General features: G+C 48.6%; 2 protein-coding genes across 5 annotated transcripts; both read right to left on the reverse strand.

Annotated features, from left to right (window-relative positions):
- Positions 1 to 3,201: 3,201 nt before the first annotated feature.
- Positions 3,202 to 20,722, reverse strand: LOC121273147 (C-type lectin domain family 4 member E-like). The gene is made up of 6 exons (XM_041180107.1): positions 20,656 to 20,722; positions 19,365 to 19,484; positions 6,842 to 6,991; positions 5,875 to 6,017; positions 4,683 to 4,789; positions 3,202 to 3,376 (listed from the first exon to the last, which is right to left on the reverse strand). Exons 1-6 carry the CDS (start codon positions 20,720 to 20,722, stop codon positions 3,202 to 3,204), a joined length of 762 nt encoding a protein of 253 aa, XP_041036041.1.
- A 10,108-nt stretch (positions 20,723 to 30,830) lies between these two features.
- Positions 30,831 to 51,915, reverse strand: LOC121273155 (CD209 antigen-like protein E). Of its 4 annotated transcripts, none has more exons than XM_041180121.1 (8): positions 51,754 to 51,915; positions 44,698 to 44,769; positions 43,808 to 43,894; positions 42,615 to 42,734; positions 37,333 to 37,452; positions 34,608 to 34,750; positions 32,941 to 33,047; positions 30,831 to 31,621 (listed from the first exon to the last, which is right to left on the reverse strand). In XM_041180121.1, exons 1-8 carry the CDS (start codon positions 51,818 to 51,820, stop codon positions 31,447 to 31,449), a joined length of 891 nt encoding a protein of 296 aa, XP_041036055.1. In that variant the 5' UTR covers positions 51,821 to 51,915; the 3' UTR covers positions 30,831 to 31,446. The 4 variants fall into 4 exon arrangements, with proteins under 4 accessions (XP_041036055.1, XP_041036054.1, XP_041036057.1 ...); XM_041180120.1 differs by lacking the exon at positions 51,754 to 51,915 and adding an exon at positions 49,287 to 49,428; XM_041180123.1 differs by lacking the exon at positions 51,754 to 51,915 and adding an exon at positions 47,084 to 47,222.
- Between the last annotated feature and the right edge of the window lie 19,879 nt (positions 51,916 to 71,794).

Raw genomic sequence — 71,794 nt, forward strand, 5'->3', positions numbered from 1 at the left:
TGGATTTATGAAAGGGAAATCATGCTTGACAAATCTACTGGAATTTTTGAGGATGTCACGAGTAGAGTCGATGAGGGGGAGCCAGTGGATGTGGTTTATTTGGATTTTCAGAAAGCCTTCGACAAAGTCCCACATAAGAGATTGGGGTGTAAAATTAAAGCGCGGGGGATTAGGGGTAGTGTATTGAGATGGATAGAAAACTGGTTGGCAGACAGGAAACAAAGAGAAGGAATAAATGGGTCTGTTTCCGAATGGCAGGCGGTGACTAGTGGGGTACCGCAGGGATCAGTCCTGGGACCCCAGTTATTCACAATATATATTCATGATTTAGATGAGGGAATTAAGTGCAATATCTCTAAATTTGCAGATGACACAAAGCTGGGTGGGAGGGTGAGCTGTGAGGAGGATGCAGAGATGCTTCAGTGTGATTTGGACAAGCTGAGTGAGTGGGTAAATGCATGGCAGATGCAGTATAATGTGGATAAATGTGAGGTTATCCATTTTGGTAGCAAAAACAGGAAGGCAGATTATTATCTGAATAACTATAAATTGAAGAGGGGAATGTGCAATGAGACCTGGGTGTCCTTGTACACCAGTCGCTGAAGGTAAGCATGCAGGTGCAGCAGGCGGTAAAGAAGGCAAATGGTATGTTGGCCTTCATAGCGAGAGGATTCGAGTACAGGAACAGGGATGTCTTGCTGCAATTGTACAGGGCCTTGGTGAGACCACACCTGGAATATTGTGTGCAGTTTTGGTCTCCTTATCTGAGGAAGGATGTACTTGCTATAGAGGGAGCGCAGCGATGGTTTACCCGACTGATTCCTGGGATGGTGAGACTGACAGATGTTGATAGATTGAGTGGATTAGGATTATATTCACTGGAGTTCAGAAGAATGAGGGGGGGATCTCATAGAAACCCATAAAATTCTAGCAGGACTAGAAAGGGTAGATGCAGGAAGGACGTTCCCGATGGTGGGTGAGTCCAGAACCAGGGGTCACAGTCTGATGATATGGGGTAGAACATTTAGGACTGAGATGAGGAGAAATTTCTTCACCCAGAGAGTGGTGAGTCTGTGGAATTCGTTACCACGGAAAGTAGTTGAGACCAAAACATTATATATTTTCAATGAGGAGTTAGATATAGCTCTTGGGGTGAAAGGGATCAAAGGGTATGGGGAGAAAGAGGGAGCAGGTTATTGAGTTGGATGATCAGCTATGATCATAATGAATGTTGGAGCAGGCTCGAAGGGCCGAATGGCCTACTCCTGCCCCGAGTTTCTATGTTTCTATGAAAGGGATAGCAGCATCGTGGATAGATAGGGAGAAACTGTCTCGTTGGGGGAAGGAGCGAGGACGAGAGGGACACCGATTTCAGTTAATCGGTAAAAGAAGCAATTGTGTTTTCCTGCTCATTGTGGTCACTTCCTGGGTAAACATCAGGACACCGAACATGCCTAAGGGATTGGTTACAGCAAAAGTACGTAGGCTGGTGTATGAAGGTATTGAGAAGTTGGGAGCAGTATTACAAAGTTGGAGATCTTGTACACATGTCTGAGTTGGTAGGTTCCTCAGAATGAACTGTTCCGGACAGGAGAGAGACAGGCAAACTGTACTTCTGTCTCTCACCAACTGTCCATACGCAGAAGGTGTTTTGAATTCTTTGTGAAGTATCTTGTGGTGTGTTTTCCCAAACCCTCAGTGTGTCTGATCCACTTTACTAATCACTCACAGCAAACTCACATTATGATCAACTCTGGTTAGTTTATTTACTTTTAAAACCCGGGGCAGGAATGTTTACAATGTCAATCTCCACATTTACATCCACACACAATAACACACCTGCTCACACACACTCTCACACACCCACACACACACCCACACACCCATCCACACCCACACACACTCGCACACCTGCTCACACACACCCACACACACTCGCACACCCGCTTATACACACCCACACGCCCATCCACACTCGTACGCACACTCGCACAAACACACACACTCACACAAACATATTCTCACAGACCCACACACACACCCACACACCCATCCACTCCCACACACCCTCTCCCTCTCACACACACACACACCCACACACCCATCCACACCTTCATGCTGCTCACACAAACACACACACTCACACAAACATATTCTCACAAACACACATATACGCCTACTCTCACACATACTCACAAACACACACAAACACACTCACGCTCACACACACACATGAAAACATCTCACATTCTCACATTCAAACACTCACACACACATACACACACACACACATAGACGTATACACACACACACATGCAGACACACTCACACACACCCACACACACCCACACACCCGCTCACACACACCCACACACCCATCCACACTCAAACATATTCTCACAAATGCACATACACACCTACTCACACACACATTCACACAAACACACACACTTGCACACACACGTAAAAACACCTCACATTCTCACATTCAAACACTCACACATACAAACACACACCCACACACACACATAGATGTAGACACACACACACACATATACGTATACACACACACACACACACACACACACACACACAGACGTTTACACACACATACACACACACACTCACACATGTACACAAATGCACAGACACAGTAATGAAGGATAGAAAAATGAAACTTTTACAACTATGGATAGTAACAGTACACGAACCGTGGAGATTGAAATGAGTTCACATGATTTACAGAGTCCGAGAAGAAAAAGTCCAAAGGGTATTTCCGATGAGATGGAATTTAATCCTGAGTCCAGTTAGTGCTTACCGCGTTCAAATTGAATGCCCCTGTTTCTGACATGACAACTATGAAAACACTGTAAGGAGTTGCTTCATTGGCTGCAAAAGCAGGTTGGGGATTATCTGAATAAGTGAAAGTTGCTAGAGAAATGCAGGATTTCTGTCCTGTTACATGTCGCCGGATTCATGCCTGGATTTATAATGGGGTTTTCCAAAGTCAACAGTCACGCTGTCATTCCTACTTCCCACCAGTAGTGGCGCTGCAGGAGGCTCAACCTGGGAGAAAAGGGGAACAGATGAACTTTCACCATTCGGACATGGCCTCAGGCAGATGGGGATTGTGGGGAAGGGAGGAGGGGCTGGGGATCTTTGGACAATCCTGACATTCTCGTTCTGTGTCCCAGTCGCTCTTCAGGAACAATATTTCTCGATATCAGCTGCCTCGACGCAGGTCAGTGCCCTTTTCTCACAGATGAAAGGGAAGTGATCAGAACAAATGTAATCATTCCATCCGCTGGTTCTGATAAGGGCGCAGTTTTCATTACCTTTCCAATTATTCGGCTTACCCTGATACCACTGAGTAAAACTGGGAAATGGGGAAATAAAAACCACTGATAAAAATCCGCCACATTCCTGCACAGAATCAACAAGATTCCTACAGCCCTGAACAAATCCCCAACTAATCCCACTGTCCCCTCTCTCCCCATAGCCCTGTATCGATCCCCAAACTAATCCAACTGTCCCGCTCTCTCCCCATAGCCCTGTACAAATCCTCAACTAATGCCAATGTCCCCTCTCTCCCCATAACCCTGTACAAATCCTCAACTAATGCCAATGTCCCCTCTCTCCCCATAGCCCTGTATCAATCCCAAACTAATCCCACTGTCCCGCTCTCTCCCCTTAGCCCTGTACAAATCCCCAACTAATCCCACTGTCCCGCTATCTCCCCATAGCCCTGTACAAATCCACAACTAATGCCACTGTCCCACTCTCTCCCCATAGCCCTGTATCAATCCCCAAACTAATCCCAGTGTCCCGCTCTCTCCCCATAGCCCTGTATCAATCCCAAACTAATCTCACTGTCCCACTCTCTCCCCATAACCCAGTATCAATCCCCAAACTAATCCCATTGTCCCACTCTCTCCCCATAGCTCTGTACAAATCCCCAACTAATCCCACTGCCCTGCTCTCACCCCATAGCCCTGTATCAATCCCCAACTAATCCCACTGCTCTGCTCTCTCCCCATAGCCCTGTACAAATCCCCAACTAATCCTACTGCCCTGCTCTCACCCCATAGCCCTGTATCAATCCCCAACTTATCCCACAGCTCTGCTCTCACCCAATAGCCCTGTACAAATCCCCAACCAATCCCACTGCCCTGCTCTCACCCCATTGCCCTGTATCAATCGCAAACTAATCCCACTGTCCCGCTTTCTCCCCCGAGCCCTGTATCAATCCCCAACTAAATCCCATTGCTTTGCTCTCTCCCCATAGCCCTGTACAAATCCCCAACTAATCCCACTCTCCCGCTCTCTCCCCATAGCCCAGTATCAATCCCAAACTAATCCCACTTCCCATAGCCCAGTATCAATCCCAAACTAATCCCATTGCCCCACTCTCTCCCCATCACCCTGTACCAATCCCAAACTAATCCCACTCTCCCGCTCTCTCCCCATAGCCCTGTATCAATCCCAAACTAATCCCAATGTCCCACTCTCACCCCATAGCCCTGTACAAATCACAAACTAATCCCACTGCCCCACTCTCTCCCCATAGCCCAGTATCAATCCCAAACTAATCCCACTGTCCCACTGTCTCCCCATAGCCCTGTATCAATCCCAAACTCATCCTTCTGTCCCGGTCACTCTCTCCATGCGATGCAGGGACTCACCTCACTGGGGTCCCATCCACCCATTTCCAGTTTCCTTCACTCTCTCGATCTGTTAGTCCGATCCAGTAGTCCCCAGGATTGCTCTCGAGAGATTTCTTTATGAAGTTCTGCAGCAGATACAATGATGGAATGTGATTAGTTAGTATGACTGCCTTAACTCATACAAACACACACTCACACACACTCTCTCCTACACACCCACACACACACACACACACACACACACACACACACTCACTCACTCACTCTCACTCACTCACTCACTCACTCACTCACTCACTCACATGCACACACACACACTCTCACACTCACACACACTCGCGCACACACACTCTCACACTCACACACACTCACACACACTCACACACTCTCACACACTCTCACACACACACTCACTCTCACACTCACACACACTCACACACACTCTCACACACTCTCACACTCTCACACATACACACACACACTCTCACACACACACACACTCTCACACACTCTCACACACTCACCCACTCTCACACACTCTCACACACACACACACACACACACACACAACTGATACCCAAAATACCCCAAACCCTTTCTCAGGAAATTCTCCCTCATTCCCTCTGATTAAATATCGGGAAGACTGAAGCTGTTGTTTTCCGTCTCTGTTCCAAACTCCATTCCCGAGTTACCGACTCTATCCTGGGAACTCCCTGAGTCTAAACCAGACTGTTCACAACCCTGGGGTCGTGTTTAACCTGGAGATGGGATTCCCACCTCATATCCACATCATCACCAAGACGGCCTCTTCCCAACTCATCGCCCAGAACCTCCCCGGTCTCAGCTCATCGACTGCTGAAACCCTCGTCCATGTAGTGTAGAGGAAGCTTTACTCTGTATCTAACCCCGTGCTGTCCCTGTCCTGGGAGTGTTGTATGGGGACAGTGTAGAGGGACCTTTACTCTGTATCTAACCCCGTGCTGTACCTGTCCTGGGAGTGTTTGATGGGGGACGGTGTAGAGGGAGCTTTACTCTGTATCTAACCCCGTGCTGTACCTGTCCTGGGAGTGTTTGATGGGGGAAAGAGTAGAGGGAGATTTACTCTGTATCTAACCCCGTGCTGCACCTGTCCTGGGAGTGTTTGATGGGGACAGTGTAGAGGGATATTCTCTGTCCATCTCATTCTGACAGATGCGTCTGTCATTCTCACCTGTTCCTGTTCTGTATTTATGATGATGAGGTGTGAAGTTTGGGATTCACATTGTTGTTTTGCCGAGTCCCAGTTTACTGTATCCGTTGAGAATCTATAACAATGTTGATTATGAATTTTCCAGCCGCTCGGACAGAGAGACTCTGCAAGATTATAAAGATGTAGTTCAGAGAAATACATTGGGACATTAGGAATAGGAGGAGGCCATTCAGCCCCTCTCGAGCCTGTTACACAGGAACAGGAGGAGGCCATTCAGCCCCTCTCGAGCCTGTTACACAGGAACAGGTGGAGGCCATTCAGCCCCTCTCGAGCATGTTACACAGGAACAGGAGGTGGGCATTCAGCCCCTCTGGAGTATTTTACACCATTCTATTGGATCTGCTCTGTACCTTAACCCTCTCGGTTCCGTGACCCTCCATCCCCAACAACAATCTCTCAATCTCAGTTTTGACGTTTCCCTTTGACCTCCGGCCCCCACAGTTTATTTCGGGGTTTGGGTGGGGGGAGAGTTCCTGATTTCCGCTGCCCTTTGTGTGAAGAGGTGTTTCCTGATGTCCCCCCTGAACGTCCTGGCTCCAATTTTAACCTTCTTACCCCTTGTTCCCAACTCTCCCTCCCCTGCTCCCCCCACAACCCACCGGATCAGGGGAAATAGTTTCTCTCCATCCACCCAATCGAATCTCTTTATTCATCTAAAACTCTCCTTCATCTCTGTGACCCAAGGGAACCTCTCCCTCTACTTCCTCTCTCTCATTTTCTATCTCTCTCTCTCTCTCTGTCTCTCACTCCGGGAGGCAGAGGCCGGGATAGTGCGGACTTCCCCCGCTTGAGAAATTGAGGCCTTGTCTGAAAGATGGGGAGGCTGGGGGTGAGGGTGGGGAGACAGGGGATGGGGGTAGACCCCAAAGGGCCAGAGCGTGGGATGTTGTGGGAGGGGGCAGGAGTACTGCCGGCAGCTCTCACTCACCTGAATAGTTTCCGAGGATTGAGCAGAGGGAAAGCACAGCCTCGGACAATTTCTGCAACTTTCCATCCAGCTCTGTCAGTTTCCACAGGGCAAAGGTCAAGGTCCGGTTCAGAGGGACAGAACAACCGCACTCCTTGTTCATCTGTAGACCTGAGAAACAGAGTCAGAGTGAGTGATAGTGTGGGTTATATCAGAGTGTTACTGTGAGGGGTGTGGGTTATATCAGAGTGTTACAGTGAGGGGTGTGGGTTATATCAATGTGTTACAGTGAGGAGTGTGGGTTATATCAGAGTGTTACAGTGAGGGGTGTGGGTTATATCAGTGTTACAGTGAGGGGTGTGGGATATATCAGAGTGTTACAGTGAGGAGTGTGGGTTATATCAGAGCGTTACAGTGAGGGGTGTGGGATATATCAGAGTGTTACCGTGAGGGGTGTGGGATATATCAGGGTGTTACAGTGAGGGCTGTGGGTTATATCAGAGTGTTACAGTGACGGGTGTGGGATATATCAGAGCGTTACAGTGAGGGGTGTGGGATATATCAGAGTGTTACCGTGAGGGGTGTGGGATATATCAGGGTGTTACAGTGAGGGGTGTGGGATATATCAGAGTGTTACAGTGAGGGGTGTGGGATATATCAGAGTGTTACAGTGAGGGGTGTGGGATATATCAGGGTGTTACAGTGAGGGGTGTGGGATATATCAGAGTATTACAGTGAGGAATGTGGGATATATCAGAGTGTTACAGTGAGGGGTGTGGGATATATCAGGGTGTTTCAGTGAGTGGAGTGGGGTATATCAGAGTGTTACAGTGAGGGGTGTGGGATATATCAGAGTGTTACAGTGAGGGGTGGGGGATATATCAGAGTGTTACAGTGAGGGGTGCGGGATATATCAGAGTGTTACAGTGAGGGGTGGGAGATATATCAGAGTGTTACAGTGAGGGGTGCGGGATATATCAGAGTGTTACAGTGAGGGGTGTTGGATATAGCAGAGTGTTACAGTGAGGGGTGGGGGATATATCAGAGTGTTACAATGAGGGGTGTGGGATATATCAGTGTCTTACAGTGAGGGGTGTGGGATGTATCAGAATGTTACAGTGAGGGGTGTGATATATATCAAAGTCTTACAGTGAGGGGTGTGGGATATATCAGTGTTTTACAGTGAGGTGTGTGGGAAATATCAGAGTGTTACAGTGAGCGGTGTGGGATATATCCGATTGTTACAGTGAGGGGTGTGGGAAACTTCAGAGTGTTACAGTGAGGGGTGTGGGATATATCAGAGTCCTACAGTGAGGTGTTTGTGATATCTCAGTGTGTTACAGTGAGGGGTGTGGGATATATCAGAGTGTTACAGTGAGGGGTGCTTGATATATCCGAGTGTTACAGTGAGGGGTGGGGGATATATCAGAGTGATACAGTGAGGGGTGCTTGATATATCCGAGTGCAACAGCGAGGGGTGTGTGATATATCAGAGCGTTACAGCGAGGGTTGTGGGATATATCAGGGTGTTACAGTGAAGGGTGTGGGATATATCAGGGTGTTACAGTGAGGGGCATGGGATATATCAGAGCATTACAGTGAGGGGTGTGAGATATATCCGAGTGTTACAGTGAGGGGTGCGTAATATATCCGAGTGTTACAGTGATGGGTGCGTGATATATCTGAGTGTTACAGTGAGGGGTGTGGGATATATCAGAGTGTTACAGTGAGGGGTGTGAGATATATCCGATCTTACAGTGAGGGGTGCGTGATATATCCGATTGTAACAGGGATGGGTGCGTGATATATCTGAGTGTTACAGCGAGGGGTGCGGGATATTATCAGAGCGGTACAGTGAGGGATGCGGGATATATCAGAGCATAACAGCGAGGGGTGTGGGATATATCAGATCGTTACAGCGAGGGGTGCGGGATATATCAGAGCGTTATAGTGAGGGGTGCAGGATATATCAGAGCGTTACAGCAAGGGTTGTGGGATATATCAGAGTGTTAATGTGAAGGGTGCGGGATATATCAGAGTGTTACAGTGAGGGGTGGGGGATATATCAGAGCATTAAAGCGAGGGGTGTGGGGCATATCAGAGTGTTAGACTGAGTGGTGTGGGATATATCAGAGCATTACAGTGAGGGGTGTGGGATATATCAGAGTGTTACAGTGAGGGGTGCAGGCTATATCCGAGTGTTACAGTGAGGGGTGTGGGATATATCAGAGTGTTACAGTGAGGGGTGCGTGATAGATCCGAGTGCAACAGCGAGGGGTGTGGGATATATCAGAGTTTTACAGTGAGGGGTGTGGGATATATTAGAGTGTTACAGTGAGGGATGTGGGATATATCAGAGTGTTACAGTGAGGGGTGTGTGATATATCAGAGTGTGACAGTGAGAGCTGTGAGATATATCAGAGTTTTACAGTGAGGGGTGTGAGATATATCAGAGTGTAACAGTGAGAGTTGTGGGGTATATCAGATTGTTACAGTGAGAGGTGTGAGATATATCAGAGTGTTACAGTAAGTGTTGTGGGATATATCAGAGTGTTACAGTGAGAGGTGTGAGATATATCAGAGTGTTTCAGTGAGAGGTGTGAAAAATATCAGAGTGTTACAGTGAGGGGTGTGGGATATATATCAGAGTGTTACAGTGTGGGGTGTGGGGTATATCAGAGTGTTACGGCGAGGGGTGTGGGGTATTTCAGAGTGTTACAGTGAGGGGTGTGGGATATATCTGAGTGTTACAGTGAGGGGTGTGAGATATATCCGAGTGTTACAGTGAGGGGTGCGTGATATAAACAAGTGTTACAGTGATGGGTGCGTGATATATCTGAGTGTTACAGCGAGGGGTGTGGGATATATCACAGCGTTACAGCGAGGGTTGCGCGATATATCAGAGCATTACAGCGGGGTGTGCGGGATATATCAGAGCGGTACAGCGAGGGGTGTGCAATATATCAGAGTGTAATAGTGAGGGGTGCAGGATATATCAGAGCATTACAGCAAGGGTTGTGGGATATATCAGAGTGTTACAGTGAAGGGTGCGGGATAGATCAGCGTGTTACAGTGAGTGTTGCGGGATATATCAGAGTGTTACAGTGAGGGGTGTGGGATATATCCGAGTGTTACAGCGAGGGGTGTGGGATATATAAGAGCATTACAGCGAGGGGTGTGGGATATATCAGAGCGTAACAGCGAGGGGTGCGGGATATATCAGAGCGTTACAGCAAGGGTTGTGGGATATATCAGAGCGTTACAGCAAGGGTTGTGGGATATATCAGAGTGTTACAGTGAAGGGTGTGGGATATATCAGAGTGTTACTGTGAGGGGTGTGGGATATATCAGAGTGTTACAGTGAGGGGTGTGGGATACAACAGAGTGTTACTGTGAGTGGTGTGTGGTATATCAGAGAGTTACAGCGAGGGATGCGTGATATATCAGAGCGTAACACCGAGGGTTGTTGGATACATCAGAGCGTTACAGCAAGGGGTGTGGGATATATCAGAGTGTTACAGTGAAGGTTGCGGGATAGATCAGCGTGTTACAGTGAGTGTTGCGGGATATATCAGAGCGTTACAGCGAGGGGTGTGGGATATATCAGGGTGTTACAGTGAAGGGTGTGGGATATATCAGAGTGTTACAGTGAGGGGTGTGGGATATATCCGAGTGTTACAGCGAGGGGTGTGGGATATATCCGAGTGTTACAGTGAGGGGTGTGGGATATATCCGAGTGTTACAGTGAGGGGTGTGGGTTATATCCGAGTGTTACAGTGAGAGGTGTGAAATATATCAGAGTATTACAGTGAGGGGTGTGGGTTATATCAGAGTGTTACAGTGTGCACTGTGGGATATAGCAGAATGTTACAGTGAGGGGCGTGGGATATATCAGAGTGTTACAGTGAGGGGCATTGGATATATCAGTGTTTTACAGTGAGGGGTGTGGGATATATCAGAGTGTTACAGTGAGGGCTGTGGGATATATCAGAGTGTTACAGTGAGAGCTGTGAGATACATCAGAGTGTTTCAGTGAGAGGTGTGAGATATATCAGAGTGTTACAGTTAGGTGTGTGGGATATATCAGTGTGTTACAGTGAGGGATGTGGGGTATTTCCGAGTCTTACAGTGTGGGGTGTGGGATATATCAGAGTGTTACAGTGAGGGGTGTGAGATATATCCGAGTGTCACAGTGAGTGGTGCGTGATATATCCGAGTGTTACAGTGATGGGTGCGTGATATATCTGAGTGTTACAGCAATGGGTGTGGGATGTATCACAGCGTTACAGCGAGGGTTGCGGGATATATCAGAGCATTACAGCGAGGGGTGTGGGATATATCAGAGCGTAACAGCGAGTGGTGCGGGATATATCAGAGTGTTACAGTGAGCGGTGTGGGATATATCAGTGTCTTACTGTGAGGAGTGTGGGATAAATCAGAGTGTTAGAGTGAGTAGCATGGGATATATCAGAGTGTTACAGTGAGGGGCATGGGATATATCAGAGTGTTACAGTGAGGGCTGTGGGATATATCAGAGTGTTACAGTGAGGGGTGTGGGATATATCAGAGTGTTACAGTGAGTGGTGTGAGATATATCAGAATGTTACAGTGAGGGGTGTGGGATATATCAGAGTGTTACAGTGAGGAGTGGGGGATATATCAGAGTGTTACATTGAGGGGTGTGGGATATATCAGAGTGTTACAGTGAAGGGTGTGGGATATATCAGAGTGTTACTGTGAGTGGTGTGTGGTATATCAGAGTGTTACAGTGAGGGGAGTGGGATATATCCGTGTGTTACAGTGAGGGGTGCGGGATATATCTGAGTGTTACAGCGTGGGGTGCGGGTTATATCAGAACGTTGCAGTGAGGGATGTGGGATATATCAGAGCATTACAGCGAGGGGTGCGGGATATATTAGAGCGTTACAGTGAGGGATGCGCGATATATCAGAGCGTACCAGCGAGGGGTGCGTGATATATCAGAGCGTTACAGCGAGGGATGCATGATATATCAGAGCGTAACAGCGAGGGTTGTTGGATACATCAGAGCGTTACAGCAAGGGGTGTGGGATATATCAGAGTGTTACAGTGAAGGGTGCGGGATATATCAGAACGTTACAGTTAGTGGTGTGGGATATATCAGAGCGTTAAATCGAGGGGTGCGGGATATATCAGAGTGTTACAGTGATGGGTGTGGGATACATCAGTGTTACAGTGAGTGGTGTGGGGTATATCAGAGTGTTACTGTGAGTGGTGTGGGATATATCAGAGCGTTACAGCGAGGGGTGTGAGTTATATCAGAGTGTTACAGTGAGGGATGCGCGATATATCAGAGCGTAACAGCGAGGGGTGCGTGATATATCAGAGCGTTACAGCGAGGGATGCATGATATATCAGAGCGTAACAGCGAGGGTTGTTGGATACATCAGAGCGTTACAGCAAGGGGTGTGGCATATATCAGAGTGTTACAGTGAAGGGTGCGGGATATATCAGAACATTACAGTTAGTGGTGTGGGATATATCAGAGCGTTAAATCGCGGGGTGCGGGATATATCAGAGTGTTACAGTGATGGGTGTGGGATACATCAGTGTTACAGTGAGTGGTGTGGGGTATATCAGAGTGTTACTGTGAGTGGTGTGGGATATATCAGAGCGTTACAGCGAGGGGTGTGAGTTATATCAGAGTGTTACAGTGAGGGGTGTGGGATATATCCGAGAGCAACAGCGAGGGGTGTGGGATATATCAGAGTTTTATAGTGAGGGGTGTGGGATATATCAGAGCGTTACAGTGAGGGAGGTGGGATATATCAGAGTGTTACAGTGAGGGGTGTGTGATATATCAGAGTGTTACAGTGAGAGCTGTGAGATATATCAGAGTGTTACAGTGAGGGGTGTGAGATGTATCAGAGTGTTACATTGAGAGGTGTGGGGTATATCAGATTGTTACAGTGAGAGGTGTGAGATACATCAGAGTGTTACAGTGAGTGGTGTGGGATATATCAGAGTGTTACAGTGAGAGGTGTGAGATATATCAGAGTGTTACAGTGAGGGGTGTGAGATATACCAGAGTGTTTCAGTGAGAGGTGTGTGAAATATCAGAGTGTTACAGTGAGGTGTGTGGGATATATCAGAGTGTTACAGTGAGGGGTTTGGGATATATCAGAGTGTTACAGTGAGGGGTGTGAGATATATCCGAGTGTTACAGTGAGGGGTGCGTGATATAACCGAGTGTTACAGTGATGGGTGCATGATATACCTGAGTGTTACAGCGAGGGGTGTGGGATATATCACAGCGTTACAGCGAGGGTTGCGGGATATATCAGAGCATTACAGCGAGGGGTGCGGGATATATCAGAGCGGTACCGCGAGGGGTGTGCAATATATCAGAGTGTTATAGTGAGGGGTGCAGGATATATCAGAGCGTTACAGCAAGGGTTGTGGGATATATCAGAGAGTTACAGTGAAGGGTGCGGGATAGATCAGGGTGTTACAGTGAAGGGTGTGGGATATATCAGAGTGTTACAGTGAGGGGTGTGGGATATATCAGAGTGTTACAGCGAGGGGTGTGGGATATATCAGGGTGTTACAGTGAAGGGTGTGGGATATATCAGAGTGTTACAGTGAGGGGTGTGGGATATATCAGAGTGTTACAGTGAGGGCTTTGGGATATATCAGAGTGTTACAGTGAGGGGTGTGGGATATATCCGAGTGTTACAGTGAGAGGTGTGAAATATATCAGAGTGTTACAGTGAGGGGTGTGGGTTATATCAGAGTGTTACAGTGAGGGGCTTGGGATATATCAGAGTTTTCCAGTGAGGTGTGTGGGATATATCAGAGTGTTACAGTGAGAGCTGTGAGATACATCAGAGTGTTTCAGTGAGAGGTGTGAGATATATCAGAGTGTTACAGTTAGGTGTGTGGGATATATCGGTGTGTTACAGTGAGGGGCGTGGGGTATTTCCGAGTCTTACAGTGTGGGGTGTGGGATATATCAGAGTGTTACAGTGAGGGGTGTGAGATATATCCGAGTGTTACAGTGAGGGGTGCGTAATATATCCGAGTGTTACAGTGATGGGTGCGTGATATATCTGAGTGTTACAGTGAGGGGTGTGTGATATATCAGAGTGTTACAGTGAGTGGTGTGGGATATATCAGAGTGTTACAGTGAGGGCTGTGAGATATATCAGAGTGTTACAGTGAGAGCTGTGAGATACATCAGAGTGTTTCAGTGAGAGGTGTGAGATATATCAGAGTGTTACAGTTAGGTGTGTGGGATATATCAGTGTGTTACAGTGAGGGGTGTGGGGTATTTCCGAGTCTTACAGTGTGAGGTGTGGGATATATCAGAGTGTTACATTGAGTGGTGTGAGATATATCCGAGGTTTACAGTGAGGGGTGCGTAGTATATCCGAGTGTTACAGTGATGGGTGCGTGATATATCTGAGTGTTACAGCGAGGGGTGTGGGATATATCACAGCGTTACAGCGAGGGTTGCGGGATATATCAGAGCATTACAGCGAGGGGTGTGGGATACATCAGAGCGTAACAGCGTGGGGTGCGGGATATATCAGAGCGTTACAGCAAGGGTTGTGGGATATATCAGAGCGTTACAGCAAGGGTTGTGGAATAAATCAGAGTGTTACAGTGAGGGGTGTGGGATATATCCGAGTGTTAAAGTGAGTGGTGCGGGATATATCCGAGTGTTACAGTGATGGGTGCGTGACATATCTGAGTGTTACAGCGAGGGGTGCGGGATATGTCAGAACGTTGCAGTGATGGATGTGGGATATATCAGAGCATTACAGCGAGGGGTGCGGGATATATCAGAGCGGTACAACGAGGGATTGTGGGATATATCAGAGTGTTAAGCGAGGGGTGCGGGATATATCAGAGCGTCACAGCGAGCGGTGTGCGATATATCAGAGTGTTACAGTGAGGGGTGTGGGATATATCAGAGTGATTACAGTGAGGGGCTGTGGGATATATCAGAGTGTTACAGTGAGGGGTGTGGGAAATATCAGAGTGTTACAGTGAGGGATGTGGGTTATATCAGAGTGTTACAGTGAGGGGTGTGGGATGTATCAGAGTGTTACAGTGAGGGGTGTGGGATGTATTAGAGTTTTACAGTGAGGGGTGTGGGATGTATCAGAGTGTTACAGTGAGGGATGTGGGATATATCATAGTGTTACAGTGAGGGGTGTGGGATATATCAGAGTGTTAGAGTGAGGAGTGTGGATATATCAGAGTGTACAGTGAGGGAGTGTGGATATATCAGAAGTGTTACAGTGAGGGTGTGGGATATATCAGAGCTTACAGGAGGGGTGTGTGGATATATCAGAGTGTTACAGTGAGGGATGCGCGATATATCAGAGCGTAACAGCGAGGGGTGCGTGATATATCAGAGCGTTACAGCGAGGGATGCATGATATATCAGAGCGTAACAGCGAGGGTTGTTGGATACATCAGAGCGTTACAGCAAGGGGTGTGGCATATATCAGAGTGTTACAGTGAAGGGTGCGGGATATATCAGAACATTACAGTTAGTGGTGTGGGATATATCAGAGCGTTAAATCGAGGGGTGCGGGATATATCAGAGTGTTACAGTGATGGGTGTGGGATACATCAGTGTTACAGTGAGTGGTGTGGGGTATATCAGAGTGTTACTGTGAGTGGTGTGGGATATATCAGAGCGTTACAGCGAGGGGTGTGAGTTATATCAGAGTGTTACAGTGAGGGGTGTGGGATATATCAGAGCGTTACAGCGAGGGGTGTGGGATATATCAGAGTTTTATAGTGAGGGGTGTGGGATATATCAGAGTGTTACAGTGAGGGAGGTGGGATATATCAGAGTGTTACAGTGAGGGGTGTGTGATATATCAGAGTGTTACAGTGAGAGCTGTGAGATATATCAGAGTGTTTCAGTGAGGGGTGTGAGATGTATCAGAGTGTTACATTGAGAGGTGTGGGGTATATCAGATTGTTACAGTGAGAGGTGTGAGATACATCAGAGTGTTACAGTGAGTGGTGTGGGATATATCAGAGTGTTACAGTGAGAGGTGTGAGATATATCAGAGTGTTACAGTGAGGGGTGTGAGATATACCAGAGTGTTTCAGTGAGAGGTGTGTGAAATATCAGAGTGTTACAGTGAGGTGTGTGGGATATATCAGAGTGTTACAGTGAGGGGTTTGGGATATATCAGAGTGTTACAGTGAGGGGTGTGAGATATATCCGAGTGTTACAGTGAGGGGTGCGTGATATAACCGAGTGTTACAGTGATGGGTGCATGATATACCTGAGTGTTACAGCGAGGGGTGTGGGATATATCACAGCGTTACAGCGAGGGTTGCGGGATATATCAGAGCATTACAGCGAGGGGTGCGGGATATATCAGAGCGGTACCGCGAGGGGTGTGCAATATATCAGAGTGTTATAGTGAGGGGTGCAGGATATATCAGAGCGTTACAGCAAGGGTTGTGGGATATCAGAGAGTTACAGTGAAGGGTGCGGGATAGATCAGGGTGTTACAGTGAAGGGTGTGGGATATATCAGAGTGTTACAGTGAGGGGTGTGGGATATATCAGAGTGTTACAGCGAGGGGTGTGGGATATATCAGGGTGTTACAGTGAAGGGTGTGGGATATATCAGAGTGTTACAGTGAGGGGTGTGGGATATATCAGAGTGTTACAGTGAGGGCTTTGGGATATATCAGTTTGTTACAGTGAGGGGTGTGGGATATATCCGAGTGTTACAGTGAGAGGTGTGAAATATATCAGAGTGTTACAGTGAGGGGTGTGGGTTATATCAGAGTGTTACAGTGAGCGCTGTGGGATATATCAGTGCGTTACTGTGAGGGGTGTGGGATATAGCAGAGTGTTACAGTGAGGGGCGTGGGATATATCAGAGTGTTACAGTGAGGGGCTTGGGATATATCAGAGTTTTCCAGTGAGGGGTGTGGGATATATCAGAGTGTTACAGTGAGAGCTGTGAGATACATCAGAGTGTTTCAGTGAGAGGTGTGAGATATATCAGAGTGTTACAGTTAGGTGTGTGGGATATATCGGTGTGTTACAGTGAGCGGCGTGGGGTATTTCCGAGTCTTACAGTGTGGGGTGTGGGATATATCAGAGTGTTACAGTGAGGGGTGTGAGATATATCCGAGTGTTACAGTGAGGGGTGCGTAATATATCCGAGTGTTACAGTGATGGGTGCGTGATATATCTGAGTGTTACAGTGAGGGGTGTGGGATATATCAGAGTGTTACAGTGAGGGGTGTGTGATATATCAGAGTGTTACAGTGAGTGGTGTGGGATATATCAGAGTGTTACAGTGAGGGCTGTGAGATATATCAGAGTGTTACAGTGAGAGCTGTGAGATACATCAGAGTGTTTCAGTGAGAGGTGTGAGATATATCAGAGTGTTACAGTTAGGTGCATGGGATATATCAGTGTGTTACAGTGAGGGGTGTGGGGTATTTCCGAGTCTTACAGTGTGGGGTGTGGGATATATCAGAGTGTTACATTGAGGGGTGTGAGATATATCCGAGGTTTACAGTGAGGGGTGCGTAGTATATCCGAGTGTTACAGTGATGGGTGCGTGATATATCTGAGTGTTACAGCGAGGGGTGTGGGATATATCACAGCGTTACAGCGAGGGTTGCGGGATATATCAGAGCATTACAGCGAGGGGTGTGGGATACATCAGAGCGTAACAGCGTGGGGTGCGGGATATATCAGAGCGTTACAGCAAGGGTTGTGGGATATATCAGAGCGTTACAGCAAAGGTTGTGGGATATATCAGAGTGTTACAGTGAGGGGTGTGGGATATATCCGAGTGTTACAGTGAGGGGTGCGGGATATATCCGAGTGTTACAGTGATGGGTGCGTGACATATCTGAGTGTTACAGCGAGGGGTGCGGGATATGTCAGAACGTTGCAGTGATGGATGTGGGATATATCAGAGCATTACAGCGAGGGGTGCGGGATATATCAGAGCGGTACAGTGAGGGATGCGCGATATATCAGAGCGTAACAGCGAGGGGTGCGTGATATAACAGAGCGTTACAGCGAGGGATGCGTGATATTTCAGAGCGTAACAGCGAGGGGTGTTGGATATATCAGAGCGTTACAGCAAGGGGTGTGGGATATATCAGACTGTTACAGTGAAGTGTGGGGAATATATCAGAGCGTTACAGTTAGTGGTGTGGGATATATCATAGCGTTAAAGCGAGGGGTGCGGGATATATCAGAGTGTTACAGTGATGGGTGTGGGATACATCAGTGTTACAGTGAGTGGTGTGGGGCATATCAGAGTGTTACTATGAGTGGTGTGGGATATTTCAGAGCGTTACAGCGAGGGGTGTGAGTTAATCGAAGTGTTACCGTGAGGGGTGTGGGATATATCAGTGCGTTACAGCGAGTGGTGTGGGAAATATCAGAGTGTTACAGCGAGGGGTGTGGGATATATCAGAGCGTTACAGCAAGGGGTGTGGGTTATAACAGAGTGTTACAGTGAGGGGTGTGGCGTATATCAGAGTGTTACAGCGAGGGGTGTGGGATATATCAGAGTGTTACAGTGAGGGGTGTGCTATAAAGCAGAGCGTTACTGCAAGGGCTTTGGGACATATCAGAATGTTACATTGAGCCAAAAAACCAACAGCATTCACTGTACAAAGCTCCCTCTCATCCTTGTGGACCCTCACACCTTGTACTGTGCAGACACCTTACCATTAACGACAGCAGGGACCAGTGGACAACCTGTCTCCACAGCCTGGCCTTATAATAACGGCAAAGACTTGGACACTCATTATACCTGGAGATGCGCTAAACTCCGTCCTCTCTCTCCAATGGTGGACAATGGATTTTGACCAGAGGCATAGAAACTTATCGTTCGGCTCCTTAATGGACAACATCGCATGACCTAAACTTCTGGCCTTTGGAAGGATTTTATATTATTTTATTACTTTCACAACTCAGTGTTCTGTTCACACTCCTGCTGGCAATCATCAAAGCAGGACTCCAGGCTGATCGACAGCCTGCAGCATGTCTTAGCCAGCTCAGAGTGTGTTTCCCTGGAAAATTCTTTCAACCACCTCCTGGGGAGACCAACTCATTGTGGCCCAACCTCATCTCACTGCATCCCGATCAACTTGAAAGGGATTCTGTAAATCCTGCTTCATTGAGCTCAACCCGCCTGAACTGTATCTCCTCTGTGAAGGAACACTCGAGGACTCGGACTTTCTGAATTCTGGCCATCTCACCTTTTTCCTATGTTCCTGTCGTGTGCATATGTGTGTGTGCTTGAGGTTGTGATGAACTCCCGGGTTTGAATGTATGAATAAACTACACTGCTGATTTAAACCTCGAGAGATGTTGCTGCTTCTCCCTTTAAAGTCTGACCTGAAACTGAGGGTTTGGGTAAAATCACCACAGCCTATTTCCAACATGAAAACACCCCTGCGTACGGACAGAGGGTGAGAAAATAAAGGAGCTCAGATTTGCCTCCGTTCACTCTCTGTAACAGTTTGTGTGAGGTTCAGCTTCCTACCTTGGACCCTCAGCCCTATTGCAATAGCCAAACTGATGATTAAGACAATGAGGCAGGCGATGCCAAGATGTGTTGAAGTTATTGATATTCTTCCTCCAGCTGTTTCCTGTCCAGTTTCACCTGGAATAGGGAAGTAAAGATTGACTCATGTTGAGCAGCCTGTGTAACTGTACGGAACAGACAATGGTGACATATCTACCTCCATTATCGAGTGAAACAACAACCACGTTACTCGTTTATATCCCTGGTTTCACATCCCAGCGCATGGTACAGAAGGATTATCAAAGAGAATCGAACTCCGAGTCACAGAGGGAGATATTAGGGACAGGAAAGCAAAAGCTCAGTCACAGAGATAGGAACAAGGAGCGTCTTAAAATGGAGAGAGCGAGAGAGAGACAGAAACAAGAGAGGGAGAGAAACTAAGAGAGAGGCAGATAGAGACAGTGAGAGCGCATGAGAGGTGAGAGAGAGACAGAGAGTGAGTGAGAGAGTGAGGGATAAGAGGAAGGCTGAATGAAGTCAGGATGTGCATGACACAGAGTAAATTTCCCACTACACCGTCCCCATCAAACACTCCCAGGACAGGTACAGCACGGGGTTAGATACAGAGTAAATCTCACTCTACACCGTCCCCATCAAACACTCCCAGGACAGGTACAGCACGGGGTTAGATACAGAGTAAATCTCCCTCTACACCGTCCCCATCAAACACTCCCAGGACAGGTACAGCACGGGGTTAGATACAGAGTAAAGCTCCCTCTACACCGTCCCCATCACCCAGGACAGGTACAGCACGGGGTTAGATACAGAGTAAAGCTCCCTCTAAACCGTCGCCGTCAAACACTCCCAGGACAGGTACAGCACAGGGTTAGATACAGAGTAAAGCTCACCCTGTCCCACTATTTATCTCTGTTTCTCCCGCTCTTTCTTTCCCTCTCACCCTCTCTCTGTTCTCTCTCCCTCTCTCTAAGTCTCTCCCACAGACCCTCTCTTTCAATATCCCTCACCATTTCTCTCTCCCCCTCTGACTCTCAATCTATCTCTCTCACTATCAATCTCTCTTAATCTTTGTCACCACCTCTCTCTCTCACCATCTCTCTCTCTGCCTCAGCCTCTCTCCATCTCTCTCTTTCTTAATCTCTCTCACCATCTCTCTTTCTCAGCCTCAATCTCTCTCATCACCTCCCTCTGTCTCTCGCACTCGCAATATCTCTCTCCATTTGTCTGCCTCTCTCTCAATCTCTCTCAGTCTCTCTCTCTCTCTCTCCCTCTATTGAACAGTTTAACCTACGTTCACTGGGAGGTGTCGTGTTGTTTTTGATGTGTCTCATATTCATGTAGTCGGTGTCCTGCTCCATGGTTTGTGTCTGAGGGGTCTCTCTCCTCCGTTCCTGTCCTGTCTGCTTCTCTCTCTCTCTCAGATGTGTCTCAGTCTTCCCTCAGACTCGATGTCAGGGTGAGAACTTCCTCAGAACTGTTCCTATTTTCTTCACTTTTGTAATCCCACTTCCCCTGAGATCTGTGCCGCAAAGTGTGTCAGTTAACCATGTACAGCAGCTGGCGAAGGCTTTACATTTTTGCCAAGCATAGGGAGAGCCAACCTGGCTTCAGGGAACATCGGCAGAATTCAAAATCATTTCGCAAGCCTCTCGACTGCTCGTTACAACGGGAAAAGGTCTATACGCTCACACACACACACATACTCACACACACTCATTCTCACACACATGCAAGCACACTCAACCACACACTCACTCACTCACACACGCACAAGCACACATATACACGCAGATACACATACACACACACTCACACACACAAAATCAAACACCACACACTCACACACACATACACACACACGCACACATACATGCAGACCCACGCACACACTCAAACATAGGCATGCACTCACAGACACACACTGATACACACACATACACACGCAGAGGAAAAAAGACAGGCACATACAGACACGCACATGCAGACACGCACACGCAGACATGCACACACAGATAGTCACACACACATACACTAACAGACACACTCAAACACATACACAGACACACTCATGGTGGACAGAGAAAGAAACTTTAACAACTATGGATAGTAACAGTACAAGAACCAAGTAGATGAAAATGAGTTCACATGATTTCCAGAGTCTGAGAAGAAAAAGTCCAAAAGGAATTTCCGATGTGACCGACTTCAATCTCGAGTCCAGTGGGAGTTTACTGCACGCAAATTGAAAGCCTCGTTTCTGACATGACAACTATGAAAACATTGTAAGGAGTTGCTTCATTGGCTGCACAAACAGGTTTGGGGGAATCTCCTAAGTTAGTGAAAGGTGCTAGAGAAATGCAAGACTTCTGTCCTGTTACATTTCATCGAATTCCAGCCTGGATTGATAATGGGGCTTTCCAATGTCAACCGTCACACTGTCATTCCCGCCTCCCACCACTGGTGGCACTGCAGGAGGCTCCTGCTGGAGGAGAAGGGGAACAGATGAAATTTCACCTTTCGGATGGGGCCTCGGGCAGTTGGGCAATGAGGGGAAGGGAGGAGCGGCTGGGGATCTTTGGACAATCCTGACACTCGTTCTGTGTCCCAGTCTCTCTTCAGGAACAATATTTCTCAATATCAGCTGCCTTGATGCAGGGCAGTGCACTTTTCTCACAGATGAAATGGAACTGATCAGAACAACTGTAAGCATAATGGCCACTTGTTCTGATAAGGGCGCAGTTTTCATTACCTTTCCTATTATTCAATTCACCCAGCTCCCATCGAGTAAAACTGGGAATTGGAGAAATCAAAAATACCAATAAAAACCTGACACATTCCTGCACAGAATCAACAAGATTCCTACAGCCCTGTACAAATCCCCAACTAATCCCACTGTCCCCTCTCTCCCCATAGCCCTGTACAAACCCCCAACTAATCCCACTGTCCCGCGCTCTCCCCATACCCCTGTATCAATCCCAAACTAATCCCACTGTCCCCCTCTCTCCCCATATCCCTGTATCAATCCCAAACTAATCCCACTGTCCCGCTCTCTCCCTATCGCCCTGTATCAATCCCAAACTAATCCCACTGTCCCACTGTCTCCCCATAGCCCTGTACAAACCCCCAACTAATCCCACTGTCACCTCTCTACCCATAGACCTGTACAAATCCCCAACTAATCCCACTGTCCCACTCTCTCCCCATATCCCTGTATCAATCCCCAAACTAATCCCAATGTCCCACTCTCTCCCTATCACCCTGTATCAATCCCAAACTAATCCCACTGTCCCACCCTCTCCCCATAGCCCTGTATCAATCCCCAAACTAATCCCACTGTCCCGCTCTCTCCCCATAGCTCTGTATCAATCCCCAAACTAATCCCACTGTCCCAATCTCTCCTCATAGCCCTGTATCAATCCCCAACTAATCCCACTGTCCCCTCTCTCCCCATAGCCCTGTATTAATCCCCAAACTAATCCACTTGTCCTGCCCTCTCTCCATGTGACTCTGGGACTCACCTCAATGGGGTCCCATCCACCCATTTCCAGTTTCCTTCAGTCTCTCGATGTGTTAGTCCGCTCCAGTAATCCCCAGGATTGTTCCCGATAGATTTCTTAATGAAATTCTGCATGATGGGGCTTGATCAGTTAGTATGATTGCCTTAATTCACACATACATGTACCTGTCCTGTCTGCTTCTCTCTCTCTCTCAGATGTGTCTCATATTCATGTAGTCGGTGTCCTGCTCCATGGTTTGTGTCTGAGGGGTCTCTCTCCTCCGTTCCTGTCCTGTCTGCTTCTCTCTCTCTCTCAGATGTGTCTCAGTCTTTCCTCAAACTCGATGTCAGGGCGAAAACTTCCTCAAAACTGTTCCTGCCTCTTGGTTCCATTTCACAATGACACTTCCCCTGAGATCAGAATGAGAGACTCGTTGTACTGACTCCAGGGGCAGCAGTCCCTCTCTCTCAATCTCTCTCACCATCTCTCTCTCTGTCTCCCTCTCTCTCAATCTCTCTCACCATCTCTCTCTCTGTCTCCCTCTCTCTCAATCTCTCTCACCATCTCTCTCTCTGCCCTGCTCACTCTCAATCCCTCTCACCATCTCTCGCTCTGTCACTGTCTCTCACCATCTCCCTCTTTCTCAATCTCTCACTATCTCCCTCTGTGTCCTCTCTCAATGTCTCTCACCATCTCTCTCTCTGTCTCCCTCCCTTTCAATCACTCTTACTCAATCCCTCTCATCATCTCTTCTTGTCCCTCTCTCTCACCAATTTTCTCACCAACTCTCTCACCAATTTTCTTACCAACTCTCTCACCGATTCTCTCACCAACTTTCTCACCATCTCTCTCACCATCTCTCTCACCATCTCTCTCTCTGTCTCCCTCTCTCTCAAACTCTCCATCTGTCTCCCTCTCTATCACCATCTCTCTCACTATCTCCTTGTCTCCATCTCTCAATCTCTCTCACCATCTCTCTCTCTGTCTCCCTCTTTCTCTGTCTCCTTCTCTCTCAATCTCCCTCACCATCTCTCTCTCAGTCTTTCAATCCCTCTCACCATCTCACTCAATCTCTCACCATCTCCCTCTGTGTCCCTCTTTCAATCTCTCTCACCATCTCTCTCTGTTTCTCATCATCTCTCTCTGTGTCCCTCTCTCAATCTCTCTCACCTTCCCTCTCCCTCTCTCACCATGTCTCTATCTCTGTCTCAATCTCTCTCACCATCTCTCTATCTCTCTCAATCTCTCTCACCATCTAACTCTCCATGTCTCTCTCTCACCATCTCTCTTCCTCTCTCTCTCATGATCTATCTCACCATCTCTCTCTCCCACCCTGTCTCACCATCTCTCTATCTCTGTCTCAATCTCTCTCACCATCTCTATATTTCTGTCTCAATCTCTCTCACCATCTCTCTATCTGTATCAATCTCTCTCTCCATCTATCTCTCCATGTCTCTCTCTCACCATCTCTCTTCCTCTCTCTCTCATGATCTCTCTCACCATCTCTCTCCCCCTCCCTGTCTCACCATCTCTCTATCTCTGTCTCAATCTCTCTCACCATCTCTCTATCTCTGTCTCAATCTCTCTCACCATCTCTCTATCTCTGTCTCAATCTCTCTCACCATCTCTCTATCTCTGTCTCAATCTCCCTCACCATCTCTCCCTCTGTCTCATTCCCTTTTCCAGATGCCTTGACCTTGTTGTCTCTGTGATGTTTTGTTCTCAATCTCTCCCGGTCTCTATTCGGGCCGGAGACACACCAGCTTTTCCAGAAAGTCTGCACGATCCAGTCCAGGAAACCAACACGGACCTGAACACGGTTCCTGCAGCGTGAACACGGGAGTGGCCTGAAGCTGTCTTCAGCCCCGTTTACAGCAACCCAAACGGGACAGTGTGTTTTGTTGTGTGAGTGTCTCCCTGTCTCTCTCTCCCTCTTCACGCTGCTTTAGTCTTGTTGTCCCTGTCATTCTCCCCCAGTCTCACTCTCACCAGCTTTTATAGGAAGGACCAACAATCACCGCTAGGAGGAGAACCGAAGGCTGCAGGTAGATCAGGAGAGGCTGCAGGCACTGAACCACTGGGTCAACACCGTCCACAACCCACACCTGCAGTTCCAACCCTCGCCACTAGGAGGAGGATCCACTGGGTCAACACTGTCCACAACCCACACCTGCAGTTCCAATCCTCGCCACTAGGAGGAGGAACCACTGAGTCAACACTGTCCACAACCCACACCTGCAGTTCCAATCCTCGCCGCTAGGAGGAGGAACCACAGAGTCAACACTGTCCACAACCCACACCTGCAGTTCCAACCCTCGCCACTAGGAGGAGGAACCACTGAGTCAACACTGTCCACAACCCACACCTGCAGTTCCAATACTCGCCACTAGGAGGAGGAACCACTGAGTCAACACTGTCCACAACCCACACCTGCAATTCCAATCCTCGCCGCTATGAGGAGGAATTGCTTTCGGTATCACCCCGCCCCCTGCGCGCACTGTGTGACCCTGCCCCCTGCCCGCGCTGTGTGACCCCGCCCCCTGCCGGCACGGTGTGACCCCGCCCCCTGCCCGCTCTGTGTGACCCCGCCCCCTGCCCGCTCTGTGTGACCCCACCCCCTGCCTGCTCTGTATGACCCCGCCCCCTGCCCGCTCTGTGTGACCCCGCCCCTTGCGCGCCCTGTGTAAGTTGGAGGGAAGCGCGAGAGGTGTCGGGAGTTGAACAAGAGCAAACGGGACTAGGGGAGGTCAGTGAGGTGGGAACGAGGTGATCCTTTGAGCACCATGAGTACAGCGGGCAAGCATTTACTACTTTTATTTCTTATAGTGTTGAAGTTCTTATTTTGTGGTTCATCGTTTGTAAGGACTATATTCTGTAACAGGGAGGAGCAGGGAAGAAGGGCCCGAGAGGGTAATTGATATTATTTGATATTAAGTATCTTCCAAAAGGTTTAATTTAATTTAAAGGGGTAAGTCATGGCAGGAGAGCTCAGAGCCGTGGTATGCTCCTCCTGCTCTATGTGGGAAGCCGGGCACGTTTCCAGTGCCCGGGACCAGCCTGTGTGTGGGAAGTGTCTCCAGCTGCAGCTCCTGGAAGCCGGGGTTTTGGAGCTGGAGCGGCGGCTGGGGACACGTTGGAGCATCCGCGAGGTGGAGAGTCTCGTGGATAGGGACGTATAGAGAGGTGGTCACACCGCAGGCTAAGAGTCCACAGGCAGGAAGGGAATGGGTGACCACCAGGCAAAGCAAGGGGACTAGGCAGGTAGTGCAGGAATCTCCTGTGGCTATTCCCCTGCAAAACAGATACACCGCTTTGGATACTGTTGGGGGGAATGGCCTCTCAGGAGAAAGCAGCAACAGACAAATTCGTTGCAGCATAGTTGGCTCTGCTGCACAGAGGAGGAGTAAAATGTGTGGGAATGCAACAGTTATAGGGGATTCAATTGTAAGGGGGATAGAGAGGTGTTCCTGTGGCTGCAAACGAGACTCCAGGATGGTACGTTGCCTCCCTGGTGCTAGGGTCAAGGATGTCTCAGAGTGGCTGGAGGACATTCTGAAGGGGGAGGGTGAACAGCCAGTGGTCGTGGTGCACATTGGTACAAGCGACATCGGTGAAAAAAGGGATGAGATCCTAAAAGCAGAATATAGGGAGTTAGGGAGTAAGTTTAAAAAGTAGGACCTTAAAAGTAGTGATCTCAGGATTACTACCAGTGCTACGTGCCAGTCAGTGTAGAGATAGCAGGATATATCAGATGAATACGTGTCTGAAGAAATGGTGTGAAATGTAGAGTTTCAGATTCCTGGGGCATTGGGACTGGTTTTGGGGGAGGTGGGACCAGCACAAACCGGACGGGTTACACCTGGGCAGGACCGGGACTGATGTCCCAGGGGGAACATTTGCTAGAGTGGTTGGGGAGGATTTAAACTAAAATGGCAGGGGGATGGGAACCTATGCGAGGAGCCAGAGAAAGGGGAATCAGACAAGAACAAGAGACAGAAAGCGGAATGAGAAACGTGATAGTCAGAGAAATCAAGGGCCAGAATCAAACCGGGCCTCAGTGAAAAATAGTGGGAACAGGACAAGTAATGTTAAAAAGACAAGCCTTAAGGCTTTGTGCCTTAATGCGAGGAGCATTCACAATAAAGTGGATGAATTAACCGCGCAAATAGATATATACAGAGATGATATAGTCAGAATTACAGAGACATGGCTGCAGGGTGACCAGGGAAGGGAACTGACCATCCAGGGGTATTCAGTATTTAGGAAGGACAGACAAAAAGGAAAAGGTGGTGGACTTGCATTGCTGGTTAAAGAGGAAATTAATGCAATAGTGAGGAAAGATATTAGCTCCGACGATGTGGAATCTGTGTGGGTAGAGCTGAGAAACACTAAGGGGCAAAAAACGTTAGTGGGGATTGTATATAGACCCCAAAACTGTAGTGGTGATGTTGGGAATGGCCTTAAACAGGAAATTAGAAATGCATGTAATGAAGAAACATCTGTAATTATGGGTCACTTTAATCTGCATATAGATTGGGCAAATCAAATTAGTAACAATACCATAGAGGAGGAATTCCTGGAGTGCATATGGAATGTTTTTCTGGACCAATGCTTTGAGGAACCAACGAGAGAACAGCCCATCCTCGACTGGGTAGTGTGTAATGAGAAAGGAATAATTGGCAGTCTAGGTGTGCGAGGCCCCTTGGGGATGAGCGACCATAATATGATAGAATTCTTCATCAGGATGGAGAGTGACGTAGTGGATTCTGAGTCTTGGGTCCTGAATCTTAATAAAGGAAACTACGATGGTATGAGTCGCGAGTTGGCTATGATGGATTGGGAAACGTTGCTTAAAGGGATGACGGTGGATAGGCAATGGCAAACATTCAAAGAGCACATGAGTGAACTGCAACAATTGTTTATTCCTGTCTGGCGCAAAAGTAAAACAGGAAAGATGGCCAAACCATGACTTATGAGGGAAATTAGAGAGAGTATTAGATGCAAGGAAGTGGCATATAAATTGGCCAGAAAATACAATAGACCTGAGGATTGCGAGCTGTTTAGAATTCAGCAAAGGAGGACCAAGGGATTGATTAAGAAGGGGAAAATAGAGCCCGAGGGTAAGATTGCAGGGAACATAAAAGGTTCTATAGATATATGAAGAGAAAAAGATTGGTGAAGACAAATGTAGGTCTCTTACAGTCAGAAACAGGGGAATTTATAATGGGGAACAAAGAAATGGCTGTCCAGCTAAATACCTACATGTGTTCTGTCTTCACAAAGGAGGACACAAATAACATCCCAGAAATGTTGGGGAACAAAGGGTTTAGTGAGAGGGAGGAACTGAATGAAATCAGCATTAGTAGGGAAATGGTGTTGGGGAAATTGATGGAATTGAGGGCTGTTAAATCCCCGGGGCCTGATAATCTACATCCCAGAGTACTTAAGGAAGTGGCCCTAGAAATAATGGATACATTGGTGGTCATCTTCCGAGATTCTATAGACTCTGGGACAGTTCCTACAGATTGGAGGGTAGCTAATGTAACCCTACTCTTTAAAAAGAGAGGCATAGAGAAAACAGGGAAATATAGACCAGTCAGCCAGACATTGGTAGTGGGGAAAATTCTAGAGTCCATTATAAAAGATTTAATAGCTGAGCACGTGTAAAACAATGGCAGAATCGGACAGAGTCAGCGTGGATTTATGAGAGGGAAATCATGCTGGACAAATCTACTGGAATTTTTGAGGATGTCACGAGTAGAGTTGATGAGAGGGAGCCAGTGGATGTGGTTCATTTGTACTTTCAGAAAGCCTTCGACAAAGTCCCACATAAGAGATTGGGGTGTAAAATTAAAGCGCGGGGGATTAGGGGTAGTGTATTGAGATGGATAGAAAACTGGTTGGCAGACAGGAAACAAAGAGAAGGAATAAACGGGTCTGTTTCCGAATGGCAGGCGGTGACTAGTGGGGTACCGCAGGGATCAGTCCTGGGACCCCAGTTATTCACAATATATATTCATGATTTAGATGAGGGAATTAAATGTAATATCTCTAAATTAGCAGATGACACAAAGCTGGGTGGGAGGGTGAGCTGTGAGGAGGATGCAGAGATGCTTCAGTGTGATTTGGACAAGCTGAGTGAGTGGGTAAATGCATGGCAGATGCAGTATAATGTGGATAAATGTGAGGTTATCCATTTTGGTAGCAAAAACAGGAAGGCAGATTATTATCTGAATAACTATAAATTGAAGAGGGGAATGTGCAACGAGACCTGGGTGTCCTTGTACACCAGTCGCTGAAGGTAAGCATGCAGGTGCAGCAGGCGGTAAAGAAGGCAAATGGTATGTTGGCCTTCATAGCGAGAGGATTCGAGTACAGGAACAGGGATGTCTTGCTGCAATTGTACAGGGCCTTGGTGAGACCACACCTGGAATATTGTGTGCAGTTTTGTTCTCCTTATCTGAGGAAGGACGTACTTGCTATAGAGGGAGCGCAGCGATGGTTTACCCGACTGATTCCTGGGATGGTGAGACTGACAGATGTTGATAGATTGAGTGGATTAGGATTATATTCGCTGGAGTTCAGAAGAATGAGGGGGGGATCTCATAGAAACCCATAAAATTCTAGCAGGACTAGAAAGGGTAGATGCAGGAAGGACGTTCCCGATGGTGGGTGAGTCCAGAACCAGGGGTCACAGTCTGATGATATGGGGTAGATCATTTAGGACTGAGATGAGGAGAAATTTCTTCACCCAGAGATTGGTGAGTCTGTGGAATTCGTTACCACAGAAAGTAGTTGAGACCAAAACATTATATGTTTTCAATGAGGAGTTAGATATAGCTCTTGGGGTGAAAGGGATCAAAGGGTATGGGGAGAAAGCGGGAGCAGGTTATTGAGTTGGATGATCAGCTATGATCATAATGAATGTTGGAGCAGGCTCGAAGGGCCGAATGGCCTACTCCTGCCCCGAATTTCTATGATTCTATGAAAGGGATAGCAGCATCATGGATAGATAGGGAGAAACTGTCTCATTGGGGGAAGGAGCAAGGACAAGGGGGACACAGATTTCAGTTAATCGGTGAAAGAATCAATTGTGTTTTCCTGCTCATTGTGGTCACTTCCTGGGTAAACATCAGGACACCGAACATGCCTAAGGGATTGGTTACAGCAAAAGTACTTAGGCTGGTGTATGAAGGTATGGAGAAGTTGGGAGCAGTATTACAAAGTTGGAGATCTTGTACACGTGTCTGAGTTGGTAGGTTCCTCAGAATGAACTGTTCCGGACAGGAGAGAGACAGGCAAACTGTACTTCTGTCTCTCACCAACTGTCCATACGCAGAAGGTGTTTTGAATTCTTTGTGAAGTATCTTGTGGTGTGTTTTCCCAAACCCTCAGTGTGTCTGATCCACTTTACTAATCACTCACAGCAAACTCACATTATGAACAACTCTGGTTAGTTTATTTACATTTAAAACCCGGAGCAGGAATGTTCACATTGTCAACCTCCACATTCACATCCACACACAATAACACACCTGCTCACACACACTCTCACACACCCACACAAACACCCACACACCCATCCACGCCCACACACACTCGCACACCCGCTCACACACACCCACACACACTCGCACACCCACTTACACACACCCACACACCCATCCACACTCGTACGCACACTCGCACAAACACACACACTCACACAAACATATTCTCACAGACCCACACACACACCCACATACCCATCCACACCCACACACCCTCTCCCTCTCACACACACAAACACACACACCCATCCACACTTTCATGCGCGCTCACACAAACACACACACTCACACAAACATATTCTCACAAACACACATATACGCCTACTCTCACACATACTCACAAACACACACAAACACACTCACGCTCACACACACACATAAAAACATCTCACATTCTCACATTCAAACACTCACACACACATACACACACACACTCATAGACGTATACACACACACATATACACACACATGTACACAAATGCACAGACACAGTAATGAAGGATAGAAAAAGGAAACTTTTACAACTATGGATAGTAACAGTACAAGAACCGTGGAGATTGAAATGAGTTCACATGATTTACAGAGTCCGAGAAGAAAAAGTCCAAAGGGTATTTCCGATGAGATGGAATTTAATCCTGAGTCCAGTTAGTGCTTACCGCGTTCAAATTGAATGCCCCGTTTCTGACATGACAACTATGAAAACACTGTAAGGAGTTGCTTCATTGGCTGCAAAAGCAGGTTGGGGATTATCTGAATAAGTGAAAGTTGCTAGAGAAATGCAGGATTTCTGTCCTGTTACATGTCGCCGGATTCATGCCTGGATTTATAATGGGGTTTTCCAAAGTCAACAGTCACGCTGTCATTCCTACTTCCCACCAGTAGTGGCGCTGCAGGAGGCTCAACCTGGGAGAAAAGGGGAACAGATGAACTTTCACCTTTCGGACATGGCCTCAGGCAGATGGGGATTGTGGGGAAGGGAGGAGGGGCTGGGGATCTTTGGACAATCCTGACATTCTCGTTCTGTGTCCCAGTCTCTCTTCAGGAACAATATTTCTCAATATCAGCTGGCTCGACGCAGGGCGGTGCCCTTTTCTCACAGATGAAAAGGAAGTGATCGGTACAACTGACATCATTCCAGTCGGTTCTTCTGATAATGGCGCAGTTTTCATTACCTTTCGAATTATTCGGTTCACCCTCGTACCATTGAGTAAAACTGGGAAATGGGGGAAAAAAAAACCAATAAAAATCCGACACATTCCTGCGCAGAATCAACAAGATTCCTACAGCCCTGTACAAATCCCCAACTAATCCCACTGTCCCCTCTCTCCCCATAGCCCTGTACAAATCCCCAACTAATCCAACTGTCCCACTCTCTCCCCATAGCCCTGTACAAATCCCAAACTAATCCCACTTCCCCATTCTCTCCCCATAGCCCTGTATCAATCCCCAACTAATCCCACTGCTCCGCTTTCTCCCCATAGCCCTGTATCATTCCCCAAACTAATCCCACTGTCCCACTCTCTCCCCATAGCCCTGTATCAATCCCCAAACTAATCCCACTGTCCCACTCTCTCCCCATAGCCCTGTACAAATCCCAAACTAATCCCACTGTCCAGCTCTCTCCCCATAGCCCTGTATCAATCCCAAACTAATCCCACTGCCCGACACTCTCCCCATAGCCCTGTACAAATTCCCAACTAATCCAACAGTCCCGCTCTCTCCCCATAGCCCTGTATCAGTCCCAAACTAATCCCACTGTCCCACTCTCTCCCCATAGACCTATATCAATCCCCAAACTAATCCCACTGTCACCTCTCTCCCCATAGCCCTGTATCAATCCCCAAACTAATCCCACTGTCCAGCTCTCTCCCCATAGCCCTGTATCAATCTCCAAATAATCCAACTGTCCCACTCTCTCCCCATAGCCCTGTATCAATCCCAAACTAATCCCACTGCCCGACTCTCTCCCCATAGCCCTGTATCAATCCCAAACTAATCCCACTGTCCCACTCTCTCCCCATAGCCCTGTATCAATCCCAAACTAATCCCACTGTCCCACTCTCTCCCCATAGCCCTGTATCAATCCCCAAACTAATCCCACTGCCCCACTCTCTCCCCATAGCCCTGTATCAATCCCAAACTAATCCCACTGCCCCACTCTCTCCCCATTGCCCTGTATCAATCCCCAAACTAATCCCACTGTCCCACTCTCTCCCCATAGCCCTGTATCAATCCCAAACTAATCCCACTGCTCCGCTTTCTCCCCATAGCCCTGATCAATCCCAAACTAATCCCACTGCTCCGCTTTCTCCCTATAGCCCTGTATTAATCCCCAAACTAATCCCACTGTCCCACTCTCTCCCCATAGCCCTGTATCAATCACAAACTAATCCCACTGCTCCGCTCTCTCCCCATAGCCCTGTATCAATCCCCAAACTAATCCCACTGCTCCGCTCTCTCCCCATAGCCCTGTATCAATCCCCAAACTAATCCCACTGTCCCGCCCTCTCTCCATGCGACACTGGGACTCACCTCACTTGGGTCCCATCCACCCATTTCCAGTTTCCTTCACTCTCTCGATCTGTTAGTCCGATCCAGTAGTCCCCAGGATTGTTCTCGATAGATTTCTTTATGAAATTCTGCAGCAGATTCAATGATGGAATGTGATCAGTTAGTATGACTGCCTTAACTCACATACACACACACACTCTCACTCACACACTCAAACACATACACCCACACGGACACACACACACACACACACACTCACACACACTCTCACTCACACACTCAAACACATACACACACACACACACTCACACAAACACACACACCCACACACACACACACACACACACACACACACTCACACACACTCTCACTCACACACTCAAACACATACACACACACACACACTCACACAAACACACACACACACACCCACACACACTCACACACACACACACACACACACTTACACACACTCTCACTCACACACTCAAACACATACACACACACACACACTCACACAAACACACACACACACACCCACACACACTCACACACACACACACACACACACACTCACACACACTCTCACTCACACACTCAAACACATACACACACACACACACTCACACAAACACGCACACACACGCCCACACACACTCACACACACACACACACACACACACACACTCACTCACATACACACACACACACACTCACACACACACACACACTCACTCACATGCACACACACACACACACACACACACACACACACACTCACACACACACTCAAACTCACATACACACACACACACAAACACACACTCTCACACACACACACAACTGATACCCTAAATACCACAAACCGTTTCTCAGGAAATTCTCCCTCATTCCCTCTGATTAAATATCGGGAAGCCTGAAGCTGTTGTTTTCCGTCTCTGTTCCAAACTCCATTCCCGAGTTACCGACTCCATCCTGGGAACTCCCTGAGACTGAACCAGACTGTTCACAACCCTGGGGTCGTGTTTAACCTGGAGATGGGATTCCCACCTCATATCCACATCATCACCAAGACGGCCTCTTCCCAACTCATCGCCCAGTACCTCCCCGGTCTCAGCTCATCGACTGCTGAAACCCTCGTTCATGTAGTGTAGAGGGAGTTTTACTGTGTATCTAACCCCGTGCTGTACCTGTCCTGGGAGTGTTTGATGGGGACGGTGTAGAGGGAGTTTTACTCTGTATCTAACCCCGTGCTGTACCTGTCCTGGGAGTGTTTGATGGGGTCAGTGTAGAGGAAGATTTACTCTGTATCTAACCCCGTGCTGTCCCTGTCCTGGGAGTGTTTGAAGGGGACAGTGTAGAGGGAGCTTTACTCTGTATCTAACCCCGTGCTGTACCTGTCCTGGGAGTGTTTGATGGGGACAGTGTAGAGGGAGTTTTACTCTGTATCTAACCCCGTGCTGTACCTGCCCTGGGAGTGTTTGATGGGGACGTTGTAGAGGGAGTTTTACTCTGTATCTAACCCCGTGCTGTACCTGTCCTGGGAGTGTTTGATGGGGAGAGTGTAGAGTGAGATTTACTCTGTATCTAACCCCGTGCTGTACCTGTCCTGGGAGTGTTTGATGGGGACAGTGTTGGGGGATATTCTCTCTCTATCTCAGTCTGACTGATGCGTCTGTCATTCTCACCTGTTCCTGTTCTGTATTTATGATGATGAGGTGTGAATTTTGGGATTCACATTGTTGTTTTGCCGACTCCCAGTTTACTTTATCCGTTGAGAATCTATAACAATGTTGATTATGAATTTTCCAGCCGCTCGGACAGAGAGACTCTGCAGAATTATAAAGGCATTATTCAGAGAAATACATCGAAACATTAGGAACAGGAAGAGACCATTCAGCCCCTCTCGAGCCTGTTACACAGGAACAGGAGGAGACCATTCAGCCCCTCTCGAGCATGTTACACAGGAACAGGAGGAGGCCATTCAGCCCCTCTCGAGCATGTTACACAGGAACAGGAGGTGGCCATTCAGCCCCTCTGGAGTATTTTACACCATGCTTTTGGATCTGCTCTGTACCTTAACCCCCTCGGTTCCGTGACCCTCCATCCCCAACAACAATCTCTCAATCTCAGTTTTGACGTTTCCCTTTGACCTCCGGCCCCCACAGTTTATTTCGGGGTTTGGGTGGGGGGAGAGTTCCTGATTTCCGCTGCCCTCTGTGTGAAGAGGTGTTTCCTGATGTCCCCCCTGAACGTCCTGGCTCCAATTTTAACCTTCTTACCCCTTGTTCCCGACTCTCCCTCCCCTGCTCCCCCCACAACCCACCGGATCAGAGGAAATAGTTTCTCTCCATCCACCCAATCGAATCTCTTTATTGATTTCAACACCTCGGGTCCGGTCGCTGTGGTTCCGCCTGTAGTCCTCAGGCTTCGAGTTTGGATCGCCCGCCTGTACCTTATCCAATCCCTTCAATGTGTCGGACAGAACCCCCCCGATCGATTCACCCCCTCGTCTGTCCCAAACTCCGGAAGGCAGAGGCCGGGATAGTGCGGACTTCCCCCGCTTGGAGATTGAGGCCTTGACTGGTGGATGGGGAGGGTGGGGTGGGGAGACAGGGGGTGGGGGTGAGGAGACAGGGGATGGGGGTGGGAGTGGGGAGACAGGGGGTGGGGGTGGGGAGACAGGGGGTGGGGCCGGGGAGACGGGGGTGGGGGTGGGGAGACAGGGGGTGGGCGTGGGGAGACAGGGGGGTGGGTGTGGGGAGACAGGGGGTGGGCGTGGGGAGACAGGGGGTGGGGGTGGGGAGACAGGGGGTGGGGCCGGGGAGATGGGGGTGGGGGTGGGGAGACAGGGGGTGGGCGTGGGGAGACCGGGGCGTGGGGGTGGGGAGACAGGGGGTGGGCGTGGGGAGACGGGGGTGGGGGTGGGGAGACAGGGGGTGGGCGTGGGGAGACAGGGGTTGGGGTTGGGGAGACAGGGGGTGGGCGTGGGGAGACAGGGGTTGGGGTTGGGGAGACAGGGGGTGGGGGTGGGGGTGGGGAGTCAGGGGGTGGGGGTGTGGAGACGGGGGTGGGGGTGGGGAGACAGGGGGTGGGCGTGGGGAGACAGGGGTTGGGGTTGGGGAGACAGGGGGTGGGGGTGGGGAGACAGGGGGTGGGGGTGGGGAGACGGGGGTGGGGGTGGGGAGACAGGGGGGTGGGGGTGGGGAGACAGGGGTTGGGGTTGGGGAGACAGGGGGTGGGGGTGGGGAGACAGGGGTTGGGGTTGGGGAGACAGGGGGTGGGCGTGGGGAGACAGGGGGTGGGGGGTGGGGGTGGGGAGTCAGGGGGTGGGGGTGTGGAGACGGGGGTGGGGGTGGGGAGACAGGGGGTGGGCGTGGGGAGACAGGGGTTGGGGTTGGGGAGACAGGGGGTGGGGGTGGGGAGACAGGGGGTGGGGGTGGGGAGACGGGGGTGGGGGTGGGGAGACAGGGGGTGGGGGTGGGGAGACAGGGGTTGGGGTTGGGGAGACAGGGGGTGGGGGTGGGGAGACAGGGGTTGGGGTTGGGGAGACAGGGGGTGGGCGTGGGGAGACAGGGGGTGGGGGTGGGGGTGGGGAGTCAGGGGGTGGGGGTGGGGAGACAGGGGTGAGTGGGGAGGGTGGGGGTGGGGAGACAGGGGGTGGGGGTGGGGAGGGTGGGGGTGGGGAGACAGGGGGTGGGTGTGGGGAGACAGGGGGTGGGGGTTGGGAGACAGGGGTGGGGGTGGGGATTTAGGGGGTGGGTGTGGGGAGACAGGGGTGGGGGCGGGGAGACAGGGGTGGGGGTGGGGAGACAGGGGGGGGGTTGGGGGGGTGGGGGAGACAGGGGTGGGGGTGGGGATTTAGGGGGTGGGTGTGGGGAGACAGGGGGTGGGGGTGGGAAGACAGGGGTGGGGGTGGGGATTTAGGGGGTGGGTGTGGGGAGACAGGGGGTGGGGGTGGGGGTGGGGTGACAGGGGTGGGTGTGAGGAGACAGGGGTGGGTGTGGGGAGACAGGGGGTGGGGGTGGGGAGACAGGGGTGGGGGCGGGGAGACAGGGATGGGTGTGGGGAGACAGGGGGTGGGGGTGAGGAGAGGGGGGTGGGTGTGGGGAGACAGGGGTGGGGGTGGGGATTTAGGGGGTGGGTGTGGGGAGACAGGGGTGGGGACAGGGGAGACAGGGGTGGGGGCAGGGGAGACAGGGGGTGGGGGTGGGGAGACAGGGGTGGGGGTGGGGATTTAGGGGGTGGGTGTGGGGAGACAGGGGGTGGGTGTGGGGAGACAGGGGGTGGGGGTGGAGGTGGGGAGACAGGGGTGGGGGTGGGGATTTAGGGGGTGGGGGCGATCCCACCGGGACAGAGCGTGGGTGGATGGGAGAGTGGGGGAGGGGGTAGCGGCCGTCAGCACCAACTCACCCGAGCAGTTTCGGAAGACGGTGCAGAAGGATCTTCGGTCCCTGAGCATCTGTTCAAGGGTCTCGGACATATTCCGGATCTTTCCGTTCAGCCCCGTCATGTCCTTGTCCATCTGTAGGACTGAGAGAATCACAGGGTCACAGAACCACAGGGTCACAGAACCACACAGAAGGAGGCCATTTGGCCCATCATGTCTACACTGTCTCTCCGAATGAGCGTTAGTACCCACTGTCATCGCCCTGCCTTTTCCCCCCTGTCCCCCTGCACATTATATCGGTTCAAATAACCATCCAATGCCCCCTTGAATGCCTCGATTGAACCTGCCTCCCCCACACGACCAGGCAGCACATCCCAGACCCGAACCACTCGGCGTGTCAAAACGTTTTCTCTCACATCGCGTTTGATTCTTTCGCAAGTCGCTTAAAAATCTGTGTCCTCTGGGCCCAGTGAGAACAGCTTCTCCCCGTCTCCTCTGTCCAGCCCCCTCTTGATTCTGAACGTCTCCATCAAATCCCCTCTCAGCCTCCTTCTCTCCAAGGAGAACAGTCCCAACCTCTCCCATCTCTCCTTGGAACTGAAGCTTCTCCTCCCCAGAACAATCCGTCTAAACCTCTCCTGCGCTCCCTCTCCAATGTGTTCACATCCTTCCTATAATGTGGCTCAGAGCTGTAACACACTGTGATGGAACTGGGATATATCAAAGTGTTACAGCGAGGGGTGTGGGATATATCAGAGTGTTACAGCGAGGGGTGTGGGATATATCACAGTGTTACAGTGAGGGGTGTGGGATATATCAGAGTGTTACAGCGAGGGGTGTGGGATATATCACAGTGTTACAGTGAGGGGTGTGGGATATATCAGAGTGTTACAGCGAGGGGTGTGGGATATATCAGAGTGTTACAGTGAGGGGTGTGGGATATATCAGAGTGTTACAGTGAGGGGTGTGGGATATATCACAGTGTTACAGTGAGGGGTGTGGGATATATCAGAGTGTTACAGTGAGGGGTGTGGGGTATATCAGAGTGTTACAGTGAGGGGTGTGGGATATATCAGGGTGTTACAGTGAGGGGTGTGGGATATATCAGAGTGTTACAGTGAGGGGTGTGGTATATCAGAGTGTTACAGTAAGGGCTGTGGGGTATATCAGAGTGTTACAGTGAGGGGTGCGGGATATATCAGAGTGTTACAGTGAGGGGTGTGGGATATATCAGAGTGTTACAGTGAGGGGTGTGGGACATATCAGAGTGTTACAGTGAGGGGTGTAGGATATATCAGAGTGTTACATTGAGAGGTGTGGGATATATCAGAGTGTTACAGTGAGGGGTGCTGGATATATCAGAGTGTTACAGTGAGGGTTGTAGGATATATCAGAGTTTACATTGAGGGGTGTGGGATATATCAGGGTGTTACAGTGAGGGGTGTGGGATATATCAGTGTGTTACAGTGAGGGGTGTAGGATATATCAGAGTGTTTCATTGAGGGGTGTGGGATATATCAGAGTGTTTCATTGAGGGGTGTGGGATATATCAGAGTGTTACAGTGAGGGGTGTGGGATATATCAGAGTGTTACATTGAGGGGTGTGGGATATATCAGGGTGTTACAGTGAGCGGTGTGGGATATATCAGTGTGTTACAGTGAGGGGTGTGGGATATATCAGAGTGTTACAGTGAAGGGTGTGTGATATATCAGAGTGTTACAGTGAGGGGTGTGGGATATATCAGTGTTACAGTGAGGGGTGTGGGATATATCAGTGTTACAGTGAGGGGTGTGGGGTAAATCAGAGTGTTAAAGTGAGGGGTGTGGGATATATCAGAGTGTTACAGTGAGGGGTGTAGAATATATCAGAGTGTTACAGTGAGGGGTGTGGGATATATCAGAATGTTACAGTGAGGGGTGTGGGGTATATCAGAGTGTTACAGTGAAGGGTGTGGGATATATCAGAGTGTTACAGTGAGGGGTGTGGGATGTATCAGTGTGTTAATGTGAAGGGTGTGGGATATATCAGTGTTACAGTGAGGGGTCTGGGGTATATCAGTGTTACAGTGAGGGTTGTGGGATATATCAGTGTTACAGTGAGGGGTGTGGGATATATCAGTGTTACAGTGAGGGGTGTGGGATATATCAGTGTTACAGTGAGGGGTGTAAGATATATCAGTGTTACAGTGAGGGGTTTAGGGTATATCAGTGTTACAGTGAGGGGTGTGTTGTGTATCAGAGTGTTACAGTGAAGGGTGTGGGATATATAAGAGTGTTACAGTGAGGGGTGTGGGATATATCAGTGTTACAGTGAGGGTTGTGGGATATATCAGAGTGATACAGTGAGGGGTGTGGGATATATCAGAGTGTTACAGTGAGGGGTGTGGTATATGTCAGAGTGTTACAGTGAGGGATTGTGGCACATATCAGTGTTATAGTGAGGGGTGTGGGATATATCAGAGTGTTGCAGTGAGGGGTGTTGGATATATCAGAGTGTTACAGTGAGGGGTATGGGGTATATCAGTGTGTTGCAGTGAGGGGTGTGTGATATATCAGAGTGTTACAGTGAGGGGTGTTGGATATATCAGAGTGTTGCAGTGAGGGGTGTGGGATATATCAGAGTGTTACAGTGAGGGGTGTGGGATATATCAGAGTGTTGCAGTGAGGGGTGTGGGATATATCAGAGTGTTACAGTGAGGGGTGTGGGATATATCAGAGTGTTACAGTGAGTGGTGTGGGATATATCAGAGTGTTACAGTGAGGGGTGTGGGATATATCAGAGTGTTACAGTGAGGGGTGTGGGATATATCAGAGTGTTACAGTGAGTGGTGTGGGATATATCAGAGTGTTACAGTGAGGGGTGTGCGATATATCAGAGTGTTACAGTGAGGGATTGTGGCATATATCAGTGTTATAGTGAGGGGTGTGGGATATATCAGAGTGTTGCAGTGAGGGGTGTTGGATATATCAGAGTGTTACAGTGAGCGGTATGGGGTATATCAGTGTGTTGCAGTGAGGGGTGTGTGATATATCAGAGTGTTACAGTGAGGGGTGTGAGATATATCAGAGTGTTACAGTGAGTGGTGTGGGATATATCAGAGTGTTGCAGTGAGGGGTGTTGGATATATCAGTGTGTTACAGTGAGGGGTGTTGGATATATCAGAGTGTTACAGTGAGGGGTGTGGGATATATCAGAGTGTTGCAGTGAGGGGTGTTGGATATATCAGAGTGTTACAGTGAGGGGTGTGGGATATATCAGAGTGTTACAGTGAGGGGTGTGGGATATATCAGAGTGTTACAGTGAGGGGTGTGGGATATATCAGAGTGTTACAGTGAGGGGTGTGGGATATATCAGAGTGTTACAGTGAGGGGTGTGGGATATATCAGAGTGTTACAGTGAGGGGTGTGGGATATATCAGAGTGTTACAGTGAGGGGTGTGGGATATATCAGAATGTTACAGTGAGGGGTGTGGGATGTATCAGTGTGTTAATGTGAAGGGTGTGGGATATATCAGTGTTACAGTGAGGGGTCTGGGGTATATCAGTGTTACAGTGAGGGTTGTGGGATATATCAGTGTTACAGTGAGGGGTGTGGGATATATCAGTGTTACAGTGAGGGGTGTGGGATATATCAGTGTTACACTGCGGGGTGTAAGATATATCAGTGTTACAGTGAGGGGTTTAGGGTATATCAGTGTTACAGTGAGGGGTGTGTTGTGTATCAGAGTGTTACAGTGAAGGGTGTGGGATATATAAGAGTGTTACAGTGAGGGGTGTGGGATATATCAGTGTTACAGTGAGGGTTGTGGGATATATCAGAGTGATACAGTGAGGGGTGTGGGATATATCAGAGTGTTACAGTGAGGGGTGTGGGATATATCAGAGTGTTACAGTGAGGGGTGTGGGATATATCAGAGTGTTACAGTGAGTTGTGTGGGATATATCAGAGTGTTACAGTGAGGGGTGTGGTATATGTCAGAGTGTTACAGTGAGGGATTGTGGCACATATCAGTGTTATAGTGAGGGGTGTGGGATATATCAGAGTGTTGAAGTGAGGGGTGTTGGATATATCAGAGTGTTACAGTGAGGGGTATGGGGTATATCAGTGTGTTGCAGTGAGGGGTGTGTGATATATCAGAGTGTTACAGTGAGGGGTGTGGGATATATCAGAGTGTTACAGTGAGGGGTGTTGGATATATCAGAGTGTTACAATGAGGGGTGTGAGATATATCAGAGTGTTACAGTGAGTGGTGTGGGATATATCAGAGTGTTACAGTGAGGGGTGTTGGATATATCAGAGTGTTACAGTGAGGGGTGTGGGATATATCAGAGTGTTACAGTGAGGGTGTGGGATATATCAGAGTGTTGCAGTGAGGGGTGTTGGATATATCAGAGTGTTACAGTGAGGGGTGTGGGATATATCAGAGTGTTACAGTGAGTGGTGTGGGATATATCAGAGTGTTACAGTGAGGGGTGTGGGATATATCAGAGTGTTACAGTGAGGGGTGTGGGATATATCAGAGTGTTACAGTGAGTGGTGTGGGATATATCAGAGTGTTACAGTGAGGGGTGTGCGATATATCAGAGTGTTACAGTGAGGGATTGTGGCATATATCAGTGTTATAGTGAGGGGTGTGGGATATATCAGAGTGTTGCAGTGAGGGGTGTTGGATATATCAGAGTGTTACAGTGAGGGGTGTGAGATATATCAGAGTGTTACAGTGAGTGGTGTGGGATATATCAGAGTGTTACAGTGAGTGGTGTGGGATATATCAGAGTGTTGCAGTGAGGGGTGTTGGATATATCAGTGTGTTACAGTGAGGGGTGTGGGATATATCAGAGTGTTACAGTGAGGGGTGTGGGATATATCAGAGTGTTACAGTGAGTGGTGTGGGATATATCAGAGTGTTACAGTGAGGGGTGTGGGATATATCAGAGTGTTACAGTGGGGGGTGTGGGATATATCAGAGTGTTACAGTGAGGGGTGTGGGATATATCAGAGTGTTACAGTGAAGGGTGTGGTATGTATCAGGCTGTTACACTGAGATCAAAAACAGAATTACCTGGAAAAACTCAGCAGGTCTGGCAGCATCGGCGGAGAAGAAAAAAGTTGATGTTTCGAGTCCTCATGACCCTTCGACAGATCTGTCGAAGGGTCATGAGGACTCGAAACATCAACTCTTTTCTTCTCCGCCGATGCTGCCAGACCTGCTGAGTTTTTCCAGGTAATTCTGTTTTTGTTTTGGATTTCCAGCATCCGCAGTTTTTTTGTTTTTATGTTACATTGAGATGTTCCTCCCCATACCATGGACTGTGAGACCTGTAATAATTGCAAGGCCACAGATTAAGACAATAAGTCCGACCACGATGAGACATCTGGATATTTTTGATCTTCTTCCTCCAGCTGTTTCCTGTCCAGTTTTATCTGGAATAGAGAAGTAAAGATTGACCCATGTTGAGCAGCCTGTGTAACTGTACAGAACAGACAATGGTGACGTATCTACCTCCCTTATCGAGAGAAACAACAACCACGTTACTCGTTTATATCCCTGGTTTCACATCCCAGCGCACGGTACAGGAGGATTATCAAAGAGAATTGAACACCGAGTCACACAGGGAGATATTAGGGACAGGAAAGCAAAAGCTCAGTCACAGAGATCGGTACAAGGAGCGTGTTAAAGTAGAGAGAGAGACAGAGAGAAAGAGACAGAGAGAAAGAGGCAGAGAGAGAGAGAGTGTTAGGGAGACAGAGAGAGCGAGAGAGAGGGTGTAGGGGCTGGAGGAGGTTACAGCGATGGGAGGGTTGTAGGGGCTGGAGGAGTTTCCAGAGATAGGGAGGGTTGTAGGGGCTGGAGGAGTTTCCAGAGATAGGGAGGGCTGTAGGGGCTGGAGGAGGTTACAGAGATGGGGAGGGGTGTAGGGGCTGGAGGATGTTACAGAGATAGGGAGGGCTGTAGTGGCTGGAGGAGGTTAAAGAGATAGGGAGGGGTGTCGGGGCTGGAGGAGGTTACAGAGATAGGGAGGGGTGTAGGGGTTGGAGGAGGTTACAGAGATAGGGAGGGCTGTAGGGGCTGGAGGAGGTAACAGAGATAGGGAGGGCTGTAGTGGTTGGAGGAGGTTACAGAGATAGGGAGGGCTGTAGGGGCTGGAGGAGGTTACAGAGATAGGGTGGGGTGTAGTGACTGGAGGAGGTTACAGAGATAGGGAGGGGTGTAGGGACTGGAGGATGTTACAGAGATAGGGAGGGGTGTAGGGGTTGGAGGAGGTTACAGAGATAGGGAGGGGTGTAGGGACTGGAGGAGGTTACAGCGATAGGGAGGGGTGTAGGGGTTGGAGGAGGTTACAGAGATAGGGAGGGGTGTAGGGGCTGGAGGAGGTTACAGAGATCGGGAGGTGAATCTCTTCATCCTTCATCATGTGCCCCCCCCCACCACCACCCCCACCCCATCTGCCCTGAATCATTGTGACCTCTGACCCCACACTCCCAGGATGACTGACCTTTATCCGGGGTCACCTCCGGGACTTGGTTCTGCTGCGGACTCTGCGGAGTGAAGTTGACCTGGGCGTAACTTGGTTCCTGTTCACCTACGAGAGTTGGAGAGAGAGGGAGAGAGGGAGTGAGAAGGGATGAAGAATGTGAGGACAGTTTGGTCAGTACGTGTGACGTAGGTGGGAAGCAGAGGCCAACGACAGACCAACAACACGCACACCGACATGACACTCAGCTCTGGATCACGCCAAGACCTAACTAGAACGTAACCAGGTGCATCTCAACTGCAGCTACAGGCAGTTACAAGTAAATGTGACTTAGCAAAGACTTAATTCACCAATAGAACACGTGTAACACAAAACGAGAAGGCATGGAAACCGAGGAACAGCAGGCACGTAGCTACGGTGTGATCGTCACGTGGCTGAGGTCTAACAGAAACGCAGCTAAGATACAACGGATGTGCGATGGACGTGTAAGCGAAGTGTAATTGAGACGTAACACACACGCAACTAAGAAGCAAGTGACATACTACAGGAGTACAACAGGGACAGGACTCTTGCTTAACTGTGACGTTACCACGATGCAACGGAAATGTAACTGAGGTGTAACTGACAGGGAAGGGACGTGTCGCACAGTTGTGTCAAGAGGAGGGTATTCGATTTCCAAACAGAGATTAGCAGTCCCATAACTAAGGTCTAACAGATACGTAACTAAGGTTTAACAAGCAGAGAGGAGATGGATCAGCTATGATATTGACTCAGACGTAACTTAAGAAGAAACTGAAAGAATCAGGGTCTACATAATGCATCATGTTCAACGCAATTGAGAAACGACTAAAGTGCAGCAGGTTGGGCACGAATCAGTATCTTACGACCAACATACGATATCCGTAACTGACCTGTTGTATGGAGCTTAGATGTCCCGGAGGCAGGAAGAAGATTCAGCTCCGCGTATGAGATCTCCAGATCGTCTGGAAAACAGAAACAGAAACTATACAATGGATGAGAGTTAGATACAGAGTAAAGATCCCTCTACACCGTCCCCATCAAACACTCCCAGGACAGGTACAGCACGGGGTTAGATACAGAGTAAAGATCCCTCTACACCGTCCCCATCAAACTCTCCCAGGACAAGTATAGCACGGGGTTAGATACCGTGTAGTTACCCCTCCATCTCAATCTCACTATGTTCCCCCCTCACTCTCTCCATCTCACCCTCTGTTTCTATCCCTCTCTCTCTGTCCCTCTCACTCTCAATCTCTCTCACCATCTCTCTCCCTCTCTCTCCCTCCATTGAACAGTTTAACCTACATTCGCTGTCTCTCTATGTCACTCTGTCTCTCTCACCCTTAATCTCTCTCACCATCTCTAACTCTGTCTCTGTCAATCTCTCTGTCTCTCTCATCACCTCTCTCTCTGTCTCTCCCACTCTCAATATTTATTTCCATTTCTCTGCCTCTCTCTTTCTCAATCTCTCTCACCATCTCTCTCTGCCTGACACTCTCTTTTTCATTCCTTTCCTCTCTCTCTCTGAGTCTCGGTTTTTTTATAATTTTCATAATCTTTCTGTCTTTCTGTCTCTATCTCTCTCTCTCTCCTGCACTCTCAGTCCCTTCACCTGTCCCCCAAACCATAATTCTCTCTCTCTCCCTCTCCATCTAGTGTAAATGTTAACCTATGTTCACTGGGCACTGTCCTGTCGGTTCTGATGTGTCTCATATTCATGTAATTGCTGTCACAGAATCACACAATGCAGAAGAGGCCCTTTGGTCCATCAAGTATGCACTGTGCACCATCTCTCTCGCTGTCTCTCTCACTCTCAGTCGCTCTCAGCATTTCTCTCTCTGTCCCTCTCAGCATCAATGTCTGTCACGATCTCTCTCTCTGCCTCTCTCTCTCAATCTCTCTCTCTCTCTGTCTCTCTCTCTCAATCACTATCACCATCTCTCTCTGTTTCACTCTTTGTCTCGCACCATATCTCTCTCAGTCTCTCTCGCTCTCAAACTCTCTAACCCTACCTCTCTCTGTCTTTCTCATTGTCAATGTCTCTCACTTTCTCTCACAGTCTCAATATATCTCTCCATTTCTCTTCCTCTCCCTTACTCAATCTCACTCACCATCACTCTCTCTCCCCATCTCTCTCTCTCTCTGTCTGATTGTCTGCCTCTCTTTTTCATTCCTTATCTTGCTATCTTTGTCTCTCGGTGTCTTTATAATTGTCACACTCTTTCTGTCTCTCTCTCTCCCACCCTCACTCTCTGTTCCACCATCTGCACCCCAACCCCTCAGTCTCACTCTTTCTCCCTCCCCGCTCTCTCTCTCTCACTCTAATGAGCAGTTCAACCTACGTTCACTGGGGTCTGTCGTGTTGTTTTTGATGTGTCTCATATTCATGTAATCGGTGTCCTGCTCCATGGTTTGTGTCTGAGGGGTCTCTCTCCTCCCTTCCTGTCCTGTCTGCTTCTCTCTCTCTCCCAGATGTGTCTCAGTCTTTCCTCAAACTCGATGACAGGGCGAAAACTTCCTCAAAACTGTTCCTGCCTCTTGGTTCCATTTCACAATGACACTTCCCCTGAGATCAGAATGAGAGGCTGGTTGTACTGACTCCAGGGGCAGCAGTCCCTCTCTCTCAATCTTTCTCACCATCTCTCTCTCTGTCTCCCTCTCTCTCAATCTCTCTCACCATCTCTCTCTCTCTGTCTCCCTCTCTCTCAATTTCTCTCACTATCTCTCTCTCTCTGTCTCCCTCTCTCACAATCTCTCACACCATCTCTCTCTCTGTCTCCCTCTCTCTCAATCTCTCTCACCATCTCTCTCTCTGTCTCTCTCTCTCTCAATCTCTCTCACTATCTCTCTCTCTGCCACCCTCTCTCTCAATCTCTCTCACCATCTCTCTCTCTGTCTCTCTCTCTCTCAACCTCTCTCACCATCTCTCTCTCTGTCTCCCTCTCTCTCACAGTCTCTCTCTCTGTCTCTCTCTCTTTCAATCTCTCTCACCATCTCTCTCTCTGTCTCACTCTCTCTCAATCTCTCTCACTATCTCTCTCTCTGCCACCCTCTCTCTCAATCTCTCTCACCATCTCTCTCTCTGTCTCTCACTCTCTCAATCTCTCTCACCATCTCGCTCCCTGTCTCCCTCTCTCTCAATCTCTCTCACCATCTCTCTCACTGTCTCCTTCTCTCTCTTTCTTGCCCTCACTCCCTATGACTCCATCCGTCCCCCAACCCCTGTCTCTCTCTCTCTCTCTCTCTCTCTCTCTCCCTCTTTTGAACAGTTTAACCTACATTCACTGGGCCCTGTCATGTTGTTTTTGATGTGTCTCATATTCATGTAGTCGGTGTCCTGCTCCATGGTTTGTGTCTGAGGGGTCTCTCTCCTCCGTTCCTGTCCTGTCTGCTTCTCTCTCTCTCTCAGATGTGTCTCAGTCTTTCCTAAGACTCAATGACAGGGCGAAAACTTCCTCAAAACTGTTTCTGCCTCTTGGTTCCATTTCACAATGACACTTCCCCTGAGATCAGAATGAGAGGCTGGTTGTACTGACTCCAGAGGCAGCAGTCCCTCTCTCTCAATCTCTCTCACCATCTCTCTCTCTGTCTCCCTCTCCCTCTCAATCTCTCTCACCATCTCTCTCTCTGTCTCCCTCTCTCTCAATCTCTCTCACCATCTCTCTCTCTCTCTGTCTCCCTCTCTCTCAATCTCTCTCACCATCTCTCTCTCTGTCTCCCTCTCTCTCAATCTCTCTCACCATCTATCTCTGTCTGACTCTCTCTCTCTCTTTTTCATTCCTTTCCTCTGTCTCTTTGTCTCTCGGTTTCTTTATAATTTTCATACTCTTTCTGTCTTTCTGTCTCTCTCTCTCACCCTAACTCTCAGTACCTCCATCTGCACTAACTGCTAGAGCGTCACAGAATGCCGTAGCTTTATGCAGTGTGTAGTGGTAGCAGAGTATCGCTGGCCTGGTTTTTTTTACATACCAACCCCTCATTCTCTCTCTTTCCCTCTCCCTCTCTCTCTCCCTCTCTCTCCCTGTCCTTCTGTTCACTGCTCTCTCTCCCTCTAGTGTAAATGTTAATCTATATTCACTTGGTGCTGTCCTGTCGGTTCTGATGCATCACATATTCATGTAGTTGCTGTCACAGAATCACAGAATCACACAGTGCAGAAGAGGCCCTTTGGCCCTTCGAGTATGCACTGTACACCATCTCTCTCGCTGTCTCTCTCACTTTCAGCCCTTCTCACCATCTCTCTCACGTCTCTCTCACTCTCAGTCCCTCACACCATCTCTCTCGTTGTCTCTCTCACTCTCAGCCCATCTCACCATCTCTCTCACGTCTCTCTCACTCTCAGTTCCTCTCACCATCTCTCTCTTTTTCTCTCTCATCCTCAATGTCTGTAACGATCTCTCTCTCAGTGCCTCTCTCTCTCAATCTCTCGCACCATCTCTCTCTCTGTCTCTCTATGTCACTCTCTCTGTCTCTCTCTCTCTTAATCTCTCTCACCATCTCTCGCTCTGTCTCTGTCAATCTCTCTGTCTCTCTCATCACCTCTCGCTCTGTCTCTCCCATTCTCAATATTTATTTCCATTTCTCTGTCTCTCTCTTTCTCAATCTCTCTCACCATCTCTCTCTCTCTGCCTGACACTCTCTTTTTCATTCCTTTCCTCACTCTCTCTGTGTCTCGTTTTTTTTATAATTTTCATAATCTTTCTGTCTTTCTGTCTCTATCTCTCTCTCTCCTGCACTCTCAGTCCCTTCACCTGTCCCCCACCCCATAATTGTCTCTCTCTCCCTCTCCATCTAGTGTAAATTTTAAACTATGTTCACTTAGTGCTGTCCTGTCGGTTCTGATGTGTCTCATATTCATGTAGTTGCTGTCACTGAATCACAGAATCACACAGTGCAGAAGAGGCCCTTTGGCCCATCAAGTATGCACTGTGCACCATCTCTCTCACTGTCTCTCTCACTCTCAGTCCGTCTCACCATTTCTCTCTCTGTCCCTCTCAGCCTCAATGTCTGTCACGATCTCTCTCTGTCTCTCTCTCTCTCTAAATCACCATCACCATCTCACTCTCAGTTTCTCTCTTTCTCTCGCACCATGTCTCTCTCAGTCTCTCTCGCTCACAAACTCTCTAACCCTACCTCGATCTGTCTTTCTGATTCTCAACGTCTCTCACTATCTCTCTCTCTCTTTCTCTCACACTCTCAATATATCTCTCCATTTCTCTTCCTCTCCCTTACTCAATCTCACTCACCATCTCTCTCTCCCCATCTCTCTCTCTCTGTCTGATTATCTGTCTCTCTTTTTCATTCCTTATCTTGCTCTCTTTGTCTCTCGGGGTCTTCCTAATTGTCATACTCTTTCTGTCTTTCTGTCTCTCTCTCTCTCTCTCTCTCACCCTCACTCTTTGTCCCACCATCTGTCCCCCCAACCCCACAGTCTCTCTCTTTCTCCCTCCCCGCTCTCTCTTTAATGAACAGTTCAACCTACGTTCACTGGGGTCTGTCGTGCTGTTTTTGATGTGTCTCATATTCATGTAGTCGGTGTCCTGCTCCATGGTTTGTGTCTGAGGGGTCTCTCTCCTCCGTTCCTGTCCTGTCTGCTTCTCTCTCTCTCTCAGATGTGTCTCAGTCTTTCCTCAAACTCAAACAGGGCGAAAACTTCCTCAAAACTGTTCCTGCCTCTTGGTTCCATTTCACAATGACACTTCCCCTGAGATCAGAATGAGAGGCTGGTTGTACTTACCGCAGAGGCAGTAGTCCCTCTCTTTCAATCTCTCTCACCATCTCTCTCTCTGTCTCCCTCTCTCTCAATCTCTCTCACCATCTCTCTCTCTCTCTGTCTCCCTCTCTCTCAATCTCTCTCACCATCTCTCTCTCTCTGTCTCCCTCTCTCTCAATCTCTCTCACCATCTCTCTCTCTGTCTCCCTCTCTCAACCTCTCTCACCATCTCTCTCTCTGTCTCCCTCTCTCTCAATCTCTCTCACCATCTCTCTCTCTGTCTCCCTCTCTCTCAATTTCTCTCACCATCTCTCTCTCTCTCTCTCTCCCTCTCTCTCAATCTCTCTCACCATCTCTCTCTCTGTCTCCCTCTCTCTCAATCTCTCTCACCATCTCTCTCTGTCTCCCTCTCTCTCAATCTCTCTCACCATCTCTCTCTCTATCTCCCTCTCTCTCAATCTCTCTCACCAGCTTTCTCTGTCTGACTCTCTCTCTCTCTCTCTTGTTCATTCCTTTCCTCTCTCTCTTTGTCTCTCGGTTTCTTTATAATTTTCATACTCTTTCTGTCTTTCTGTCTCTCTCTCTCACCCTAACTCTCAGTACGTCCATCTGCACTAACTGCTAGAGTGTCACAGAATGCCGTAGCTTTATGCAGTGTATAGTGGTAGCAGAGTATCTCTGGTCTGGTTTTTTTTACATACCAACCCCTCATTCTCTCTCTTTCCCTCTCCCTCTCTCTCTCCCTCTCTCTCCCTGTCCTTCTGTTCACTGCTCTCTCTCCCTCTAGTGTAAATGTTAATCTATATTCACTTGGTGCTGTCCTGTCGGTTCTGATGTGTCACATATTCATGTAGTTGCTGTCACAGAATCACAGAATCACACAGTGCAGAAGAGGCCCTTTGGCCCTTCGAGTATGCACTGTGCACCATCTCCCTCGCTGTCTCTCTCACTCTCAGTCCCTCACACCATCTCTCTCGCTGTCTCTCTCACTCTCAACCCTTCTCACCATCTCTCTCACGTCTCTCTCACTCTCAGTCCCTCACACCATCTCTCTCGTTGTCTCTCTCACTCTCAGCCCATCTCACCATCTCTCTCACGTCTCTCTCACTCTCAGTTCCTCTCACCATCTCTCTCTTTTTCTCTCTCATCCTCAATGTCTGTAACGATCTCTCTCTCAGTGCCTCTCTCTCTCAATCTCTCGCACCATCTCTCTCTCTGTCTCTCTATGTCACTCTCTCTGTCTCTCTCACTCTTAATCTCTCTCACCATCTCTCGCTCTGTCTCTGTCAATCTCTCTGTCTCTCTCATCACCTCTCGCTCTGTCTCTCCCATTCTCAATATTTATTTCCATTTCTCTGCCTCTCTCTTTCTCAATCTCTCTCACCATCTCTCTCTCTCTGCCTGACACTCTCTTTTTCATTCCTTTCCTCACTCTCTCTGTGTCTCGTTTTTTTTATAATTTTCATAATCTTTCTGTCTTTCTGTCTCTATCTCTCTCTCTCCTGCACTCTCAGTCCCTTCACCTGTCCCCCACCCCATAATTGTCTCTCTCTCCCTCTCCATCTATTGTAAATTTTAAACTATGTTCACTTAGTGCTGTCCTGTCGGTTCTGATGTGTCTCATATTCATGTAGTTGCTGTCACTGAATCACAGAATCACACAGTGCAGAAGAGGCCCTTTGGCCCATCAAGTATGCACTGTGCACCATCTCTCTCACTGTCTCTCTCACTCTCAGTCCGTCTCACCATTTCTCTCTCTGTCCCTCTCAGCCTCAATGTCTGTCACGATCTCTCTCTGTCTCTCTCTCTAAATCACCATCACCATCTCACTCTCAGTTTCTCTCTTTCTCTCGCACCATGTCTCTCTCAGTCTCTCTCGCTCTCAAACTCTCTAACCCTACCTCGATCTGTCTTTCTGATTCTCAACGTCTCTCACTATCTCTCTCTCTCTTTCTCTCACACTCTCAATATATCTCTCCATTTCTCTTCCTCTCTCTTACTCACTCTCACTCACCATCTCTCTCTCTCTGTCTGATTATCTGTCTCTATTTTTCATTCCTTATCTTGCTCTCTTTGTCTCTCGGGGTCTTCCTAATTGTCATACTCTTTCTGTCTTTCTGTCTCTCTCTCTCTCTCTCTCTCACCCTCACTCTTTGTCCCACCATCTGTCCCCCGAACCCCACAGTCTCTCTCTTTCTCCCTCCCCGCTCTCTCTTTAATGAACAGTTCAACCTACGTTCACTGGAGTCTGTCGTGCTGTTTTTGATGTGTCTCATATTCATGTAGTCGGTGTCCTGCTCCATGGTTTGTGTCTGAGGGGTCTCTCTCCTCCGTTCCTGTCCTGTCTGCTTCTCTCTCTCTCTCAGATGTGTCTCAGTCTTTCCTCAAACTCGATGACAGGGCGAAAACTTCCTCAAAACTGTTCCTGCCTCTTGGTTCCATTTCACAATGACACTTCCCCTGAGATCAGAATGAGAGGCTGGTTGTACTTACCGCAGAGGCAGTAGTCCCTCTCTTTCAATCTCTCTCACCATCTCTCTCTCTGTCTCCCTCTCTCTCAATCTCTCTCACCATCTCTCTCTCTCTCTGTCTCCCTCTCTCTCAATCTCTCTCACCATCTCTCTCTCTCTGTCTCCCTCTCTCTCAATCTCTCTCACCATCTCTCTCTCTGTCTCCCTCTCTCAATCTCTCTCACCATCTCTCTCTCTGTTTCCCTCTCTCTCAATCTCTCTCACCATCTCTCTCTCTGTCTCCCTCTCTCTCAATTTCTCTCACCATCTCTCTCTCTCTCTCTCCCTCTCTCTCAATCTGTCTCACCATCTCTCTCTCTGTCTCCCTCTCTCTCAATCTCTCTCACCATCTCTCTCTGTCTCCCTCTCTCTCAATCTCTCTCACCATCTCTCTCTCTATCTCCCTCTCTCTCAATCTCTCTCACCAGCTTTCTCTGTCTGACTCTCTCTCTCTCTTTTTCATTCCTTTCCTCTCTCTCTTTGTCTCTCGGTTTCTTTATAATTTTCATACTCTTTCTGTCTTTCTGTCTCTCTCTCTCGCCCTAACTCTCAGTACGTCCATCTGCACTAACTGCTAGTGTCACAGAATGCCGTAGCTTTATGCAGTGTATAGTGGTAGCAGAGTATCTCTGGCCTGGTTTTTTTTACATACCAACCCCTCATCCTCTCTCTTTCCCTCTCCCTCTCTCTCTCCCTCTCTCTCCCTGTCCTTCTCTTCACTGTTCTCTCTCCCTCTAGTGTAAATGTTAATCTATATTCACTTGGTGCTGTCCTGACGGTTCTGATGCATCACATATTCATGTAGTTGCTGTCACACAATCACAGAATCACACAGTGCAGAAGAGGCCCTTTGGCCCTTCGAGTATGCACTGTACACCATCTCTCTCGCTGTCTCTCTCACTCTCAGTCCCTCGCACCATCTCTCTCGCTGTCTCTCTCACTCTCAGTCCCTCTCACCATTTCTCTCGCTGTCTCTCTCACTCTCAGCCCTTCTCACCATCTCTCTCACGTCTCTCTCACTCTCAGTTCCTCTCACAATCTCTCTCGCTGTCTCTCTCACTCTCAGCCCATCTCACCATCTCTCTCACGTCTCTCTCACTCTCAGTTCCTCTCACCATCTCTCTCTTTTTCTCTCTCAGCCTCAATGTCTGTAACGATCTGTCTCTCAGTGCCTCTCTCTCTCAATCTCTCGCACCATCTCTCTCTCTGTCTCTCTCTCTCTCAATCTCTCTCACTATCTCTCTCTCTGTCACCCTCGCTCTCAATCTCTCTCACCATCTCTCTCCCCGTCTCGCTCTCTCTCAATCTCTCTCACCATCTCTCTCTCTGTCTCCCTCTCTCTCAATCTCTCTCACCATCTCTTTCTCTGTCTCTCACTCTCTCAACCTCTCGCACCATCTCTCTCTCTGTCTCCCTCTTTCTCAACGTCTCTCTCTCTGTCTCTCTCTCTCTCAATCTCTCTCACTATCTCTCTCTGTCTCCCTCTCTCTCAATCTCTCTCACCATCTCTCTCTCTGTCTCTCTCTCTCTCAATCTCTCCCTCCATCTCTCTCTCTGTCTCCCTCTCCCTCTCAATCTCTCTCACCATCTCTCTCTGTCTCCCTCTCTCTCAATCTCTCTCACCATCTCTCTCTCTCTGTCTCCCTCTCTCTCAATGTCTCTCACCATCTCTCTCTCTGTCCCTCTCTCTCAATCTCTCTCACCATCTCTCTCTGTCTGACTCTCTCTCTCTCTTTTTCATTCCTTTCCTCTGTCTCTTTGTCTCTCGGTTTCTTTATAATTTTCATACTCTTTCTGTCTTTCTGTCTCTCTCTCTCACCCTAACTCTCAGTACTCAATCTGCACTAACTGCTAGAGCATCACTGAATGCCGTAGCTTTATGCAGTGTGTAGTGGTAGCAGAGTATCGCTGGCCTGGTTTTTTTTACATACCAAACCCTCATTCTCTCTCTTTCCCTCTCCCTCTCTCTCTCCCTCTCTCTCCCTGTCCTTTTCTTCACTGCTCTCTCTCCCTCTAGTGTAAATGTTAACCTATGTTCACTTGGCGCTGCCCTGTCGGTTCTGATGTGTCTCATATTCATGTAGTTGCTGTCACAGAATCACAGAATCACACAGTGCAGAAGAGGCCCTTTGGCCCATCAAGTTTGCACTGTGCACCATCTGTCTCATTGTCTCTCTCACTCTCAGTCCCTCGCACCATCTCTCTCGCTGTCTCTCTCACTCTCAGTCCCTCTCACCACTTCTCTCGCTGTCTCTCTCACTCTCAGCCCTTCTCACCATCTCTCTCACGTCTCTCTCACTCTCAGTTCCTCTCACAAACTCTCTCTCTTTCTCTCTCAGCCTCAATGTCTGTAACGATCTCTCTCTCAGTGCCTCTCTCTCTCAATCTCTCTCACAATCTCTCTCTCTTTCTCTCTATGTCACTCTCTCTGTCTCTCTCACTCTTAATCTCTCTCACCATCTCTCGCTCTGTCTCTTTCAATCTCTCTGGCTCTCTCATCATCTCTCGCTCTGTCTCTCCCATTCTCAATATTTATTTCCATTTCTCTGCCTCTCTCTTTCTCAATCTCTCTCACCATCTCTCTCTCTCTGCCTGACACTCTCTTTTTCATTCATTTCCTCTCTCTCTCTGTGTCTCGTTTTTTTTATAATTTTCATAATCTTTCTGGTCTTTCTGTCTCTATCTCTCTCTCTCTCCTGCACTCTCAGTCCCTTCACCTGTCCCCCAACCCATAATTCTCTCTCTCTCCCTCTTCATCTGGTGTAAATGTTAACCTATGTTCACTTGGCGCTGTCCTGTCGGTTCAGATGTGTCTCATGTTCATGTAGTTGCTGTCACAGAATCACACAATGCAGAAGAGGCCCTTTGGCCCATCAAGTATGCACTGTGCAACATCTCTCTCACTGTCTCTCTCACTCGCAATCTCTCTCACCATCTCTCTCTGTCTCCCTCTCTCTCAATCTCTCTCACCATCTCTCTCTCTGTCTCCCTATCTCTCAATCTCTCTCACCATCTCTCTCTCTGTCTCTCACTCTCTCAATCTCTGTCATCATCTCTCTCTCTGTCTCCCTCTCTCTCAATCTCTCTCACCATCTATCTCTGTCTCCCTCTCTCTCAATCTCTCTCACCATCTCTCTCTCTATCTCCCTCTCTCTCAATCTCTCTCACCAGCTTTCTCTGTCTGACTCTCTCTCTCTCTTTTTCATTCCTTTCCTCTCTCTCTTTGTCTCTCGGTTTCTTTATAATTTTCATACTCTTTCTGTCTTTCTGTCTCTCTCTCTCACCCTAACTCTCAGTACGTCCATCTGCACTAACTGCTAGAGTGTCACAGAATGCCGTAGATTTATGCAGTGTATAGTGGTAGCAGAGTATCTCTGGCCTGGTTTTTTTTACATACCAACCCCTCATCCTCTCTCTTTCCCTCTCCCTCTCTCTCTCCCTCTCTCTCCCTGTCCTTCTGTTCACTGCTCTCTCTCCCTCTAGTGTAAATGTTAATCTATATTCACTTGGTGCTGTCCTGTCGGTTCTGATGTGTCTCATATTCATGTAGTTGCTGTCACAGAATCACAGAATCACACAGTGCAGAAGAGGCCCTTTGGCCCATCGAGTATGCACTGTGCACCATCTCTCTCACTGTCTCTCTCACTCTCAGTCCCTCACACCATCTCTCTCGCTGTCTCTCTCACTCTCAGCCCATCTCACCATCTCTCTCAGCTATCTCAACTACAGCTCCTCACACCCTGCTTCCTGTAAGGACTCCATCCCATTCTCTCAGTTCCTTCGCCTCCGTCGCATCTGTTCCGATGATGCTACATTCAAAAACAGTTCCTCTGACATGTCCTCCTTCTTCCTGAACCAAGGTTTTCCACCCACGGTCGTTGACAGGGCCCTCAACCGTGTCCGGCCCATCTCCCGCGCATCTGCCCTCACGCCTTCTCCTCCCTCCCCGAAACATGATAGGGTCCCCCTTGTCCTCACTTATCACCCCACCAGCCTCCGCATTCAAAGGATCATCCTCCGCCATTTCCGCCAACTCCAGCATGATGCCACCACCAAACACATCTTCCCTTCACCCCCCTTATCGGCATTCTGTAGGGATCGCTCCCTCCGGGACACCCTGGTCCACTCCTCCATCACCCCCTACTCCTCAACTCCCTCCTATGGCACCACCCCATGCCCACGCAAAAGATGCAACACCTGCCCCTTCACTTCCTCTCTCCTCACCGTCCAAGGGCCCAAACACTCCTTTCAAGTGAAGCAGCATTTCACTTGCATTTCCCCCAACTTAGTCTACTGCATCCGTTGCTCGCAATGTGGTCTCCTCTACATTGGAGAGACCAAACATAAACTGGGCGACCGCTTTGCAGAACACCTGCGGTCTGTCCGCAAGAATGACCCAAACCTCCCTGTCGCTTGCCATTTTAACACTCCACCCTGCTCTCTTGCCCACATGTCAGTCCTTGGCTTGCTGCATTGTTCCAGTGAAGCCCAACGCAAACTGGAGGAACAACACCTCATCTTCCGACTAGGGACTTTACAGCCTTCTGGACTGAATATTGAATTCAACAACTTTAGGTCATCAGCCCCCTCCCCCATCCCCACCCCCTTTCTGTTTCCCCCTTCCCCTTTATTTTCCAATAAATTATAAAGATTTTCCTTTTCCCACCTATTTCCATTATATAAAAAAAAAACCCACTGGAGCTATACCTTGAGTGCCGTACCATCCATTCTTAATTAGCTCGTTCGTTTAGATAATATCACCAACTTTAATTTTAACACCTATGTGTTCTATTGTACTATTGTCGTTGACATCTTTTGATGATCTGCTTCTATCACTGCTTGTTTGTCCCTACAATCACACCCCCCCTCCACCTCTCTGTCTCTCTATCTCTCCGCCCCCCACACACACACCTTAAACCAGCTTATATTTCAACTCTTTCTTGGACTCGAACGCAAGTTCTGTCGAAGGGTCATGAGGACTCGAAACGTCAACTCTTTTCTTCTCCGCCGATGCTGCCAGACCTGCTGAGCTTTTCCAGGTAATTCTGTTTTTGTTTTGGATTTCCAGCATCCGCAGTTTTTTTGTTTTTATCACCATCTCTCTCGCTGTCTCTCTCACTCTCAGTCCCTCACACCATCTCTCTCGCTGTCTCTCTCACTCTCAGTCCCTCACACCATCTCTCTCGCTGTCTCTCTGACTCTCGGTCCCTGTCACCATCTCTCTCGCTGTCTCTCTCACTCTCAGCCCATCTCACCATCCTGTCATGTCTGTCTCACTCTCAGTTCCTCTCACCATCTCTCTCTTTTTCTCTCTCATCCTCAATGTCTGTAACGATCTCTCTCTCAGTGCCTCTCTCTCTCAATCTCTCGCACCATCTCTCTCTCTGTCTCTCTATGTCACTCTCTCTGTCTCTCTCACTCTTAATCTCTCTCACCATCTCTCGCTCTGTCTCTGTCAATCTCTCTGTCTCTCTCATCACCTCTCGCTCTGTCTCTCCCATTCTCAATATTTATTTCCATTTCTCTGCCTCTCTCTTTCTCAATCTCTCTCACCATCTCTCTCTCTCTGCCTGATACTCTCTTTTTCATTCCTTTCCTCACTCTCTCTGTGTCTCGTTTTTTTTATAATTTTCATAATCTTTCTGTCTTTCTGTCTCTATCTCTCTCTCTCCTGCACTCTCAGTCCCTTCACCTGTCCCCCACCCCATAATTGTCTCTCTCTCCCTCTCCATCTATTGTAAATTTTAAACTATGTTCACTTAGTGCTGTCCTGTCGGTTCTGATGTGTCTCATATTCATGTAGTTGCTGTCACAGAATCACAGAATCACACAGTGCAGAAAAGGCCCTTTGGCCCATCAAGTATGCACTGTGCACCATCTCTCTCGCTGTCTCTCTCACTCTCAGTCCCTCACACCATCTCTCTCGCTGTCTCTCTCACTCTCAGCCCTTCTCACCATCTCTCTCACGTCTCCCTCACTCTCAGTTCCTCTCACCATCTCTCTCTCTGTCCCTCTCAGCCTCAATGTCTGTCACGATCTCTCTCTGTCTCACTCTCTCTCAATCACTCTCACCATCTCTCTCTCTGTCTCCCTCTCTCTCACCATCTCTCTCTGTCTCTCTCTCTCTCTCTAAATCACCATCACCATCTCTCAGTTTCTCTCTTTCTCTCGCACCATGTCTCTCTCAGTCTCTCTCGCTCTCAAACTCTCTAACCCTACCTCGATCTCTCTTTCTGATTCTCAATGTCTCTCACTATCTCTCTCTCTCTTTCTCTCACACTCTCAATATATCTCTCCATTTCTCTTGCTCTCCCTTATTCAATCTCACTCACCATCTCTCTCTCCCCATCTCTCTCTCTCTGTCTGATTATCTTTTTCATTCCTTATCTTGCTCTCTTTGTCTCTCGGTGTCTTCATAATTGTCATACTCTTTCTGTCTTTCTGTCTCTCTCTCTCTCTCTCTCTCACCCTCACTCTTTGTCCCACCATCTGTACCCTCAACCCCACTGTCTCTCTCTTTCTCCCTCCCATCTCTCTCTTTACTGAGCTGTTCAACCTACGTTCACTGGAGTCTGTCGTGCTGTTTTTGTTGTGTCTCATATTCATGTAGTCGGTGTCCTGCTCCATGGTTTGTGTCTGAGGGGTCTCTCTCCTCCGTTCCTGTCCTGTCTGCTTCTCTCTCTCTCTCAGATGTGTCTCAGTCTTTCCTCAAACTCGATGTCAGGGCGAAAACTTACTCAAAACTGTTTCTGCCTCTTGGTTCCATTTCACAATGACACTTCCCCTGAGATCAGAATGAGAGGCTGGTTGTACTGACCCAAGAGGCAGTAGTCCCTCTCTCTCAATCTCTCTCACCATCTCTCTCTCTCTCTCTCCCTCTCTCTCAATCTCTCTCACCATCTCTCTCTCTGTCTCCCTCTCTCTCAATCTCTCTCACCATCTCTCTCTCTTTCAATCTCTCTCACCATCTCTCTCTGTCTCTCTCTCTTTCAATCTCTCTCACCATCTCTCTCTCTGTCTATCTCTCTTTCAATCTCTCTCACCATCTCTCTGTCTCTCTCTCTTTCAATCTCTCTCACCTTCTCTCTCTGTCTCCATCTCTCTCAAACTCTCTCACCATCTCTCTCTCTTTCTGTCTCCCTCTCTCTCAATCTCTCTCACCATCTCTCTTTCTCTGTCTCCCTCTCTCTCAATCTCTCTCACCATCTCTCTCTCTGTCTCCCTCTCTCTCAATCTCTCTCACCATCTCTCTCTCTGTCTCCCTCTCTTTCAATCTCTCTCACCATCTCGCATTCTGTGTCCCTCTCTCTCAATCTCTCTCTCTCTATCTCCCTCTCTCTCCCTTGCCCTCACTCCCTGTCCCTCCATCTGTCCCCCAACCCCTGTCTCTCTCTCTCTCTCCCTCTCCCTCTGTTGAACAGTTTAACCTACGTTCACTGGGCCCTGTCATATTGTTTTTGATGTGTCTCATATTCATGGAGTCGGTGTCCTGCTCCATGGTTTGTGTCTGAGGGGTCTCTCTCCTCCGTTCGTGTCCTGTCTGCTTCTCTCTCTCTCCCAGATGTGTCTCAGTCTTTCCTCAAACTCGATGTCAGGGCGAAAACTTCCTCAAAACTGTTTCTGCCTCTTGGTTCCATTTCACAATGACACTTGCCCTGAGATCAGAATGAGAGGCTGGTTGTACTGACTCCAGGGGCAGCAGTCCCTCTCCCTCAATCTCTCTCACCATCTCTGTCTCCCTCTCTCTCAATCTCTCTCACCATCTCTCTCTCTGTCTCCCTCTCTCTCAATCTCTCACACCATCTCTTTCTCTGTCTCCCTCTCTCTCAATCTCTCTCACCATCTCTCTCTCTGTCTCCCTCTCTCTCAATCTCTCTCTCCATCTCTCTCACCATCTCTCTCTCTCTCAATCTCTCTCACCATCTCTCTCTCTGTCTCCAACTCTCTGTCTCCCTCACCATCTCTCTCTCTCAATCTCTCTCACCATTTCTCTCTGTCTCCCTCTCTCTCAATCACTCTCAATCTCTCACACCATATCTCTCTGTCGGTCTCCCTCTCTCTCAGTCTCTCTCACCCTCTCGCTCTCTCTCTCTCTCCCCCTCTCTCTCAGTCTCTCTCACTATTTCTCTCTCTGTCTCCCTCTCTCTCAATCTCTCTCAATCTCTCTCAGCATCTCTCTTTGTCTCCCTCTCTCTCACCATCTCTCTCTCTTTGTCCCTATCTCTCAATCTCTCTCACCATCTCTCTCTCTGTCTCCCTCTCTCTCAATCTCTCTCGCCATCTCTCTCTCTGTCTCCCTCTCTCTCAATCTCTCTCACCATCTCTCTCTCTGTCTCCCTCTCTCTCAATATCTCTCACCATCTCTCTCTCTGTCTCCCTCTCTCTAAATCTCTCTCAATCTCTCTCACCTTCACTCTCTCTCTGTCTCCCTCTCTCTCAGTTTCTCTCGCAATCTCTCTCTCTCTCTCTCTCTGTCTCCCTCTCTCTCAATCTCTCTCAACATTTCTCTCTCTGTCTCCCTCTCTCTCAATCTCTCTCAATCCCTTTACACCATTTCTCTCTCTGTCTCCCTCTCTCTCAATCTCTCTCACCATTTCTCTCTCTGTCTCCCTCTCTCTCAATCTCTCTCACCTTATCTCTCTCTGTCTCTCAATCCCTTTACACCATTTCTCTCTCTGTCTCCCTCTCTCTCAATCTCTCTCACCATTTCTCTCTCTGTCTCCCTCTCTCTCAATCTCTCTCACCTTATCTCTCTCTGTCTCCCACTCTCTCAATCTTTCTCACTATCTCTCTCTCTGTCTCTTTCAGTCTCAATCTCTCTCACCATCTCTACCTCTGTCTCTCTCTCTCAATCTCTCTCACCATCTCTACCTCTGTCTCTCTCTCTCAATCTCTCTCACCATCTCTCTCTGTCTCTCTGTCTCGCTCCATCACTATCACCATCTCTCTCTCTCTGTTTCTCTCTTTATCTCGCACCATATCTCTCTCAGTCTCTCTCGCTCTCAAACTCTCTAACCCTATCTCTCTCTGTCTTTCTCATTCTCAATGTCTCTCCCTATCTCTCTCTCTCTTTCTCTCACACACTCAATATATCTCTCCATTTCTCCTCCTCTCCCTTACTCAGTCTCACTCACCATCTCTCTCTCCCCATCTCTCTCTCTCTGTCTGATTATCTGTCTCTCTTTTACATTCCTTACCTTGCTCTCTTTGCCCCTCGGTGTCTTTATAATTGTCACTCTCTCTCAATCTCTCTCACCATCTCTCTCTCTGTCTCTCTCTCTCTCTCTCTCACCCTCACTCTCTGTCCCACCATCTGTACCCCCAACCCCTCAGTCTCTCTCTTTCTCCCTCCCCTCTCTCTCTCTCTCTCTCACTCTAATGAGCAGTTCAACCTACGTTCACTGGGCCCTGTCATATTGTTTTTGATGTGTCTCATATTCATGTAGTCGCTGTCCTGCTCCATGGTTTGTGTCTGAGGGGTCTCTCTCCTCCGTTCCTGTCCTGTCTGCTTCTCTCTCTCTCTCAGATGTGCCTCAAACTCGATGTCAGGGCGAAAACTTCTTCAAAACTGTTCCTGCCTCTTGGTTCCATTTCACAATGACACTTCCCCTGAGATCAGAATGAGAGGCTGGTTGTACTGACTCCAGGGGCAGCAGTCCCTCTCTCTCAATCTCTCTCACCATCTCTCTCTCTGTCTCCCTCTCTCTCAATCTCTCTCACCATCTCTCTCTCTGTCTCACTCTCTCTCAATCTCTCTCACCATCTCTCTCTCTGTCTCCCTCTCTCTCAATCTCTCTCACCATCTCTCTCTCTGTCTCCCTCGCTCTGTCTCTCTCACCATCTCTCTCTCTCTCTCCCTCTCTCTCAATCTCTCTCACCATCTCTCTCTCTGTCTCCCTCTCTCTCAATCTCTCTCACCATCTCTCTCTCTGTCTCCCTCTCTCTCATTCTCTCTCACCATCTCTCTCTCTGTCTCCCTCTCTCTCAATCTCTCTCACCATCACTCTCTCTGTCTCCTTCTTTCTCTCTTGCCCTCACTCCCTGTCCCTCCATCTGTCCCCCAACCCCTGTCTCTCTCTCTCTCCCTCTCCCTCTATTGAACAGTTTAACCTATGTTCACTGGGGTCTGTCATATTGTTTTTGATGTGTCTCAAAATCATGTAGACGGTGTCCTGCTCCATGGTTTGTGTCTGAGGGGTCTCTCTCCTCCGTTCGTGTCCTGTCTGCTTCTCTCTCTCTCCCAGATGTGTCTCAGTCTGTCCTCAAACTCAATGTCAGGGCGAAAACTTCCTCAACACTGTTTCTGCCTCTTGGTTCCATTTCACAATGACACTTCCCCTGAGATCAGAATGAGAGGCTGGTTGTACTGACTCCAGGGGCAGCAGTCCCTCTCTCTCAATCTCTCTCACCATCTCTCTCTCTGTCTCCCTCTCTCTCAAACTCTCTCACCATCTCTCTCTCTGTCTCCCTCTCTCTCAATCTCTCTCACCATCTCTCTCTCTGTCTCCCTCTCTCTCAATCTCTCTCACTATCTCTCTCTCTGTCTCCCTCTCTCTCAATCTCTCTCTCCATCTCTCTCTCTGTCTCCCTCTCTCTCAATCTCTCTCACCATCTCTCTCTCTGTCTCCCTCTCTCTCAATCTCTCTCACTATCTCTCTCTCTGTGTCCCTCTCTCTCAATCTCTCTCACCATCTCTCTCTCTGTCTCACTCTCTCTCAATCTCTCTCACCATCATCGCTCTGTCTCCCTCTCTCTCAATCTCTCTCACCATCTCTCTCTCTGTCTCCCTCTTTCTCAATCTCTCTCACCATCTCTTTCTCTGTCTCCCTCTCTCTCAATCTCTCTCACCATCTCTCTCTGTCTCCTTCTCTCTCAATCTCACTCAATCTCTCACACCATATCTCTCTCTCTGTCTCCCTCTCTCTCAATCTCTCTCACCATTTCTCTCTGTCTCCTTCTCACTCAATCTCTCACACCATATCTCTCTCTCTGTCTCCCTCTCTCTCAGTCTCTCTCACCCTCTTGCTCTCTCTCTCTCTCCCCCTCTCTCTCAATCTCTCTCACTATTTCTCTCTCTGTCTCCCTCTCTCTCAATCTCTCTCAATCTCTCTCACCATCTCTCTCTCTTTGTCCCTATCTCTCAATCTCTCTCACCATCTCTCTCTCTGTTTCTCTCTTTATCTCGCAGAATATCTCTCTCAGTCTCTCTCGCTCTCAAACTCTCTAACCCTACCTTTCTCTGTCTTTCTCATTCTCAATGTCTCTCACTATCTCTCTCTCTCTTTCTCTCACACTCTCAATATATCTCTCCATTTCTCTTCATCTCCCTTACTCAATCTCACTCACCATCTCTCTCTCCCCATCTCTCTCTCTCTGTCTGATTGTCCGTCTCTCTTTTTCATTCCTTATCTTGCTCTCTTTGTCTCTCGGTGTCTTTATAATTGTCATACTCTTTCTGTCTCCCTCTCTCTCAATCTCTCTCACCATCTCTCTCTCTCTTTTTCCCTCTCTCTCAATCTCTCTCACCATCTCTCTCTCTGTCTCCCTCTCTCTCAATCTCTCTCACCATCTCTCTCTCTGTCTCCCTCTCTCTCAATCTCTCTCACCATCTCTCTCTGTCTCCCTCTCTCAATCTCTCACCATCTCTCTCTCTGTCTCCCTCTCTCTCACCATCTCTGTCTCTGTCTCCCTCTCTTTTAATCTGTCTGTCTCTGTCAGCCTTAAATTCTGTCAGCATCCCTGTCTCAGTAACTCTTGCTTTCAATCTCCCATCATCTCTCTCTCTTCCTCTCTCTTTCTCTGTCTCTCTACCTCTCTCTCTCCATGTCTGTTTCTGTCTCTCTCTCCATTCTGTCTGTCTCTCTCTCCCTCTCTGTCTCTGTCTCTCCCTCCCTCTCTCTCTCCCTCTCTCTCTCTCCCTCCCTCTCTCCCTCTCTCTCTCCCTCTCTCTCCCTCTCCCCCTCTCCCTCTCTCTCCCTCTCCCTCCCTCTCTCACTCCTTCTCCCCCTCTCTCCCTTTCCCACTCCCTCTCTCTCTCCCTCCGTCTCTCTCTCCCTCTCCCCCCTCTCCCCACTCTCTCTCCTTCTCTCCCTCTCTCTATCTCTTTCTCTCCCTTTCTCTCTCTCTCTCCCTCTCTCCCTCCCTCTCTCTCTCCATGTCTGTGTCTGTCTCTGTCTCTCTCCCTCCCTCTCTCCCTCCCTCTCTCTCTCCCTCTCTCTCCCTCCCTCTCCCTCTCTCCCTCCCTCTCTCTCTCCCTCTCTCTCTCTCCCTCCCTCTCTCCCTCTCTCTCTCCCTCTCTTTCCCTCTCCCTCTCTCCCTCTCTCTCCCTCTCCCTCCCTCTCTCACTCTTTCTCCCCCTCTCTCCCTTTCCCACTCCCTCTCTCTCTCCCACCGTCTCTCTCTCCCTCTCCCCCTCTCCCCAACTCTCTCTCCTTCTCTCCCTCTCTCTATCTCTTTCTCTCCCTCTCTCTCTCTCTCTCCCTCTCTCCCTCCCTCTCTCTCTCCATGTTTGTGTCTGTCTCTGTCTCTCTCCCTCCCTCTCTCTCTCTCCCTCCCTCTCTCTGCCTCTGCAGTTTGTGGATTGGCTTCTCCCAGTCCTGCCGGGAGTTTGGGCTGACAATCCCTGTCAGGAAGAGCGACCGTTCGGGCCTGGGACGTGGAGCCTCCTCCTTCCGTCCACATTGACAGCGTGACTCGGGGAGAGCGCGGGCTGTTTCCCAAGGCCCTGTCTCCACATTTCCCCGCTCTCCTGTCCCCTTGATGCTGAAATCAGCCCCGAGGTTGTCCAGGCCGCAGCTCCCGTGTCCGAGCTGGGAATTGGCGTGTGGACCTGGAACCAACTGATGGAGAAGACAAAGCTCAGGGTGGATCAGCCGAGTGTTGCCAGTGGCCTCCTGGACAGGAGAGAGGCCCGGACAGCGGAGTGTGGTCAAGAGAAGGGGCTGAGCACCTTCCTCACCCCGCAGCCTCACGCTGATATTGGGCATCTCCTGACTGGGCCGAGCTCTGAAGGTCGGCCGTTCTAGAGGACTAGACAATTGCAAGCATTGCACCCTTGCTCAACACAGGGTGAAAAGATAAACCTGCAACTACAGGCCGCTCAGTTTAACCTCGACGGTGGGGAATCTTCTAGAAACAATAACCCAGGAGAAAATTATTCATCACATGGACAAACGTGGGTGAAATAAGGAAATCCAGCACGGATTTGTTCAGGGAAAAGTTCTGTTTAACGAACTTGCTGGAGTTTTACTGATGAGGGGACAGAGAGGGTCGATGAGGGTATCACAGTAGATGTGGTGTACATGGACTTCCAGAAGGCATTCGATACAGTGCCACACAACAGGCTTGTGAGCAATGTTATAGCTCACGGGATAAATGGGATAGCAACAACGTGAATTTAAGACTGAATGAACTGAATGACAGAACAAACTGTTCCGGACAGGAGAGAGACAGGCAAACTGTACTTCTGTCTCTCACCAACTGTCCATACGCAGAAGGTGTTTTGAATTCTTTGTGAAGTATCTTGTGGTGTGTTTTCCCAAACCCTCAGTGTGATCCACTTTACTAATCACTCACAGCAAACTCACATTATGATCATCTCGGGTTAGTTTATTTATATTTAAAACCCGGGGCAGGAATGTTCACAATGTCACACACACTCAGGCAACTCACACCACACCATATACACAACACATACACTCACACACACACAGACATACACACAAACACACACACACACAAACAAATACTCACACAAAGAAACGCACAAACATACACACACAAACAAACACAAAAAACCAGAGGCAGGAATGTTTAAAATGTCACACGCACACACTCACACACACACACTTTTGCACCCGGGTAGACGCCAATGCGCTCAGATCGGTGGCACGTGGGGGAGAAGGGGAACAGAATGAATGAGTGAGAGGTACTAGAGAAATGCAGAATGTCTGTCCTGTTACATTTCGCCGGATTCCTGCCTGGATTTACAATGGGGTTTTCCAATGTCAGTGCCCTTTTCTCACAGATGGAATGGAGGCGATCGGTACAACAGACATCATTCCAGCTGGCTGTTCTGATCAAGGCGCAGTTTTCATCATTATTCGGTTCACCCTGCTCCCATCGAGAATAACTGGGAATTGGGGAAATAAAAAGTACCGATAAAAATCTGACACATTCCTGCACAGAATCAACAAGATTCCTACAGCCCGGTACAAATCCCAAACTAATCCTACTGTCCCCTCTCTCCCCATAGCCCTGTATCAATCCCCAAACTAATCCCACTGTCCCGCTCTCTCCCCATAGCCCTGTATCAATCCCAAACTCATCCCAATGTCCCACTCTCTCCCCATAGCCCTGTATCAATCTCCAAACTGATCCCACTGTCCCGCTCTCTACCCATAGCCCTGTATCAATCTCCAAACTAATCCCACTGTCCTGCTCTCTCCCCATAGCCCTGTATCAATCCCAAACTTACCCCACTGTCCCCACTCTCTCCCCATAGCCCTGTATCAATCCCCAAACTAATCCCACTGTCCCCACTCTCTCCCCATAGCCCTGTATCAATCCCAAACTAATCCCAATGTCCCACTCTCTCCCCATAGCCCTGTATCAATCCCAAACTAATCCCACTGTCCCGCTCTCTCCCCATAGCCCTGTATCAATCCCAAACTCATCCCACTGTCTGGCTTTCTCCCCATAGCCCTGTATCAATCCCAAACTAATCCCACTGTCCCGCCCTCTCTCCGTGCGACGCTGGGACTCACCTCACTGGGGTCCCATCCACCCATTTCCAGTTTCCTTCAGTCTCTCGATCTGTTAGTCCGATCCAGTAATCCCCAGGATTATTCTCGAGAGATTTCTTTATGAAATTCTGCAACAGATACAATGATGGAATGTGATTAGTTAGTATGACTGCCTTAACTCATACACACACAGACACACACACACACACACACACTCACACACACAACTGATACCCAAATTGCCCCAAACCCTTTCTCAGGAAATTCTCCCTCATTCCCTCTGATTAAATATCGGGAAGACTGAAGCTGTTGTTTTCCGTCTCTGTTCCAAACTCCATTCCCGATTTACCGACTCCATCCTGGGAACTCCCTGAGTCTGACCCAGACTGTTCACAACCCTGGGGTCGTGTTTAACATAGATGGAGCTTTACTCTGTATCTAACTCCGTGCTGTACATGTCCCAGGACAGGTACAGTACAGGTTTAGATACAGAATAAATCTCCCTCTACACCGTCCCCATCAAACACTCCCAGGACAGATACAGCACGGGGTTAGATACAGAGTAAATCTTCCTCTACACTGTCCCCATCAAACACTCCCAGGACAGGTACAGCACGGGGTTAGATACAGAGTAAAGCTCCCTCTACACTGTCATCATCAAACACTCCCAGGACAGGTACAGCACGGGGTTAGATACAGAGTAAATCTCCCTCTACACTGTCCCCATCAAACACTCCCAGGACAGGTACAGCACGGGGTTAGATACAGAGTAAATCTCCCTCTACACTGTCCCCATCAAACACTCCCAGGACAGGTACAGCACGGGGTTAGATACAGAGTAAAGCTCCCTCTACACTGTCATCATCAAACACTCCCAGGACAGGTACAGCACGGGGTTAGATACAGAGTAAATCTTCCTCTACACCGTCCCCATCAAACACTCCCAGGACAGGTACAGCACGGGGTTAGATACAGAGTAAATCTCCCCCTACACCATCCCCATCAAACACTCCCAGGACAGGTACAGCACGGGGTTAGATACAGAGTAAAGCTCCCTCTACACTGTCCCCATCAAACACTCCCAGGACAGGTACAGCACGGGGTTAGATACAGAGTAAATCTCCCTCTACACTGTCCCCATCAAACACTCCCAGGACAGGTACAGCACGGGGTTAGATACAGAGTAAATCTCCCCCTACACCGTCCCCATCAAACACTCCCAGGACAGGTACAGCACGGGGTTAGATACAGAGTAAATCTCCCTCTACACCGTCCCCATCAAACACTCCCAGGACAGGTACAGCACGGGGTTAGATACAGAGTAAATCTCCCTCTACACCGTCCCCATCAAACACTCCCAGGACAGGTACAGCACGGGGTTAGATACAGAGTAAATCTCCCTCTACACCGTCCCCATCAAACACTCCCAGGACAGGTACAGCACGGAGTTAGATACAGAGTAAATCTCCCTCTACACTGTCCCCATCAAACACTCCCAGGACAGGTACAGCACGGGGTTAGATACAGAGTAAAGCTCCTTCTACACTGTCCCCATCAAACACTCCCAGGACAGGTACAGCACGGGGTTAGATACAGAGTAAAACTCCCTCTACACTACATGAACGAGGGTTTCAGCAGTCGATGAGCTGAAACCGGGGAGGCACTGGGCGATGAGTTGGGAAGAGGCCGTCTTGGTGATGATGTGGATATGAGGTGGGAATCCCATCTCCAGGTTAAACACGACCCCAGGGTTGTGAACAGTCGGGTTTAGACTCAGGGAGTTCCCAGGATGGAGTCACTCACTCGAGAATGGAGTTTGGAACAGAGACGGAAAACAACAGCTTCAGTCTTCCCGATATTTAATCAGAGGGAATGAGGGAGAATTTCCTGAGAAAGGGGTTGGGGTATTGCGTTCATCAGTTGTGTGTGTGAGTGTGTGTGTGTGTGTGTCCGTATGTGTGTGTCTGTGTCAGTGTGAATTAAGGCTGTAATACTAACTGCTCACACACCATCATAAGATCCACTGCAGAATTTCATAAAGAAATTTGTCAAGAACAATCCTGGGACTTACTGGATCGGACTAACAGATCGAGAGAGTGAAGGAAAGTGGAAATGAGTGGATGGGACCCCAGTGAGGTGAGTCCCAGCATCACATGGAGAGAGAGAGAGAGCAGAATAGGGGCATTAGTTTGGGGATTGATACAGGGCTATGGGGAGAGTGGGGCAGTGGGATTAGTTTGGGATTGATACAGGGCTATGGGGAGAGAGTGGGACAGTGTGATTAGTTGGGGATTGATACAGGGCTATGGGGAGAGAGTGGGACAGTGGGATTAGTTTGGGATTGATACAGAGCTATGGGGAGAGAGCGGGGCAGTGGGGTTAGTTTGGGGATTGATACAGGGCTATGGGGAGAGAGCGGGACAGTGGGATTAGTTTGGGGATTGATACAGGGCTATGGGGAGAGAGGGGACAGTGGGATTAGTTTGGGGATTGATACAGGGATATGGGGAGAGAGGGGACAGTGGGATTAGTTGGGGATTGATACAGGGCTATGGGGAGAGAGCCGGGACAGTGGGATTAGTTTGGGATTGATACAGGTCTATGGGGAGAGAGCGGGACAGTGGGATTAGTTTGGGATTGATACAGGGCTATGGGGAGAGAGCGGGACAGTGGGATTAGTTTGGGATTGATACAGGGCTATAGGGAGAGAGTGGGACATTGGGATTAGTTTGGGATTGATACAGGGCTATGGGGAGAGAGGGGACAGTGGGATTAATTTGGGATTTGTACAGGGCTGTAGGAATCTTGCCGATTCTGTGCAGGATTGTGTCGGATTTTTATCGTTATTTTTTATTTCCCCAATTCCCAGTGGGATCAGATTGAGCCGAATAATTGGAATGGTCATGAAAACTGCGCCCTTATCAGAACCAGCGGATGGAATGATTACAGATGTTCTGATCATTTCCCTTTCATCTGTGTGAAAAGGGCACCGCCCTGCGTCGAGCCAGCTGATATTGAGAAATATTGTTCCTGAAGAGAGACTGGGACACAGAACGAGAATGTCAGGATTGTCCAAAGATCCCCAGCCCCTCCTCCCTTCCCCACAATCCCCAACTGCCCGAGGTCATGTCCAAAAGTTGAAAGTTCATCTGTTCCCCTTCTCCTCCAGGTGGAGCCTCCTGCAGCTCCCCCAGTGGTGGGAGGCAGGAATGACAGCGTGACGGTTGACATTGGAAAACCCCATTATAAATCAGGCAGGAATCCGACAAAATGTTACAGGACAGTAGTCCTGCATTTCTCTAGCACCTTTCACTAACTCAGATGATTCCCAATGTACTTTTGCAGCCAATGAAGCAATTCCTTACAGTGTTTTCATTGTTGTCATGTCAGAAACGAGGCTTTCAATTTGCGTGCAGTAAGCTCTCACTGGACTTGGGATTGAACTCGGTCACATTGGAAATAGCCTTTGGACTTTTCTCCTCAGACTCTGGAAATCATGTGAACTCATTTTCATCTCTGTGTTTCTTGTGCTGTTACTATCCATAGTTGTAAAAGTTACCTTTTTTAATGCTCCATTAGTATGTCTGTGCATTTGTGTACATGTGTGTGTGTATACGTCCATGTGTGTGTGTGTTTGTGTGTGTGTGTGTTTGACTGTGAGAGTGTGAGGTGTTTTTATGTGAGCATGTAAGTGTGTTTGTATGAATGTGTGTGTGTGAGTATGTTTGTGTGAGTGTGTGTGTGCGTGTGTTTGTGTGAGTGTGTGTTTCTGTGAGTGTGAGTGTGTGTTTGTTGTGTGAGTATGACATTGTGAACATTCCTGCCCCGGGTTTTAAATATAAATAAACAAACCGAGTTGATCACAATGTGAGTTAACTGTGAGTAATTAGTAAAGTGGATCAGACACACTGAGGGTTTGGGAAAACACACCACAAGATACTTCACAAAGAATTCAAAACACCTTCTGCGTATGGACAGTTGGTGAGAGACAGAAGTACAGTTTGCCTGTCTCTCTCCTGTCCGGAACAGTTCATTCTGAGGAACCTGCCAACTCAGACATGTGTACAAGGTCTCCAACTTTGTAATACTGCTCTCAGCTTCTCAATTCCTTCATACACCAGTCTACATACTTTTGCTTTAACCAATCCCTTAGGCATGTTCGGTGTCCTGATGTTTATCCAGGAAGTGACGACAACGAGCAAGAAAACATAATTGCTTCTTTTACCGATTAACTGAAATCTGTGTCCCTCTCGTCCTCGCTCCTTCCCCCAATGAGACAGTTTCTCCCTATCTATCCACGATGCTGCTATCCCTTTCATAGAAACATATAAACTCGGGGCAGGAGTAGGCCATTTGGCCCTTCGAGCCTGCTCCGCCATTCATTATGATCATAGCTGATCATCCAACTCAATAACCTGCTCCCGCTTTCTCCCCATACCCTTTGATCCCTTTCACCCCAAGAGCTATATCTACCTCCTCCTTGAAAACATATAATGTTTTGGTCTCAACTACTTTCTGTGGTAACGAATTCCACAGACTCACCACTCTCTGGGTGAAGGAATTTCTCCTCATCTCAGTCCTAAATGGTCTACCCCATATCATCAGACTGTGACCCCTGGTTCTGGACTCCACCCACCATCGGGAACATCCTTCCTGCATCTACCCTGTCTAGTCCTGCTAGAATTTTATAGGTTTCTATGAGATACCCCGCCTCATTCTTCTGAACTCCAGCGAATATAATCCTAATCCACTCAATCTTTCAACATCTGTCAGTCCCACCATCCCAGGAATCAGTCGGGTAAACCATCGCTGCTCTCCCTCTACAGCAAGTACATCCTTCCTCAGATAAGGAGACCAAAACTGCACACAATATTCCAGCTGTGGTCTCACCAAGGCCCTGTACAATTGCAGCAAGACATCCCTGTTCCTGTACTCGAATCCTCTGGCTATGAAGGCCAACATACCATTTGCCTTCTTTACCGCCTGCTGCACCTGCATGCTTACCTTCAGCGACTGGTGTACA

The sequence above is a fragment of the Carcharodon carcharias genome, chromosome 40, assembly GCF_017639515.1.
Source record: "Carcharodon carcharias isolate sCarCar2 chromosome 40, sCarCar2.pri, whole genome shotgun sequence".
Lineage (NCBI taxonomy): Eukaryota > Metazoa > Chordata > Chondrichthyes > Lamniformes > Lamnidae > Carcharodon > Carcharodon carcharias.

Bases quoted from the DNA above. Each gene is read 5' to 3' on its own strand.
- LOC121273147 (XM_041180107.1), bottom strand. From the start codon at position 20,722: ATGGAGCAGGACACCGACTACATGAATATGAGACACATCAAAAACAAC. The intron at 6,018-6,841 runs GTGAGTGAGAGC...ATAATCTTGCAG, and splicing joins AATCCTCGGAAACTATTCAG to AGTCTCTCTGTCCGAGCGGC. The intron at 4,790-5,874 runs GTGAGAATGACA...TATCTGCTGCAG, and splicing joins TAAATACAGAACAGGAACAG to AACTTCATAAAGAAATCTCT.
- LOC121273155 (XM_041180121.1), bottom strand. From the start codon at position 51,820: ATGGAGCAGGACACCGACTACATGAATATGAGACACATCAAAAACAGC. The intron at 44,770-51,753 runs GTAGGTTGAACT...TCTGTTTTCCAG, and splicing joins CACGACAGACTCCAGTGAAC to ACGATCTGGAGATCTCATAC. The intron at 31,622-32,940 runs GTGAGTCCCAGT...CCCATTTCCCAG, and splicing joins GTGGATGGGACCCAAGTGAG to TTTTACTCAATGGTACGAGG.